General features: G+C 40.3%; 1 protein-coding gene across 3 annotated transcripts; it reads left to right on the forward strand.

Annotated features, from left to right (window-relative positions):
• The first annotated feature begins 15558 nt into the window (after nt 1-15558).
• On the forward strand, nt 15559-31981 carry INSIG2 (insulin induced gene 2). 3 transcript variants are annotated; one of them, XM_012644685.1, is made up of 6 exons: nt 15559-15679; nt 18639-19018; nt 25151-25275; nt 28439-28605; nt 28785-28884; nt 30281-31981. In XM_012644685.1, the coding sequence occupies exons 2-6, from the start codon at nt 18775-18777 to the stop codon at nt 30320-30322; spliced, it is 678 nt and encodes a 225-aa protein (XP_012500139.1). In that variant the 5' UTR covers nt 15559-15679; nt 18639-18774; the 3' UTR covers nt 30323-31981. The 3 variants fall into 3 exon arrangements, with proteins under 3 accessions (XP_012500139.1, XP_012500140.1, XP_012500141.1); XM_012644686.1 differs by lacking the exon at nt 15559-15679 and adding an exon at nt 15784-15806; XM_012644687.1 differs by lacking the exons at nt 15559-15679; nt 18639-19018 and adding an exon at nt 23026-23257.
• The last annotated feature ends 40108 nt before the right edge of the window (nt 31982-72089 follow it).

Raw genomic sequence — 72089 nt, forward strand, 5'->3', positions numbered from 1 at the left:
TTGGTTCCTTAATTGTCTAATGTTTTATGAGAAATTGAAAATTTTTCCCCAGTATGTAGGTTTTTTATTTGCAGCAAATCTATTGTTTTTCTCAACATCCTGGTTGTTGATATATTAGTCAGCTATTTGGATGGGATCATTTTTCTCCTTGCTATTTCTGTAGTTAAAAATTCAAATCCCTGGGAATATTCAGATCATTTTTGTCATCACCTTTGTAATTTAGTTTCATGTTTTGCAACATGAAAAAAAAATTTGGAGACTCTTAAAATTAGGAACAATGCTGAGAATATTAATAGATGTATACAAAAAATCTTCTATGAGTCTCTTACTGGACTCAGAACTCTCTGAAGGCAGAAATTGTGCTTTGGGTTTTTTTTTTTTTTCTTGAGACAGGGTCTCACTCTGTTGCCCAGGCTGGAGTGCAGTGGCATGATCATAGCTCACTGTAGCCTTGAACTCCCAGGCTCAAGCGATCCTCTTACCTCAGCCTCCCAAATAGCTAGGACTACAGGCATGCACTATTACACCCAGCTAGTTTTTAATTTTTTTGCAGGGGTCTCGCTATGTTGCCCAGGCTGGTCTCAAACTCCTGGGCTCAAGCAATCCTCCACCTTGGCCTCCCAGAGTGCTGGTATTACAGGCTTGAGCCACCATGCCTGTCCACTGCAGATTCTTAAATGGGCCCCTGAGCCATCCTAAGGCTATTTTGGTTTGTGGAAAGCTGTCTATAAAGTTGACCTTTGAATGACTTGGGTTTGAACTGTGTGGGTCCACTAATATGCAGATTTTCTTCCACCTCTGCCATCCCTAAAACAGCAAGATCAACCTCTCCTCTTCCTCCTCCTTCTCAGCCTATTCAACGTGAAGATGATGAGGATGAAGACCTTTATGATGATCTACTTCCATTTAATGAATAGTAAATCTATTTTCCTTATGATTTTCTTAATAACATTTTCATTTCACTAGCTTTGCTTACTGTATGAATACAGTATTTAATACATGTAATATACAATATATGTGTTAATTGACTTTATGTTATTGGTAAGGCTTCCAATCAACAGTAGACTATTAGTACTTAAGTCTTGGGGGAGTCAAAATTACATACGGATTTTAGACTGTGCAGGGGGTCGGTGCCCCTAACCCCCAGGTTGTTCAAGGGCCAACTGTACTTGTTTTTTTTGCGGGAGTAGCGGGGAGATGAAGGCTGGTATCTCCTGCTTTGCCATATTGGTGACATCACTAACCTGTAGCTAGCACCGTATCTGGCCCATAGCATTCACTAAATGAGCTTGTTTATATGGCTGCCAAGATTCTCATCAGCTTCATTGGTCCGAAACTCAAAACATTCCTTTCCCATCAGAGATGGGTAGTGACAGGCCTGGCAGAGCCCAGGGAGAAAGAGGGCTGACTTACCTTGCTTTTCAGTATGCAAACTTCCCCCTGGGGTATAAGGTATGCAAGTGTCTTGGACCTCAGCTCTGGCCACACTTGCTTTTAGACTGTGATTTAGGGATGCAAGAAGATGAGCAGCGGGAAAGGGAGTTTCTTCAGTGACTATGAAAAGGCTTAAAGATAAGGATATATTGCCAGCTCTCCATCTATCCCGCCCACCCATCAGCTGCACACAGCACGTGGAGCAACTTCTCTGCCTCTGCACCTCTAACCCTGCCATACGCACTCTCTAAATGAAGACTACAAGCAGACCCATCATACACACACCCAGACAATGTCCATTAATTTCACCAACCTCTGGGCAGAATGTGGAGATTGACCACATGCATGCATTATTTGGTTAGTGCACGGTGACAGGGAGGTTGGGGATAGCCAGGGCCAAATGCACACAGTGTTTCAGGAAGAAAAGCCCAAATACTGGATCCCATTTGTTCCTGCAGAGATGGTGAGGAACCCAGAAGAACGTTGGCTCCCTCAGTGGGGGCAGCTGCTGCCTCAATGCCAGTGGTAATTTCTTCAGCAGAGACAGAATTAATTGAAGAGGAAATGCTCCATCCCTCTCCCAGATGACATAAAAGATGCAGAGTGCCAAAGCCTGTTGGATGTTATCATTGTGTGACTGTTGGCATGACTGACCCTGGTATTGTTTTAGCAACTGTCTCTCAGAGAAAGGAGGTAACACTTGTTAGAAAGGAGTAGAGATCACTGGGTGGCTTCATTGAGAACAGTCTTTAGGATAATATCAGGAGTAGAACACATCTTCCTGCTAGAATACAAAAGAAAAGAAAGCAGCTGATTTAATTGGGATGCTGAGTAACTGAACAACAGTCTGCATAATTATTGGAGCAGGAAAGAAATGCTCATGCTGTTTGCATCATTTCTTGCTTCAAAAGAAGAGAAGCTAAAAAATACCAATAAACACAGATGTAAAATTTCTCTCTCAAGACTCCCAGTTAACACTGACAGATTCTTGTTGAAAAAAAAAAAAAAAGAAGGAAAAGACGTCTCCAAAACGTAAAATAAAATCTTACTGCAAAAATAGCAAAATTGCAAAGGAGGGGAGAAAAGTAGCCTGAGATCTGTGAGAAATATCAATCTGCAAAGTCCATTATCCAAAGACCCTGCACATCAATACTAGATTTGAATTATGGAGCTGGGTTGCACCTTCATTTACATGGTATTTCCCCAAGTAGCCAGATAATATCAATATCTTGCATTTATATGACGATCATCTTCCCAGATGGCTTCATTAAATTGTATGTTTTATGAGACCCACTTTCTGAAATGTGGTCATCTCTGAATGAGAATGATGCTCCTGGGTAACTCGGGGCAAGGGGAAAATCGTGTTTTGCATTTATGCCGTCTTTCTACCAGTGATCATAAAAATCTTCAGTTAGCAAGCATTTCCTGAGCATCTGCGTGGGCAGAGCCCGAGACGAAGCTCTATATGGTAACATACGGAAGATTAAAAGGCGTGGTCCCAACCCTCCAATACCTCAGTCTCCGTTAAGAACAATTTTTCTGTTTCACAAATGTGAAAACTTGTGGCCAGACAAGTTTAGAGAATTGGTGAACGTCATATAGTAAATTTTTTCCAGAGATGGGAGTCTTCATTTCCAGTTTTGGGTATGAGTGGTTTTGAGAATAACATCTAAAAATGTTTAAAATATGTCAAACGTACATATAAGTGTCAAGGGTAAGGCTTTGGTTTTAGTTAAGGAAGAAAAAAACAGTCCCAAAAAAGGAAAATGAAAAAGGGTCTATTACATTGGCAATACAGATTTGTAAATGCTATTAAATATCTAGGATGGTGGTAATTGTCGTGCAGGGACAAAAGAAAGGCAGGTCTCCTACTCTGAAGAGTTTGGCTGATTTCAGAAGTAAAATACTGACTTTATGTGGTGATTTCAAGGAATCAGGAAACCTCTCTAATCCCTTGAATAAAGATTCAATTTGCTGGCTTATTTCTTTCTGACTCATAAAATTGTAAGTACCTCTGAGAGAAGTCACACCTTCGGCCAGCCCAGCACAATGTTTGGCACATAACGAGCACTCCACGAACAATTATGAGGACTTCGCATTGTGTAGACGAGTTTATCACAGCCTTTCCTGAGCACCTAGGTTTCAATGGGTTTGTGGTGGATGGGGTGGGGAGAGGAGAGGGTAGGGTAATGGGTGCCAAAGAAGGCAAGAAGAAAGAGCCACTAGCAAAAAGGAAGCAGAAAGGAGAGCCTGAAGGACGGGGGAAAACTTGTCTTTCAGATCTCGCTTAGGGGCCTCACTGATGTGAGTGTGCTGTGTATCTGGTGATAAGGGGACATAGACTGGTATACCTAAAATACCTGCAAGCTCATGTGTCATGGTGGAATTCTCAATTCTAATTCTGATCTGCTTGGGACTTGGGGTAAGTCACTTCACTTACTTGGGCCATAGATATCCCCTGTCTGTTAGACAAGGGGATGGACTAGATGATCTCTAAGACAAATTTCTAATATTTAATATAATGGATCTGTTATTCTACCTAAATGAGAATATCAGATCATTTGAAACAAGAAGTAGGGGAGTGGTTGTTCTGATGCTTACTTAGCTTGGTGAAGAGAAGGGGCAATATTAAAATTCAATAATGACCCTGTCTTGATATAATTCTAGTGCATTTTCAACACAGTAGTCTACTGATCAAAATATATTGCATTCTATATTGTCAATGTTAAAAGATTTGAGGCAACTTTAGATGCATTTTGAATAATGGATGGTCCATCTCTGTTCTAGATTTTATACTTTTCTTCTTTCACAAATTAGGATTTTCTTTAGAGATGTCTAGTTGGTGGCTCTGTAAGTTGGTAATAAAACTTTAAAATTTTTACTTAAAAAGTAAACCATCTCCAAAACATTCTAAATTTCAAAAAACCTTTTCCACAAAGTAAAAGTGCTAGATTATATATAAAAATTATAAGTGCTGCAAAAATTTTGAGAATAGAAAGATTGTCATGTTCAGGTAGGTAATTGAGAAAAGCTTCAAAGTAAAAATGGGGCTTAAAGTTGGGCCTTGAGGAAATTTAAGACTGGAATTGTTGGAGGAAGAGGCTTTCCAGTTCAAAGACCATCTTCCGAAAGAGCAGGACTTCTCAAGTGCGGGTTGATGGACTATTCCAGCCCAGGAGGAAATTTTCACTGACCCATGACTACCAAGAAGAGTAAAGGGTGATATAGTGAGTATGAGAACGAAACTGAAGCAATTGAAAACGCTGTCCTTTATTATGAGATGGAGTCCTTCCTTGTTTCAGTGTTAAAACATCCTTTTCTGGAATGATGGTGGCCGTGGATAACAGGTGTTTTTATGTTGAAGCAGCGGCATCGAGTTAGCTTCCATGTTATGGTCTCTTTTTCTCTCTCCTTTTGGAATTTCACTGGCCAATGAAATCCAAAGATCTGGGCACCACCAGCTAGGTGAGTGTTTCCAAAATGTGGCCTTTACCTGTGTGGCCAAGAGGTCAAACTTTCTAGCAAGAAAAAGGACCATTGCATTTTAGGATTTTATTTCCCTGTTCCTGTGATACCGTCACGGCAGTAAATGCTGATCAGGCTTAGCTGCGATGTTAATAGAGTTGAGCTTAATGTGCTGGACCTAGGACGTGTCCCAGGTCTTTCAATGACACAGCACTCTAGAAAACAACATTTTCTTTTGTAGACTTTTACTCTGTTTCAGAACCACATGCCACGTTGGCAGTGGAATAGTTGCCAAACCGTTTACCAAAGTCCCTGCTTTGCATCGATTAAATAAAGGAATTATTTCACAATCCTTCCACATTCTGTTGATGTAGAATGACTAGATCTTTGGATTTTTACTTTAGTACCGGCATGCCAGGTTTCTTTCTCAGAAGCCAATCTTGGGTATTGGAAGTGCTGCTTCCCTCGTGGACACAGGGGTGTACCACCCCCCTAAGCCACCATGAAAACATTCATTTTCCTCTGGAGGAAACGATGTGAGGACACAGTGTTTTAGTGTAAAACTTTATAGTTTTCTATTTCAAAAATAGCTCCTGTGTCTCCTGGCTCCTTACTAAGAACTGTAAGAAAACTTTTTATAGTGGCACCAGGCCTGGTGCTCTGGAAAGAGACAATGAGCTTTCTGTATTTTAATTGACAACTTTGATACATGTTTTTATTAGCTCTCGATGATCTTCGAACTGATATGGGAAAAAAATTAAAAACACGAACTCTGATTTTATCTGTTTCAATCTAGAGATGAAGGAGACGAAGGCCCAGATTGGGTAGTGACTAGCTCAAGGTCACCTAGCTAGTTAGCTGAAGTGCAAGGACTTGCAGTTGATCTAGTGTTCTCTCTCGTACCTCCCTCCAATACCCCACTGGAATTGAAATCATCGCAACAGCCACTGCCAAGTACTTAACGATGGATATTTGATGGTGGCCCTTTAAGTCCGTATCAGGGTGGTTTTCAGTGTTTCACTTCATCAGCACAGGAAGGCAAGGACATTGCTCCGACTCTAATATTTCATGCTTAGCTGTGGATTCCCTTGGTTTTATATTTCTGACTCTTCCCTCAGTTTCTTGTAGGGCTTTATGATTTAATTTAATTTCAGCTTATGGCTGGCTTTGGTACCCAGAAGAGTGGTAATTTGTCCTTTAAATTATTCACCCAGGGGAGTCGGTGTTCTTAGAAAACGAGAGGGGGAGAACCTCTAAGCTTCGTCCCGGCAGAAGGATACACGACACACACTGATGCCTCACTCACTTGTTCTTTTTCCACAATACCTTATCTCCCATGTTCAGCCCTGGTTCCTATAATACCTTGTATTTCTGCAGAGCTTTTCACGTTAACAAATAAAGCAATTCACAGAGTGTTTATACACTGACTAGTGACTAATTATACACCTGCAAGCACTGCAATCATTCTGGACAAGCAGCATTCCTCTACATTAGCTTCTCTCCAGGAAGGTGTCCTAGAGTTGTTTGCAGAGAAAAATTTGGGGCAATAATCGGTCTCCACTCTGACATTCAGTTGTCCAACATGGGAGTAGTGTAGACTTTCTAGCTCAGGCCTGAGCTGGGGGCTAGAAAGGGTGCAAAAGAAGAGAAAGAGTGGATGACTATGACTCCAGTGGACCTTGCCAAAATTGTTGATAAACTCAGGTAAAAACATATGCAACAACTCACGAAGAACATGTGGCATTATAAAGTCACCTGCCAGGGTATTTGGTATGTTTTATGCAGAACCAAAGCACAGAATGGAGGGGCTTATTGCAGTTCTCAATTACAAGAATAAGAAATGAATAATACTAAGGGTTACCATGTAATGAGTGGCTACTATGTACTAATTTCTTTACATATATTCTTCCATTTAATTCTGCTGTTATTTAATCCCTCTGGCACACCCATTTATCACATACAATTCACTGAGGTTTAAAGAGGTAAAATTATGTTCTCAAGATTACACAGATAGTAAGGGAGAGCAGGAATTAAAACCCAGGTCTGTCTCTCTCCTTTTTTTCTGAGACAATCTCACTCTGTTGCTCCTGGGAAGAGCGCAATGGCATCATCATAGCTCACAGCAAACTCAGACTCCTGGGCTAAAGTGATCCTCTTGCCTCAGCCTCCGTGTTAGCTGGGACTACAGGCAGGTACCATGACACCCAGCTAATTTTTCTGCTTTTAGTAGAGAGAGGGTCTCGCTCTTGCTCAGGCTGGTCTCAAACTCCTGAGCTCAAGCCATCCTCCCACCTTGGCCTCCCAGCATGCTAGGATTATAGGTGTGAGCCATTGCACCTGGCCTAAAACCCAGATCTGTCTGACTCTTAATGATTCCATACCTTCCTAAGCCCAAGAAAGGGATGACAAGCATTACTAAGATGCAAATATCTAGTGTGTATATATGTGTAAAGTGGGTTATGCACACAGAAGGAAAAGATTTGGTAGCATTCCATTTATAGGGACGCTAAGAAAATGAATTTAATACTTTCAAAGTTTAATTTTTGGCAATACAATGGGGTGGGAGCAATGGAGGAGCTCTTGATAAACTGATATGGCTTCAGAAGATGTTCTCTGGTGAATTCAAATGGGAAATAGACAAGCAATCACATTTAAAGATAAAGCAGCAACATAAGCCTGTGAAAATATTAGACACTAATGTCCAGAATGAAGCGAGGTGTCTGAAAAGTGTTAAGTCAGCAAAAAGAAGTCTACACTTATGTGGACAAGGGAGAACAAGTAACAAATATCTTGACTGTATGGTGCCTGGGCTCCGTTTGCTGGGCTCTGCTGATCCCGGTGTAGTGGTTTTAAACTTGTCTACAAATGTTCTGACCCTTATCTCATTGGGAGGTGGCATCTATGTCTCCTTTCTTTGAATCTGGGCCAACTTTAGTGCTTGGTTGGCCAACAGAGTATGGCAGCAATGACCTGGTGTGAATTAAGAGTTGATACAGCTGCTTCGTGGTTTGATAACACAGCAATGGTTAACTGGAATACCTGGTGAGAATGTCAGACCTGAGAGTGTGTACCCAAAGCAAACACCCCATTTGCTGAGGTGAGGCATTTACTCTTGGGAGACCAAAGAACAAAGTTAAAGTGTGGGAAGTACCAGGTCTAAGGAGGGCAGCAAGGGTGAAAGGTAAAAGTATTAAGGTCAGACTGGAAATAGGTCAGGCTCTAGCGTGCAAGCATTCGTGACTGCACCCCGAACAATACAAGTGTAATTGGTTCGGGACTGACTGATGCGGTGAGGAATGCAAGGCACACTTTCATGTGTAGTACAGAGGTGTTCCCAAGGCTGAAGGAGCCTGATAGTCCCAGACACTAACAGGGAACGGCAGCACTAGCATTGGTTTTTAAAAAGTAAGACAGGTGAGGAAGCTATAAGAAAGCAAAATATACATAAGTCTCATAACCTAGATGAGGTATACGTTTCTTAGACACTAAAAGAACTTTGGGATAAAATAGAAGATCTCCTGTCAATAAGCTTTGAAGAGTCTTGACATTTAGGGAAGACTGAAAACGGGCAAGTGTCTTACTCTCAAAACAGGTGAATCCTCTGAACTCCAGGTAGGTGGGCTTCATATCTGGAATAATCTTCTAGAACAAATCCTTAAAGAGATGATTTGTAAGCCTTGAGCAAAGGAGTCAGCATGAGTCAGAGAAGATGAAGTGATTAGCCTGAATTTTTATATGAATTTCCCAATCTCTAATGACATCATTCTGAATATGGGCTGGGCCCATAGAATAGCTGTGAGCAAAGAGTTCTTTCTGATGAATGGATTTATATCAACCAACAGGCAGGCATCCAGAGTCCACTGCAGGCCTCTATGCTTGGTGTTGCATTATTCGAAACGTTTATTAAGGACTTGGAATAAGGTTCTGATGGCATGCTAATGCAGGCATGTGCTGTAGGTACCACAAAGCTGAGAGGCTCACCATGAGGCTGAATGGTGGCATTCATACCAAAAAGATTTTGTTAGGTAGTAACTATGGACGTGTTTTAACAAGAAGAAATACAACATGGAAATTGTAAACTCTTTTGTTTAGGCATCTGTCCCTCACCCACAATGGAAAAAATCCAAATACCCCAAAATTCTACCCCAACAATAAAAGAACAGGATAGAGTAAATGTGGTTTGTGCATATAGAAAGGATTTACCTAAATTTAACAGCTCGATACAACTTAATAGTTGGACGCAGTTGCCAAAAATGCTACTATGATGGGGCATTGTGTCAAAAGAAGTATCCAGATGAGAGATGTGACGATGAAGCTCTGGTGTTTGCTCTGGAAGTGGCCCTATGGAGTGGATATTGACAGACTGAAGCCTGTCCAGAAGAAAGAAACCATTATGATAAGGGGACAGAGAACCTGTCGGATGAAAACTGGTTAAAGAAACTGGGTATAATTAGCCAGGACAAGAATCTGGGGGAGTGTGGAGCTGGAGGAGGATTTAACAACTTAAAGGCTGTCACATGGAGTGGAGTGGGAATGGGTGGGAGCCATAAAGAAGGTGGGTACAGTTGAATCCTCGGAAAAACTTTCTCAGACCCGAGCTATGCAAAGATGAAAGCAGTTTCCTCAACAGGTGAGGAATTCCCAATTCTTGAGGCACTCGACAGAAAGGTCATTTGTCAAGGATCATATCAAAATGATTAAGAATAATACCTACAAAACTATAACGTTTTATCACCACTTTATCACACTTATTCCTTACAACAGGAAGCACTTCAATGATGAGGAAATGGAGGATCAGAGAAGTCAAGTAACTTGCCCAAGAATGCCCAGTGGACAACAGAGGCTGGAATCCAGATTTGCCTTATTATAAACAGTGCACATACCCCAAACTTCTTCAAATAAAACTCTTATTTGTGAGCTTTTATTTCCAGGACAAGAAACTGTATCAATCTTTAAAATAACAGGAGCAAAGGGATCTACTGAAGCCAGAGCATCTATAAACCCTCTGAGAATACTGAGTATTACGAGGAATCTCCAGGCTACCAATGAGCTATGCATACTGCTTCTCAGTTTGGGATGTCTTTTCTGATGATGGTTCCATCATAGTTCAATACTAAAATTAATTTTATAAATCTAAGATCTTCTTCTGAAAAGATCTTTTAATTTTCTCCAACCATTACTAAAGCATTAATTCCTAGCCTTCAGAAAAGGTAATGCTTCTTGGATTCCAAAGGGATTAAATTTAAAATCATTTCACATAATTAGCAAATCTGAATCCCAGAACAAATCTAAATTAAAGCCCTTGAGTTTCTATAGTGTATTGTGTGTCGATTACATCACCTAGCTTTATACATATTTCTTTTGGGAAAGTTCAACTGTTGGATCATTCGTGTCCTTCCTCTGCTATCAGATGAAATCCTCTGCTTTCGTGAACCAATGTATATACATATACAACTGGCAAATCAGAGGACATTCTCTGCTGCTTCTATTAGTCTTTTACAAAAAACAATGTACACTCAGACAACTATGAGTATAGCTTAAGTTCAGTTAGAGATGAGAATACTTGCATTGCCTTTGGGAGGGATGAAAGCTATAAAAGCCCCTTGAATGTGAATTCTGTTTGAGTGAGGGAGAGTCCCAGAGCCAAAGCAATAGCATGGTGAATTAGAAGGCGAGAAATCTCTTAGAGAACACCTTGTTGTGTTTTTTGACCTCACATTGTATGGGCCCTTGTAATAATAATTAATAGCTAGCGTCGCCTCTATATTCTTGGTCTCTATCATTGCCTCTCTGACAAGTAGTTTATAGTCTATAATCTTTCCAGTTGTATTCTCATTCTGATGTTTTATACTTCAGTGGTTTTGTCTTAGAGTTGTGTTTTGCATTTGCTTGCGCATCCACGCTGACCTCGTTTGGGCTTTGTTTAGTTTATTTGTTTTGCCTGATGATACATACCAAGCCTTGCAGGGACCATTTGACTTTATAAACATTCAGTTTATTGACTTTAGTTGTCATTGCTTCCTAACAGACCTGTTCAAAAATATCACAGAAGGATTACACCACTAAAAGGTGAATGCCCTTCTCATTGCCCTCTTCTTTTGGAGTTTTGCAGGTTCAAACCCCACTCCCCTTGCCCACCTCAACATTGATGATGTTGAGCATCAGTTTTAAATGTCTTTTATGTAACTATAATTTTAAGCTTACCTATTTTATGCTTTTGTTCATAGTTATTTTGCAAGTGTTTTGGTTTTATAGATGTATGTGAGCTTAAGCCTAAGAACTCTCTCTCTAGTTTTATGTTTAGAACACTGTAACTTTTGTAGGTTTAAATAATATTATGATCAACATAATTTAAGTCAATATTAAGGGTACATAAGAATTATTTGTGTGAAAACACTATCAAGGATATTTCTATTGCACTTCTGAATGCACCACACAGCATTCTTCTTAAATATTTAGCCTCTATTTAAAATTGATTTGCATTCCATGGCTATGTATCATCTATTAAATTTGCTATGAGGCCTGGGAAAGTCTGGAAAGTATTAAAAACTCATCATGAATGATCTTCAATTGACTGTGTTTAATATTACTGCAGAAAAAATAGCTTTATTGACATATTCAAGTACAGCAATGTCACATTTTTTCTTCCCCTATCTCTATTGTCTTTTTAAGAAAATTCCATACAAAGCATACACATTACACAAGGCATAGTTCCAACTTCCCTCCTATAAATCAACTTCCAGATCTTCACTTCTAGACCAATTTGCTGATTCAAATTTGAGATATACATTTCTAGCACTCTTACTAGACATTTCTACCTTAATGTTCAACAAGTATTTCAAACTCATTCAACCTGAAATTCAATTTTTATGCCCTTGTTCTAGATCAATGGTGTTACTTCCATTCAATCTCTCAAACTCAAAATTTTGAAGTCATCTTTCACTTCTTTCTTTTCTTCACCCTCATATCAGTAGTCAGCAAGTCATGCCAATTCTCTTTGTGCCCTTTGCCATTGCCTCAGTTCAGGCTTGCACCATGTCTCAGCTGACAATTAGAATAGCTGCCTACCTAGACTCCCTGCTGCAAATTACCTTCCATGCCAATCTATCTTAAAATAGGAAGAACATACATGACCTCATTGAGTTCTCAGTTGACTTGCTTCTGTCTACATGGGCTGGTCCAGCTTATGCCTTATAAGCCTGTAAATTTTTTGAAGGCAAGAGCTCTGTCTCATTCATCCTTGTGTCTCAGTGTTTGACAAAGTTCCCAGCACATAACTACCACCTACTATACGCTGTTGAATGTTGACAGGGCACTAGTGAGTGGCCAAGAGCACAGGCTTTGGAATCAAACACATCTAGGTTCAATTTCTGCTTCCTCTGCCACTTACTTAGTTGCTGAGTGACCTTGGACACATTAATGTTAAGTCAGTGATTCTCAACTTTGGATGCACATTAGGATTGCACATGGAATTTATTAAAAGGGCCCAAACCCCCTCTTCAGCCCAATTAAATCAGAATATACAGAGGATGGTGCTTGGGCACTATAACTTTTAATAGATCTATGGGTGATCCTAACATATAGCTAGGGTTGAGAATCACTGCTGTCAGCCTTAATTTCTCCTCTACTATTTGGTATCTATTTGAAAGGGGTTTTGAGCATGTGAAATGAGAGTGAATTTAGCACAGTGCCTGGCACACAGTAAGTGTTCGATCATGCTGTTAATATGCAACCTCAATTTGTAACTTTCTTCCTTCTCAATTGCTACCCCCAGCTGGTCTGCCTTCCTTTTAATTTCTGGAATGCACAAGATTTTCCAGATTGTGCCTTCGCACTTGCTCTTCATCCTGCTCTGAGCAGATTCCTCTCAATCGTCAAGTCATACAGTCTTCAGGTATTACCCTTTTATTCTCCATCACAGTATGGAGATGTTCCATCTTCATAGCACTTGTCTCAATTTGTAATTTAATTCAACTATTTACTGTGTGCTCCTTCCACTAGGCTGTAAGCTTCACAAGGGAAGAGGCTTTGCCTGCTCTGCTTTCCTCCTAAAGTCCACTGCCAAGTGCCTTGTACCTGCCAGGTGCTCAGGTGATAGTTGGATTAATAAATAATCCATCCTAAAATCTTTGGCAAAATTCCTTGACTTTTTGTGTCCCTCAACCATACACATCCCACATCAAAACACCATAATGAAAACAAAAACCTAAAAAGTAGAATGGTCTCTAGTGTTTTGGGTCTAGCTACTGACTAGAAAGACTGCAATACTTCATTTAAAAAATTATTGGGTAAAGCTTCCAAGTCCAAGGTTCTTAGAAGCTTACTGAATGGTTTAGTCATCCACCTGTAGGCAATAATTAATGCAAGTTTAACAATATCTCACCCCACCAAGGCCAATAAACTTTTGTGGGTGTTTGTGTTAGCTAAGAAAATAATTTTTTTGTTTTTTAACTTACCTTTTGGTCTGTTTGGTTGGGAGATCAAGCAATATATAAAGTTAATGGGAAAAAACCTTTCTCTGGTCACAGAATTATCAAGTCATTGATATTTCTACCTATGAAAAGGACCTCAGAAATCATCTATACCAATCCTTCCTTATATAGATGAAAAAAGTGAATTTCTTGGCCATAAATACACACATGCTGTCACAGCCTCAAAATACAATCTAGGCTTTGAGAATACTTCACCAGTATTCCACTGACAACATTACACCAACTTCAAAGTTTAACTCAAAGTTATGATTTCTCAAAGTTCTTAATCAATATATCAGAATATAATTCAGAATATAATCAGAATAATCAGAATATAAACCAATTTATATTCTGGTATCAATTAATTTAAAATTTCAATGTTTCTATGGTAACAAAAATTTAGTCCAAATTCATGACCTTGACGTTTAGAACTCATGTCCCACCACACATCTTTTTTCATGGCAGACCCTACAATCTGTTTCACATTTTTCCAACTCTGAGCTCCTACCAGAAGGCACAGCCTCACCATAATCTACATATTTATTCTCAATGCCCATTGAAAGACCAAATCTTCCAAGCAAACTGTCCTCAAACCTAATCGCAGAAGACAATAGCCCTTGTATTTCTCCTAAAGATGTATTCTGACCTGTACTGTAGTAGGCATGGCTGCACTGGTGTAAGAACCTTGGGAACTGGTGCTACATGGTTCTTGCTTTTTAGGTCTTGTCCCTCCTTGCAATGAATAAATATTTGAACTAAAATATATGTCTCTGTAGGCTAAAAGTTTTCATGAGGATTTTCCTGAAGGCAATTTCTAAGTGTCTGGAAAAAGCTGGGTTGGGATAAGCATAAGATGGACATATAGAACTCATGTTGTTTTAAAGAGAGCCATGATGTCAGGACTTTCTGAAGTTAATTGTCTTTTTTCTGGGTGCTGTTTCTTTTAAAAATTCCTCATCTGTTCTGTACAAATGGCCCAGATCTTTTTTACTGGTAGTATAAAAACTTACAGGAGTAAAATTTAAGAGCTATAGTAAACATCAGAGAAAACAAGAAAAGTCATATACTTACCTAGAAACATTTTGTTTCAAATTTAGCTTCTCTTTCAATTTTCAGAAATAAATGTTTTGATTAATAGGTCAGAAACTAAAAATCCATATCTTATTGTTTACCAAAGTAAAAGAAAATAAGGCAGTTCACCAACTGACACTCCTTTGCAAAATTATTATGTAATGATTCTAGGTCCAGATTTCATGTAAAACATTCAAGACCATTGTAACCTGACTACATCCATAATATATTTTGAGTTAAGCTACTCCAAAAGGTGATCTATGGAATAGCCCAGTAATGTAATATGCTCAAGAGAGATTTTGGTTTTGTCTTTTATTTTTATTTTTTAAGATTTGCTTTTATTTTATTTTTTCCATTTCGAATAGGGAGACACTTATAATGAATGCCTTTTAGCACTTACATTACGGTTTGCTTATGTACCGATGGCACACTTTCATTCAAAACAAAAGTTCACCTGCACAATCTCCAAAAATGTTTGGGTTGTTTCATGTTCTAAAAGTATGGTTTTAGATTCAGCGAAAAATAATACTTCTGACAAGCCGTTATAAGGTTTTGTATTTTCTCTACTTTGGTGTAAACCTCTAAAGCCCTTCCTATGAAACAACTGCCTTCCAAATCTGGTCGTCCCTGGGGAATGATTTTGACTGCAAAGTGCGTAAAGTGCTGTAGAATGGAGATGAGAGATAAATATCAATTAAACTCTTTTCACAAAATAAGTTTTGACTTAGTAGAGGAGGAAAAAGGGCAAGGATTTAAGCTAGGCAAATGCACAATGATTTTGAGACTCAGCGCCCTTACCGGGAAGGAACCGGTGGCCCGCACTCTGGACCCGGCAGCATTCGGCTACGAGACATGGGACACGCAGAGGGCCGCGCCTCTCTGGTGAGTAGGCGTGTGTCAGTGCGCGAATCGCTAACTCCGCCCCCAGGGTCTGGGCATCCGTCAGAACCCACGACTGCCTGGTCAGCAAACGACAGCTGATCCCGCAGCCTCCCATCACCTGGCTTGTCCACGCCCAATGCCAGCAGCTAATTTCGCGCAAACCGGAAGCCCTTCTGCCCCGGCTCGCTGGTCCACTAGCTAGTGCCAGCAGGAACCGGAAGCCCTTCTGCCCCGATTGCCCGCGCGCGGCCGCGTTGGCCGCACAGGCGCAGTCGAACACGGGCGGAGTTGTGGGAGGGGAGGAGGAAGAGGCGGAGAGGGTAGGGGGCCGGTCCCAGAAGATGGCGGAGGCGGGGGTGAGTTGGGGGTCTCCCGGCGAACCGCGGATGATGTGGTGCTGCGGGAAGCGGCCTGAGAAAGGGGGGGTGGCCCTGAGGAAGAAGAACTACTTGTGTTTTTGTAGCCTGGGAACCCTGGTTGCAGGTGAGGGGAGCCAGGACCACAGATAGGCCTGCAGGGCGAGGGTCTCCGCTTGCCTGGAGAGGGGTTGGCGAGGTCCAGAACGGGACGTCGGGGTCGGGGAGAGGTCATAGGAGAGGTTGAGGTTTCTCGGACAGTGGAAGAGTGTCTGAATGGGAAGAAGGCTGAAGGACGGTGGGAAGGGCAATCCTGGAGGTTTGATGGGGTGGAGGGCGGCGAGCTGTCAAGCATATTGCTGCCGGGATTTGAGGAGCTTGTAGCCAGGGAGACAAGACTCAGGCTTGGGAGGGAGATGGAGCCAAAGAAGGTAGGTCTCATGGGTAAGTTTAGAGTCCACCAAAAAAGGTACGGCATTGAGATGAGGAGTGGGACTTTGACATTTTGGACGGGAATTGGATACCTTTGGAGTAGGTGTGTGGGTAAAGGCGAAGAGAACTCTTGTCAGGACCTCGAAGTTGGTAGATGATAGTTACTGGGATTTTAGGGCCCCTCAGCGGGGATTGGCAATATGGAGAAGAAAAGCAGTGTGGATTATGGGGGTGAGGATGGGGAAAAGTGCTAACACTGAAGGGATAATGACCCATGTCCAGCTAACGTTGGAAAAAGTTGTTAAACTATGGTGTTAACTAGATAGTCTAGACAAATAAACCGTAAAGAGCTTGTCGTTTTGTGGGATTGATGAAGAAATGCTTTAAGAAGGAATGGGTAGGCTTGGCAGCTGGGCCACTGAAACTGGCTGGCATCAGTATTGCAGTGGAGCTGAGGACTGCAGGGGAAGACATGCCTCAGTCTTGGTGCAGAAAAAACATAAGCGGCCAAGCAGTGGCCAGATTGTGTTTTCCAGCTTTCAGGTTTAGCACTGATGGCGAATCACTGAATGAAAATGAATGAAGAGAGTGCTCCCATTAATGGGGGTCCCACAGAAAAAAAATTAGCCATGTACTCTTCTTGTTTACCCCTCTTCATTCTTCACCTGGACTTTGTGTTCGGTACCGTGTTTATCATAGTGTGTTACATCATAGTTCTTAGTTCATATCGTATGGACAGTGAACAAGCTGTGAATCATGTACATTTGGGAAAGAAGTTGATTCTTTTTAAACTGACAACTGTTGCTTTTTCAGGTGGTCACACGGAAAAGGAAAGGATACAGTGCAGTTCAGTAATTTAAAGAGTTTGTTTTCATTGTTATCTGAAAATTATCCCCTAAACAATGGAGTAATTCTTTGAGGCACTGAGATTTGACATTTAAAAGTGATGAAAGGGACGTAAAGGGATGTAAATGCTAGTAGCTTAATTCTTTCTGTGTTTGGGCTTTAATGTTGAGTGGAAAAATTTGCAATGTCTTTAAGGCAAACATTTCTTTTTATCTCAGAAGTTTTTAATGTCCCTGGCCGGTGATTCAAATATGTGTGCTTTTGTTTAAGGAGAGTTAAACTGGTTAAGTATGATGGGTGATATAATAATGAATAAGACCTACATAAAAAGTTTACTGTCCATAAAGCAACTATACATGTAATTATAAGGTAGCCATTATAAGTGCTAATCTAAGGTTTTAAATAAACTGTTTTGGGATTTGAAGGAAATACTACATACTGACTTGCGAAGATGCCCAAGGTATGTTGTTGTTGAGTAAGTAAATTACAAAAATAGCCTGTGTAGTATTTTCCCATTTAAAAAACTGTCAGTATTCATAGAAAACATGTAAATGAGTATGTGACAGTTGGGAAAGCCAACTCATGGTAAATCATGGCTTTGGAGTAGACTGCATGGTTTTGAATCCCAGCTCGGCCTCTTACTATGGGTGTCAACTTGGTCAATGACTTAACCTTTCTTTGCTTTTTTGCCTCACCTGTAAAATGGACATAATAATTGCACATACTGCTTAGGGTTATTGTGAGGATTGAATGAGTTACCACCTGTCAGGTGCTTAGAACAGAGCACACAAGGCCTCAAGTATTGTTTGTCTTAAACATGCACAAAGGAAAGATCACTTTGGCAAGGTGAGTGAACAAATACCTAGACCGATTATAGTAGCAAAGTTGTGAGTTTTAGGAGTCAGGGGCCAAGTGGATAAAGCTCCTTAGAATCAAGCCACTAGGCTGTTCTTCATTTTCTTAACTTCCTTTCTTCTTCTTCCTCCTCCAGCTTTCTCACAGTTGCTCTTGTGATTGTAGCAAGGGCAGACTGGTTTGAGGCAGGGGTGAGACACAGCTGTGGCCCTGGGGAAAGCGAGTCAGATCTGATTTCTGTGGTTGGTGTACGTGTAGGTGTGTGCATGGTGGTCTGGTTTTTGTCGAATGTTTTTGTGGAGAAATTCAAACATATAAGTATTAGACATTAAAAGAGGTCATATGTTCTTCTGTGGAGGTTGTCCTCATGAGCAAGTCACATTTTGTTGTGAAAAAAATACAGCATCTTCAGTCAAAACATGTTGGTTTTCTGTGAAGGATAAAATAATCTACTGATAGGCTTGGGATTTAGGGGGAACTGGGTTTTGATCTTCCAGATTCTAGTGGAAGTGTCTCAGATTACCTGTTTCATTATTCTCTGAGATGGGGCAAACTGTTTTTACTATTATTCTAAACTTTAAATTTTTTAGGTCACTTATTCTGTCCTAGTAAATGTAAGTGTAGCAATTTATTTTTTATTACATCATGCATATAAAAATACTTTTCAAGCCTTTTCTTATTCAATAGATAACAAATTTAAAGAAATTAATATACAAACTTGTCATTACATTATTCATCTTTTAAAATTAATTAGTATTGAAATCAGGAAAATTGTAATAATCATGTATTAGACACACATTGATATCTTTTTTCTTATCTCTTGCAGGATTTCTGGTAGGTTCTACTCTAGGACAAGATGTGATGGTACTGTTGAAACGTCAATCTGCTTTGATTCATAGACAGTTGAGCTTTTCAGCTGGGAAGCCTTTTTTTTTTTAACGGCTTACTGAACTTATGAAACCATGGCGGAAGGAGAGACAGAATCACGTGGGCCCAAAAAGTGTGGCCCATATATCTCCTCCATTACTAGCCAGAGTGTGAACTTGATGATTCGAGGAGTAGTGCTGTTTTTTATTGGCGTATTTCTCGCATTAGTATTAAATTTACTTCAGATTCAGAGAAACGTGACGCTCTTTCCACCTGATGTGATTGCAAGCATCTTTTCTTCTGCATGGTGGGTACCACCATGCTGTGGCACAGCTTCAGGTATGTGTAGGATGTTTCTGTAATACTTAGAAAGAAAACACAGTAAATGAGTGTGGATATTGTCTGAGCAATAAACTTTTTTTAAAAAATCAGCTTTATTGAGGTATAATTTAGATACAATAAAGTGGACCTATTTTAAATGAACAACTTGATGTGTTTAGGCAAATGCATATGGTCATGTGGCCACTGCCACAATTCAGCTATGGAACATTCCCTTTACCCCTCAAATTCTCTTATGCCTTCTTGCAGTCCATTCCCCACCCGCAGCCTCAGCTGCCACTGATCTACTTTCTGCTGCCATAGATTATTTCTGCCTGTTCTAGAAGGTAATATAAATGGAGTCATAGAATATGTACTCTTTTGTGTAGATTCTATCTGACTTACGAACTTCAAAAATTTAACCCCAAAAGCAATTCGTAGGGATGAGGCATGTGACTTCTTAATTTTTTCCTTTCTTTAACCCATCTCATCTAAGTTTTATTTTAAGTTATTTTGATGATGATCATGACTGTTTGGGTTTAAGGTTTGGTTTGATGTGTGTGCTATGGTCTTGTTTTTGAAGTAGGTAACTTGAGTAATGGAATAGTTTTATTGAAGTTTAAGCTTCATGTTGTATTTTTTATATTTTTGTATTTGCTTTTTCTCTTAATATCTTGCTTTTAAATGTACCTTAAGAATAATAAATATTTAAAGGGATCAATAAGGTAGACTCTGCTTAAAATTGTTGTTATCCTATTAGTTACTTTAATCTTTTTTTGGCGGGGGATAAACAATGTGTAATAGATAAAGTAGAGCATTTTAGAATGCTTTATGGATGCCACATTTCCATAAAGGATAGCTCTTTAGCCTTTTCTAATGACTGAGCACAGTAGATTAATGGTGTTTTGTATAATAAAGTGATGGAAGGAAGCCATAATCATGTGGTGGAAGATAATTCTGATTGAGGGAGAAAGTTGCTTTTTTGATGTCTCATTTTTGGTGTCTCATACTTAACATATGTGAATACCTTGGAACATAATATAGGTACTTCTCAGCTTACATCTAAGAGCTGGAGGTCAAACGGCTAGTTTGAAGGGTGAGGTTGAAGTTGTGAGATGTTTTAGAATGACCTCATGAAATCTGCTAGACAATTACATAATCCTGTTGCATGGATAGACGGGCATTGTTGTAGTAAGGTTTCGGTGTAGTTTATATATTGATGTCTCACTAGTACAATACATTAAAAGAGAAGTCATAAAGGCAATGACTCCTAGGTTCCCCAGAGTTATCATCCTCCAAGAAAATAGGCAAAATAGTCCAAACAAAGAGAAGAAAGCATAAATTATATTTTATCACGCTCTGCTGTATGCGCTGGTCCTCATGCATTTTCCTTTCTTTCATTTAAATTCAGAAAAGAAAAATAAAGTTTTCTCAACAAATTTTTCTAGTTCTTTGTTTATTTTCTCCTATGGTATAGTCTCTCTCTAACTGCCAATAGAAGCTTTTTGGGACTTGGAAGAACATATCTTTTCATACAAAAAAGGTCAGAGAAGGGAAACCATCGCTTATTAAATGTCTTCTAACATGCCAGGAACATCCCTTAATCCCAGGACTCTGTAGGGCAACTTTAGGAGAGAGATGTTTGGCACCATGTCTGTTTTGGGGAGATGAGGACACTGAGATGAAGAAATCAATGGGCTTAGGGTGCCAGAGCCAGTGAGCGGTAGGACTGGGCTCAAATGTCACATTCTGGGGAAGGGGAAGGAGGGAGCTACTTACACTTCTCCCTACTCAGGATGCCTCTGTTCAAGCCTCCAAACATGTGCCAGACCTGGGTGGAATTCCTTGGTGTGTTTTGTGTGTTCTGGGCCAGGGCAGGAGAACCTAACTGAGGTTTTGTCGTACCTCCGTTATGGAGAGGAACAGGGCTGTGTCTGCTGCCTGATCCTTCTGCCCCTATAATATGGGTACTTTTGCCACAAACTCACATCTTAGGAAGGAAAATTTCAAATGCTAATACTACAGTTCAGCCACTTTGTTCCTACTTTTCTTCTCATTCCCAGCCACCAGGTTTGTCACACTTAAAAACTTCGTACCTTTTCATTTGGGGATTTGCATTTACATTTCTTGCTTAAGTATTTCTTCTGAAAGCAGTGTGTACCATAAGGTACCTGGGCAAAAGAAAGTAGAGAGACATTAGAAAATCTAGGTGCCAGTTAACTCTGCTACCAATTTGGTGGGGGCGAGTCATGGTGTTTAGTAGATGAGAGTGAAGATGGCAGATTTGTGAAAGTTGCCAAAGTTAGAAAGTGGATTCTTCGTAATCTTTACTCCTCCATGCCCCTCATCGTCTTAGGGAAAATATCAAGGAAAAAGAAGTAAATGATGTAAGAAACAGCATGTATGAATTTGTATGTGTATGTATTATGTATGTTTTGTGTCTATGTGTTGGTATGCATTTTCAAAACCTCTCTAGGTTCTTACCATCTTAAGTCAGAAAAACTGGTAATTGTCCTTTGATTTTCCCATCTGGCCAACGTTCATAGACCAAGCAGCTGCCTTTTGGAGGAGCTCCAGAATCACCACTTTCTATGTGTAGGCCAAAAGGCCCCTGGTTACTTGCCACCTTTGCCTATAGCACAGTCCTGGAAAATTTGCTAGTGTTGCTTCTGGAGGGACAGCTGGTAGAGAACTCTGGTAAACTTCTTTTGATCTCATTTTCCGTTTCTTAATTTCCTATTTTTAGTTTGATAATGCTGATGTTATAAGATAATTTACTTCTTTATGCAATGCCCTAGATTTGGAATTAGAAACCTCTTGAGCATTATTGGGGGCCACAAAGGAATTTAAAGAATAAATAGAAAAAAGAACTTGTGTGGGTAAAATAAGTAGAGAATTTGCCTCAAAAATATCGAGTGGCCAGGTTGTATCCAAATCTATGAAAGTATACCTAATTTAAAAAGAAAAGAGAAATCTTTCCTGTTGTGTAGTCTATTACTCCATTCCTGGAGAGTCTTGTAAGATTCCTCCCTTTCTCTCACCTTCTACATCCAGTTTCCAAGTTTTACATGTTTCCTTTGTCTCTTTCTTGGTCCAGGCCCTTAACCACGGTGCTTGGAGTCTTTAGTCTTGTCTCTTTCTGCCTCTAATTTTGTACACACACCACCCCACCCCCTTGTGTTGTACATTCAGTGCTTCTCTCTCTGGTACAAATGTGATGGCATTATTTTCCTGATTGCCCAGTGTCTGCAGGGTAAGTCTCTTTATGATTATGGCCCTCGCCTACTTTTCTCTTCATCAGGATGTTTCTGGACCCTGATTCTCCCTTTGTGCCTAAAGTTTACAACTTCCTACTAATACCTGCTATTTTTAGTTGCCCATGCTTGTCCTCAAACACCTCCCTTTGCTGAGAAAGCTGCTTCCATACCATCCACTGCTGAATGTTTCTGCCTCAAGGGTCACCTCTTCCATGAAACTTTGCTGACAGCCCAGGATCCTGCCTCCTCCCAGCACATGCAAGAAGACTGAGACCCCCCTGTGTCCTGTCAGCGCTCCCCTAATGTAGGACTATATTTAATTGTTTCTGTGGTCACTTTGAAAATGGAATCATGTCTACTCTTTTGTCTTTTTAAGTCCCTGGCAAATCTCAGGAACCAGACACATTGTTGGGGCTTAAGTATTTGTTTAAGGAAAACATTACCTTATCCTGTCACAGTTTTCCATGAAAGTATATTTCATTGAGTGGTTTTGTTTTTTCAGCCCATTTCCTTGCAAAATACCTGATTTAACTGTGCTCTGTGTAGTGCCTCACTGCATTAAGCACACTCGCACGAAAAAGTGATGGCTTACTATGGATGTTTTTACAAACTTCTGTCTTTAGTTTTGGTAGACTGTAACTAGTTACTCGTAAGTAACTTAAAGATGTCACAAGAAATGTGATTTTGCATCAGAGAACCATCTGATTAAGCAGGACTGTGTTTGCATATGATTTTACACATGCATAATTTTAACAGTCTTTCTTGTTAAAAAAAAAAAGTCCAGGAAGAGGAAAAGAAGCCCAGACGTATTCTGCTGAGCTCTCAAACCCTAGAACCTCATAGTGCTGTATATATTGCTACCAGACTCTACTATGCCTTTATTTAAAGAAAAGAAAGAAGACATTTAATGGGAAGTGACAAGCTTCCTCGAATTCTCCTTCTCAGTGAGCAACCGAGAACCATGCATACACAATGGATTTGATTTTTATTGGCAAATCTCAAGGTTGGCAGTACGGCAGTTTAAATTCTTTTTTGTGTTTTTGCTCTCTCTCCTCAGTTGTCTCTCACTTGCAAGTCTGATATCACATGCATAAAAATATAGTCAATTTTACTTATTTATATCTTTGCACACACATGTCAGTATTCCCTATCTGATAATTCTTTACCTATGGCATCAGCTGCTGTGGAAAATTGACTTGGAATGCCCGCTCTTAGTTGATTTTACTCAGCAACAGGCAAAGGGAGGAGATACATAGAGAGGGAGAGAGGAGAATGACAGATGAGCCTTTAGTTTTGTGACCCCTTGAGAAGGAAAAAAGGTGATATTAGATACATTTCAGCTGTTAGGTGTGCTTGTTGCCATTTTAACTGTGTAGAAATTTAGAAATGCTGTCAGTTAATCTCACAGGATTTTGTAGTAATCTTTTAAATAGGAATATAATGTGAAACTTTTAAATTTACTAATAGTTGTTTGAGCTCTGCGTTGCTGAGATATGTTACTAATCTCTTGATGGTCCATACTTAGCAAACACCTAACTCAAAAGAGTTGTGGACTAGAAAATGCACACAGAATTGCAGCATCTCATCTCCAGATGGAAGGGTGGTCACATAGTCTCTTTCAAATGCTGCACCATTGGTCTGCTGGCCTGTGATTTTTGATATTAATTGGTTTCTGTTTTTCTTCAAATATTGAATGCATGGTTTATGAGATACAGCCAGCCAGTACCAGGTGGGGGGAGGGGCTCCTGACCCTCAGGCACTTAGATTTTGGTACAATAATTCCGTGATACATCATAGGTGGTATTGGGTATTTTAAACACGCTTTTTAACTGATGTGACAGACTGGCAACATAATCATTTTGTTTTTAGGGAGATTAGCAAATCAAAGCTGCCTAGCTATTTCCTGTTAAATTTAATCTGTGGGAGTACATTTTCCTTATAATTTGTTGAAGAATGTTTTGGTTCATTAAATAGTCTTTTTAATGACTAACTTAGCATTTAAAATCCTCTCCCACTACGTGAATAAAATGTTGAGGTTTGACAAATATTTAAGAATTGGATGAGAATATTTTGGGACTCAATCATAGACATTTTGCATATAGCTATTTATAATTAATCGTACAATTAGCATTCAGATTGTTCTTTCCAAAATTAGGAAATGTACTAAGGTGATTTCTTCTTCTAACAGTAAGTTTAAATTTTAACTAAAAATTTATGATTCCTGTAGACCTTATTTCCTCTGTTTTTTCTATGTGCAGAATGAGTCTTATGTGTAGATTTCAGTTTCGAGTTTTCCTGCTTTGACAGTGTGACCTATGGTCTCATTAGAGGGCCAGGGTGGATAGGGGTGGCAGGAAGAGGTCCTAGACACAGAAGCCTGAGACAAGAGGCTGGTAGGGGCAAGACTGATCTACATAAGAGGCTAGCCAGACTCATCAGAACATTGTGTGTATGATGGACTTGTTGTACACATTTATGCTTCTAGATTCTCTTTAGATTTATAGTGTATTTTATGGTTATATAGCTTGGAAAACATTGCTTAACTGCTAACTGGTTTGATGCTTTTCAAGTCTCGTAGATAACAGTAGTAGAAAAGCAGCATGAATCACCTAGTCCAATCTGCTAAATTGTGAATCATACACTTAATAGTGTTTTGCCTAGTGTAATTTAGAATATTGTTGTAATGATTTACAATGCTTTCTGCAGTGGTGTATCTTCATTTTTTTTTTTTTCTTTTTGGAAGGTAAGGTTAAAAATATCAGTGATTGATGTTAAGTAACTTTTTTTAAAAAAGAAACTGTAAAATGCTTATTGTGGTTGTAGTGTTGCTTTTACCTTAAGTGCTGCCAGTATAGTGTTGGAGATGACTTAATTTTTTTTCTCTTTTTTTCCACAGCTGTGATTGGGTTATTATACCCCTGCATTGACAGGCATCTAGGAGAACCACATAAATTTAAAAGAGAGTGGTCCAGTGTAATGCGGTGTGTAGCCGTCTTTGTTGGTATAAATCATGCCAGTGCTGTATCCTTTAGCTGTAATGAAATGCGTAATAACAAAGCAGCTTTCAACAAACCAAAGGTTAAATAGCCCCTTGCAACTTCACCATTGTCAAATTGTGATTTGCCTGCTTAGTCATAAAAAGAATTCAAACCATATTGTTGAAACATCAGGTAGCAGCTATGCAATTATAGAGTGGGTTATAGCCTTTCATTTAAATCCTTATTTTTTAATATCACTTAGAAACTTTACACATTAAAAAAATTTACATGTTTGTCTTAAATTGGGTTACTTAATTACTTCCAGATAGTTTGGATAATCCTAAGATTGAAACAAGTACATTATCAAGGGATTTTTTTTCTTCTCTTTCTTTCTTCATTTAAAATTTGTCAATAAGGACATGTGGTGGCTTCAGGTGCTCTTTTCTGTTTTTTGTGTCTCTTAATTTAAAGAAACTCCATCATTTATTGGTTTTAATCCACACCAAGCAACCACATAAGTATTCTTAAAAGTATCATAAGTATTAATAGAAATACCCAACTTAGACCTTTGCCAAAAATAACTTTTTTTCCCTAAGGTACATATTTTTAAAGTTTTATCATTTGAGGAGTCTGACACTTTATTTAGTGATTAATGAATATAGTGTCCTAGTTAGTAGGGTGACGTAGCCTCTATTTTCCTCCTCCCTCCCCTCTGCCTTCTCCCCCTCTCCAAAAATATGTCCATTCCTAGAACAAATTTTTTCCCTCCTAAGGTTTTCATCCTGTTATCCTCCCTGTTTCCTCTCCTCTACCTCTTTCCCAGCCTCTCCAACTTTCCTTTATAGAAGAGGACCTGGGAAGTGCTAGTCCTGTCTTCTTTTGTTGGAAGATATGGTTTAGTGAAGGGGGCAGGGGCCTTGGGTACTGGGAAGAGCATGAAGTGTGACTCAGGCTGCCAAATGTTTGCTCTTACCACTCTGCTCTGGGCTCAGGGCTGGCAGAGTTGGCTGGAGGGAGAGGGTGGGTCACATGGCAAGCAGATTCCTGTGTCTTTCACAAAAAGTACTGAGGTGTTTTGGAGAGGCTTGGAACAGAAACCACTGAAAGAGGCCAGGTCATAGATTCTGAAAACACACTGCCTTCCTGTGCCCGGTTGTGCTGGCCCTTGCAGGTCTGTGAATGTGGAAGTCCTACAGTGACTGTTATTATTTTAGTTTTCCATTTCCTTTTGTACTATATTAAAGGATTTTCCAACATCTTTATTTTGGTAACTTTTTGAGATTTAGATTTTGTAAAAAACAAGTCTAGTGTGGTCAAGAGGGCTTAAAAAGATAAAATCATAGACTATTATATATACAAGAAAACTTAGATCATCTAGTTCCACTTTTCTTTGTAAAGATAAAAAGACAAGTGGAAGCTAAATAGGTTAGGTAATTTACTAACTCATTTATACTGTCAGATTGCAGGAGAGCTGAGATCGGACTTCCAGAGATCCTGACTCAAGTCTAGAAACATCTCATTCTCTACCTAGGAGCCCCATAAGTGTGTAAATGCCTCTCTATCTGGTGGATTAAACCTTTCTATCCCAACCATTTCAGCTGTGATTTCTGTTTTTAAGTAGAGAAATTAAAATAGGCTTTTCTGAAATTGTAAAAACTTTACATATCTAGGTTAAATGTTTTGTTTGCTCTTCTTTCTCTGTTAATGAAATACTTAAATATAGCAGTCTTAGCTGTCCTGTGTATCCTTTAAGCAAAATCCAAAACATTTATAAAATGTATAGCATAGACCTTTAATATTAGGTTACTTAGACTTGAGAAAATAACATGGTACTACTTTTAAGATTGATGTATTTTACCTGTTTACCCTGGAGACCTCCTTAATTTTGCTTTGACACGTCATGAAGTTTAGTTAGCAAAGAGGGAACCCAGTTCATATCAAATCCCACCCTTTACATGAGTGTTTATTACGTGGAGAAATTAGAGGTTGAAATCTTTTCTTTGTAGTTTAAGTATAATGACAATTAAAGAATAAGAAATGCTTTTCCAGAAAGCATATCCCTATGAACTGTAGGTTTCTTGATAAATCAAGCCTAAACAAGGAATGACTCGAGGGAGTGGCCCACAGCAGCGCTCAAGTGCTACCAAGTGAGCAAGCTGGGTGCTCAGGATACTGGTTTGGTAGGGGTCGGGGGATGGTGGTGAACAACGGGGTGTGAGAGGAAGCGGGAAATGGCTTTATGTGTATATTTTTTGGACTTCTCTGTAGTTGTAGTGCAGCCAGTTAGTTTGGTGAGATATGTAGTGTCTCCCCCACCCCCAGTAGCTGGCTACAGAGCCAAGATGTGTCCTTTGGGACATAGATAATGCCCTTTTAATGACACTTGAAATTAATTCCTTTAGTGTAATCCTCTAGCAAAGAAATGAGAAAATTGAATTTGTAAAGCTTCCTTTTGCCCAGAGATTTTGGAGTAGAAAAGGGCCATACATTTGTGAATAGATGCTTAAGTAGGTGACAGAAATAAAATATCATTTGAGCAAACTGTCCTGTACCAGAAAGTCTCAGGCACCAAAATAGCTTGGCAGGTTGCAAGATAATGTTCACTTCAAGGCTTTATCCTCAACAAATTAAAACTGGAACAGTTGACATAATAGAAAGGGATACTGTGTCCTTGGTACTCTTGTTTCTGAACTGCATTATTGTAAAATGTGTCTGTCAGTAAATCATAGAGAGAATGTGGTACCCTGTTAAATAGCTGTCAGCTCTTCTATTTTCAAGTTTCTGTATGTTTCTCAAGTAATTCTAAACCTGTTTGAGAAGTAATATTGGTTTCCTTTTTCTCAAAAGTGTGTTCCTTTTGCGATACTTGTGTTATGAGGCTTCCAGTTACATTTTTAGCAAAGAAAGCATTTTTAAAATTATGGGCCTGGCCTTATAATTGGGAATGTACATAGACTGTTTTTGTTTTGGAGGGGTTATAGGTTGGTAACATCTATCAATTAATACCCTTGGGTATTTGGTATTCGGTAAATACCAGAGACAGTTTAATCCCACTTAGTCTCATGTATTGTATTAAAAGACTGAATGTACTCGAGTGTAAGCAATTAATTTTCTTCTCAAGAGTGGCAGCTTTTACTTTAGGAAAATGAACAGGTGATATTATTTGGTTTACCAGTTTTAAGATGACTCTTTAACACTGATCTCAGAAAGTGGATTTTGATAACAACATACAGTTGTCTCTCACGCTGGCTGCACTATCCATTGGACTGTGGTGGACTTTTGATAGATCTAGAAGTGGTTTTGGCCTTGGAGTAGGAATTGCTTTCTTGGCAACTGTGGTCACTCAGCTGCTAGTCTATAATGGTGTTTATCAGTAAGTATTAATCTTTTCAGTGCTTGTTTGCTAGATAAATAATGATAACTGGATTCAGAATTGAGATTTTGATGTTAGGTCGTCAGTTTAATCTACTCAGTAATTTATGTTCATTGTGATTATCTTAAGTGTCATTGTTCTTCCTCTGTGGGTTGCTAAAAATATTTCTATTATTCTAGATATACATCTCCAGATTTTCTCTATGTTCGTTCTTGGTTACCATGTATATTTTTTGCTGGAGGCATAACAATGGGAAACATTGGTCGACAACTGGCAATGGTAAGCTGATGCTTATTTAATCACTTTTCTGTATGAGATGTATGATAAGTTTTCTCTAAATGGCAGTTCTGTAGGGGAAAGCAATTTGTGAAGTCAACATTGTTTGATTTCTCTTTTGCACTTCCATTGAAATAAATCATTTGGAAGAATTTAATCACAAGTGTATTAAAAGTTGAGGAGCCATTAGAGAGAAAAGCCAAATGTGTTATGGATAGGGTGATACGATTTATTCAACCATGGGGGATATTAGATTTTTTTCTTACTAATCTACAGGTTTCCATTACATGAAAAAGGGACAGTTTTAAAAGTGAAAAGGGGCACTACTAATAACCATGTTGCTACACTAGGTATAAATTAGGACTATCTCCAGAAAATCAAGACATTTGATCCTTTTAGTTATGAAGGAAAAGGACCTCGTTAGTAACTTGTTAGTGAGTTACATTCAGAGGCCACAGAAGCTAGGAGAATTGAGTGATTTACTTAGTTCTTTTTTTTTCCCCCGCTTGTTTTTTCTTTTCTTTTCTTTCTTTCTATTTCTTTTTCTTTTTTTTTTTTTTAGAGACAGGGTCTCACTCTATTGCCTGAGCTAGAGTGCAGTGGTGTCATCATAGCTCGCTGCAACCTCAAACCTCTGGGCTCAAGTGATCTGCCTGTCTCAGCCTCCCGAGTAGCTGGGACTAGAGGCATGCAGCACAATGCCTGGTTAATTTTTTCTATTTTTTGTAGAGGCTCTATCTTGCTATGTTGCTGAGGCTGGTGTCAAGCTTCTGGCTTTAAGCAATTCTCCCATCTCAGCCTCCCAAAGTGCTGGGATTGTAGGTATGAGCCACCATGCTTGACCTTGCTGCTTTTCTGATAAACTAGCCAATCAATTGTCCTAACCCCGTCGGTTTCCCTTATTTTGAATTGTGGGTATACATTTTTATAGCTGTACTTTAAAAATACTGTTTTGACTGGAAGCTTTTGCTAATGTAATAGATTGTTTTCCTTTAAATCATAAAGTGATTTGAATAAACAATGATTTGAATTTACTACATCAACCCTGTGCTCAAGTTCATGACCTATCCTTTGCTGATTAGCCTTATTGAGCACTCAGAGAAACCTGCTTTGCTTGCTTTCATAATGTGGGATTGATCTAAATCATATACTACTTTTATTTGCTTGTGATGCAGAAACCTCATCTTTTTCCTGCTTTGGGCTATGACTTTCAGTTCTAGAATATGAATTATCTTTTTCCCAATCACATTTGTCATTTAATGCTAGTAATTGTATAACTCTCAGATTCTTTGAGGAATAAAGTGGGTATATATTCGTGTTTGTTTTTAGAGCTTTTTAATTTATTTGGAAATTGCTATTCTAAAGAAATCTTAATCTGTTAACCTTTTAATTTTTGCAGTATGAATGTAAAGTTATCGCAGAAAAATCTCATCAGGAATGAAGAAGGCAAAAAAATACCTTTTGTACAGAAAAACAAGATGAAAAGGACATCTAAATGAGAGATATACCAACAAAACTTGGGACTGTAAAATTGCCAGGATGCAGTTTTTCCCTTGATTGGCGTGTGTATATATGTATACACACACACACATATTACTGCAATCTGTGATTGCTTCATCTGTAAATCAATTATAAACCTTTATGTATTTGACTGAACTGTAAGATATATATGCACTACATTAAAAAAGTTGATTAATAGATGAAATTTTTAAATTAATTTTTTAAACATACCATACGTTATATCACAATGTTGATGTGCCAAAATGTTCTGTTACTGTCATGCAGAGTATAAGAATGCTTTGAACAATTTATAAACTTAGTGAAATAAAATAAGAGGAAAGCCAAAAAAACAAACAAAAAGCAAATGGGAAGGTGGTATTTTCTCTTTCACTTACTGTTGTGCCTTTTTATTTTTCTAATCACAGCAGTATGAGTTATGAGTGCCCTAATGTGTTGTTAGTTTCTATTTTAATGTTGTTTCATGGAGTTTCATGTATTTAATATATGGTGAAAATGAACTTCTATACAACGATTTCAAACCTGCATTACTGGAGAGAGCCCACAGAGTATTTTTTTCTTTTGGCAGATTTTACTGGAAGTATATGTGATGAGCAGGAGACATTATCAGCATTAAATTGTTTTGAATCTAAATTTGGAAGAGTATATATAATTAAAAGTAAGGACCATTAGGGACTTTAAGTAGAATAAATATATGTTTTGCAAATACAAAGTGACCTCCTGCAATGCCACAAAGTGTAAAGTGATATTAGTCGTCATTTGCAATGCAGAATCTCACTGCTTTTGCACATGGAATGTATAAGAAACTCTAAACAGATCAAAATGAAATTTCTAATTCTACTGGGCTCAGTCATATGATTGATTGTCAATGGAAGGCCTGGATTTTCAACCTTATATGCAGTCTGGGGAATGGATGGGTATATAATTTCTTATGTGTTCATATGTGTATTAGTGAATAGTTCAAGTCTGTTTAAGAATGAATTGAGATGGCATTGTGTGCACGTTAAAGATCTTGCTAACAGTTTTGGGCATATCTTTCCAACAACTAGCACCATTTAAATATTCTTAGATAACTTTTTCCCCCTCAATTTTTGTTTTTGAAATTGACGACAACTGTCTGATATATAAGGGCAAAATCTTCTGAGTACTTTAGGGTGTGAGTGCGTACTCGCATGTGTGGGGGTGAGTGAGTGAGAGGATGTGTATGTGCATGTGCCCATGCTTTCCTAGAATATTGAGTAGGTATTTAAAAATTTTTGGTTTAAAATGATTGCTGTCAGACTGAGTCTTATATGCCAAACTTTAATCTGCTTTTATGTTTTCAGGCTGAGAGTATGAAAATCTTAAGAGGATTTCATATTGAATATATGTACACAACCTTAACTATCGTGGTGGAAGACATACTGCTATAATTTATTATTCTATCTTCCAGATACTGTTATTCATTTAGAACAAATAAGGTATATTTTTAGAATCAACTTTGTAAGCACTATAAAATCTTTAATAAGTTATAAGGTCTATGATGTGTTTACTTTAAAAATTGCTGTTAAAAGCAAGATGTATTAAATACGTAATTATCATCCTGGTTAAGAGTCTTTTTTTCTTTCTTGTGGTAGATCTTAGAATATAGTACTATAGATTAATCTAATAAAATTAACATACATGGTTGAATTTACCCAGATATGATGAAAGGACGCTAGAGTTGACCCTTGAACAACACAGGCTGGGGTGCTGACCCCCCCAACACAGTTAAAAATCCATCTATAACTTTTGGCTCTCCCAAAATTTAACTACTAATAGCCTACTGTTGATGTAAGCCTTATTGATAATATAAACAGTCAATTAACATGTATTTTGTATGTTATATGTGTTATATACTGTATTCTTATAATAAAAGAAGCTAGAGAAAAAATATTAAGAAAATCATAAGAAAAAATATATTTGTTCAGTAAGTGGAAGTGGATCATCTTAAAGGTCTTCATCCTTGTCATCTTCATGTTGAGTAGGTGGCGCAGGAGGGATTGGTCTGGCTGCCTCACAGGTGGCATAGGGAGAAGAGTTCACACAGTTCAAACTGTGTATTCGTGGATCCACACAGTTCAAAACCATATTGTTCAAGGGTCAGCTGTATTTAGTGTTAGTGAGATTGAATGACTGTCATAGGAGTTTTTATATTATTTTCAGATCATCTAGAAAATAAGATAATTATGGCAAAAATATAATTGTTTTGATATTTTGATAAATCTATAAATATAACATCTATTTTTTGTAATGAAAGAAAGTGGTAAACATTTTTTAACACCGCTATATTAGCAGTGCTTTCTTTTATTATTTAATGTTATGGAAATTTGGACAATTAAAAACTGGACTAAATTCTACAAAAGCACAAAAAACAATTCAAATTGACTAGCCAGAGCCCTGCTAATGCTTTTGTTACAAAATTTATTTTCACTGAGCTGTTTTACTTTCATTAAGGGTATTGGAACCTGAATCATGCATGTATTTCACACATCTTATGTTTTCTAGGTGCAATCCAGGCTTGGTCAATATCATTAAATACTTCTGTATTTCTTTTTGTTCACTTCATAATGAAATATATTCTATGTAAGGTAATTCTTCCAGTGATGGTCTCAATAGCAGAGTCTTAGCTTTGTGTTTCTAAAAAAGTTTATTTTGTTCTTAAATAATAATTTAGCAGGCTATAGAATTCTAGGTTCACGTTTTTTTTCCCCCCTCCTTCAACACTTTGAAGATTTTTAATTCATTGGCTTCTGTCACCTAATGTTGTAGATCAGCAGTTCCCAGCCTTTTTGGCACCAGGGACTGGTTTCATGGAAGACAATTTTTCCACAGATTGGAGGGGAGCTCAGATGGTGATGTGAGCGATGGGGATCAGCTGTAAATACAGATGAAGCTTTGCTCACTCCCCTGCATCTCACCTCCTGCTGTGCAGCCCAGTTTCTAAGTTTCATGGAAGACAGTTTTTCCATGGATTGGGAGACAGGGCTCAGACAGTGCTGTGTAGCCTGGTTCCTAACAGGCCACAGACTGGTACCGGTCCATAGCCCAAGGCTTGAACACCACAGTTGTAGATGACAAGTCTGCTATTAGTGTAATTTTCTTTCCTTTGTTGACAATGTCTTTTCACTGCAGAAGATTTTACATGATTTTCTTTTTATCCTCAAGAGTTTTCAGTTTCACTATGATTTGATTAGCTGTAGCTTTGTTTTTATTTTTCTTGCTTGGTATTTGGTATGTACTTTCAACCTGTGAGTTCGTTTCTTCCATTCTGAAAAATCTTAAATATGGCTGCGTATTGGAATCACATGGTGACCTGTAAAAAAATGCTGGTGCCTGGATTCTACCCCCAGACACACTGATATAATTGGTCTGGAATATGCCCTTAGAATTAGGATTTTTAAAAGTTCCCCAGGTGGTTTTAATGTACAGCCCAGGTTGCCACTGCTTGGTGTAGTTATGTGTAACATAAAGGGGGAGGATCCAGGTGAGAGAGATGAGATGGGTAGTGACATTGGAAATGGAGAATAAGGGACACATTTTGGAATAAAATCATCTGAACTTGGTGACTTGGGTGTGAAGATTAAGGAAGAGGAAGAGTCAAAGGTGACTTATAATAATTTTTCTATCTTGGAAAACTAGCTGGATGATGTTTCCATAAACCAGAAGAGGATTGCAGAGAAGCAGGTGAATGGGTAAAGTTAACAAATTTGGTTTGGTATGTTGAGATTGAGTTTTGTAGGGTCATCTGGTAAAGATGTTGCAAACAAGCTTTTGGGTATTTGAGTCTGAGTTACTGGATGTAAATGAGGGAGTCATCAGCATGTGGCAGTAAGAAACGAAGGTGTAGGAGTGGATGAGACCACCTGGGGAGCATGGTATGGTGAAAAAAGAAGGATAAAGGAGCTCAAGGGGGTGTGGTCAGGAGTAGGAGAAAACCAGAAGAGAAGAGTGACGTGGGTGAATCCAAGGCAAAAGGAAGCTTCAGGCAGAGGGTAACTATGAAGTGCAATTGGAAGGATGAATTAATCTTAGAGATAATTGAGATGATATTTGATTGTTTTATGTTGAAAATGCTTTTTCTGTTATATCTTAATATTTCAAATATTTCATTGTATTCTAATAAAATAGCTCACAAAATATTTTTAAGAAAAGCCTGATCATATACTGGGTCTTTATTAGGAGTGAGAGGAGTTGGGGGCAGCTAGAGAACTTTGAAAGAATGATGGAGATTTGGATAACACCTATGAAGAATGGACATAGGAGCAGACTAGAGATGAAGAAAGAATTGCCAGATAGTTTTAAGGCCATAGAGGACCCACGTGAGACTAGAGGTCAGATATTTGCAGTAGAGCCAATAAACATGGTTGTGCTGTATCTGAGCAGGCTCAGCAGCGTAGGAGTTTAGACCAATCATAATGGAATAGGTTGATCCTAGCTGGGAATTCACCGATAGGCATGGCACAAGGCTATGTGAAAAATTAACGGAGGCCCCCTCTGAAATATTGAAATATGTTATTGAGGGATCCAGGCAAATTGGGGAAGAAAGTTGAATCAGCAGTGCTGACCTGACGACGTGAGGGAATAGGGTGAAATCAAAGGACTGCAAGTCTTAAGGAGATTAAAAACCCTGTTTAATAAAGGGTGGTAGGTTTGGGGTTAATAGGCAGAGAGGAATGTAGTGGAACATTTTCAGATCTTGGTGAGGTCCAAGGAGTGTTAAACAACTGTGTTTACGTAGTTCACTGAAGTGGGTGGAGATGAACAGCAGAGGAGTAGAGGTCCAAGGCATGGGTGACCAGATGGTAATTTTTATATTGATGTTACCTGGAATAATCTCAAAGGTCAGGTGGAAAGAAAGATTGTCACCTGCACTTTTTTTGACCATTTGAGTAAAATGCTTCTATTGGAATTTTAATAAGAATCCTTTCCCCCCTCTTTTGTTCATTTTTTTTAGGTATTTATTGTTATCCTGGGTATTTTGAAATTTTGTCACAGTATTTTTAGGAGTGGGTCTTTTTCTGTTAATCATGTTCCATCAGACACATCATCTTTTGAATTCTGGGAAATTTTCTACTGTCTTTGCTCTTAGTATTCCTCAGTTCACCTTCTCTATTCTAAAGTCCTCTATTCAAGAGATCTTTGACTTTTGGTTTCTGTTTTCTGTATATCCCTTGGCTTTTCTCTGTTGTGCTACATTCTATAAGAATTATTTACCTGATTGTTCCAGCTCAGTGAGTTGGTCTTCAGCTGTATCCATTCAGTGTTCAGCCCATCAGTTGAGTTTTTGATTTCATTGATTGCAATTTTCATTTCTAAGATCTCTACTTTTTTATGGAAGTATATTGTCATTCTTGTATTTTCTCAAGGTGTTAATTACTCTTCTTCTAAAGTTCTAAATGCTTCTGAACAGCCATTGCAGAGAAGGGAAGGATGAGCCTGCCACCAGCTAGTGACGTGTGTGCTCCCTGGTTTGCCTGGGGTGTACTGCTGTGCTTCTTGGGACTTAGTGCCCACGTGTACCACTCACATCAGTGGGTAGAACTGTGTTGTCTCTGCCCAGTCCAAGGTTGGTGAGCAGGAGAAGTGTGGCAGGAGTGGTCAGCCTGGCTGTTTTCACAGAAGTCTGGTTGAACCTGTACAGTCAGTTGCCCTCAGCGTTTCCAGCTCCAGACCTCAGCTACCTGTGAGCTTATGACGTCCCGGGTTTCATTTTTAGCAAGTCCTCTCCTTGAACATTTCGAGCTGTGGGTTCCCTCCATCCAGCTGCTCTCAATTGTTTCTTGCTTTCAGAGATTCCCTGGAGATTCTGGTTCGTGGAGTATAGTTCTTATTTTACAGCATAGTTGTGGATTCCTTTTCTTTTTAAAAATCTTTTTTTCCCCTTTTTGTTATTTCTGTGGATTTGGAGTAGGAAGAAGAAGCTACAACTTGCCTAGTCTTCTGACCAGATTCAACTTTCCCCATCACTTTTTTTATACCACTAAATTGTGTGATCTCCCTGATCATTTGTCTTTACGTTTCAAAAACTCAGGAGAAGCTGAGATAAATAGATTAAGTTGGATATTTCTAACAGAGTCTCAATAAAAGTTGGGATATAGAGGGTTTTTTTTTCCCCTTGAAATACATATAATTCATTCATTTCATTGTACCAGCAAATATACTAGTATCTGCTCCTTTATGCCTCCCTTCTTTTTATCACCGATGAGATCTGTGAAACCTGTCATCTTTCTTTGTGATTTACAAGATAGACTTTTCCAGGCTGTGTCAACTGTTCTGAAGACAATATTGTTAAGTATCAGATTTGGCAGATCAGATAGATAATGATGTGCCTTGGAAAGACTGGGCTATTGATGAGCCTCGTGTCAAAACTGATTGCCATATGTGGGCGATTTTTCCCTTTCACTGTTTCCCTGGTTTCAGTTTCCATGTGGATTTTCACGAACAAGGGGCAGTTTTGATTCCAAACCAAAATTGTGCTCTAGTAACTGTGTCCTCTTCTGCTTTCACATGGCAGCATTTGTAACTGCTAATTGTTCTGTGTTCTCCCTGAAGGTGGGCTTTAAAAATAATGAGCACTTGGGAAACATATTGCCATTTAAAAATAATCCGTCTTGATTACTGTTCTGAAAAAATAAATTCACTCAGTACTACTGTGCTTCCATGACATTGTTTCATTTGCAAGATTCCTTTCTCTTTTAGAAACACTTTTTGGGGAAACTTGTACAGAATGTGATCCTGGACCAATTCATTGTAATAAGCAATTGAGTAGACAAAGGGAAGAAAGAACCCAAGTGCGAAAACTGTTTGTTTTAGAAGAAAAGTTTCTAAAATGCATTCCCTGGGAGTTTCTGCCATTGAATGAAACTCATTTCTATTCCCTTTATAGTCATCACATGTCACTCCTAGATCTTCTGGGAATGTCTGCTCCACCAAAGTATGACAGTGGCAGTTCTGTTTTGAAATAATTCTTTCTGCTTGTAAAAAAAGCTTGAGATTTTCCAGCAAGATGTTACAGGAAGACAAAGTGCTGCCCCGTCACCTCAGGATCAGCTGGATGTACCTGGTGTGCATGGTCTGTACGCACTGGGCTTGGGACGCCTGCAGACTGACACTTTTAAGACGAAGCTTAAAGATGTTTATGAAGACAAATCTTTGTGGAATTTTCAGTGCTTCAGACCCTAGTACTTGTCAAGATCATGCCTGTCTAAGAGAAGGCAGGTCAGTGCATGTTGAAGCAAATCTTTCCAGAATGTATGTAAAATTCATGCTAAAGTTAAGTCAGATTCAGCTTTTTTCTCCAGAAAAAAATAAATTAGTGATCCTTAAATCTTGTTTGATATTTCGATCTGACTTTAAAATGACAGCTTGTTTTCATTAATGTGTAACTTGGTTGGTTTGTTAGGATAGGGTATGCTATAAGAGGAATTAACCCTTGAAATCTCAGTGGCTTTACATAACCAGGTTTATTTCTTATTTCTGTGGCATGTGCAGCCTGGCTCGTGGGAGGCTCCATGCCTGTGATGGCCCCACTGCAAACATGCAGCCTCACTCATGGCCAAGGCAGGGGCCGAAGAGGCTTGAGCTCTCAGACCCACTCTTCCCTGCTTGCGCCTAGAAGGAACGTGCTGCCCTTCTGCTCAGCACATTGGCACAAACTAATTCTGTGGCCCTGACTAACTGCAGGGGGTCTGGGGCGTGCAGTCTCTCCTCTGGAGGGAGAGGAGAACCAAATACTGGTGATCACTAATGATGTCTGCCACAGTTGGTGTACAATGTTTTGTAGCACACTGTTCCCACTAGAACATTTTTCTCCCTCAGTGATTCATGGCGAACACAACTATAAGAAAATATTTAATTTTTTGGTGGTAAAATTTAAAATGATAAAATTATAGTCTTTAAAATACTTGAAATTTAAACTTTGCATCCATGTCCGGGAGTGGTGAGAAAGAAGCAAAGGCTTCACTCGTGTCCTTTCCTATCATCTAAAAGGAGAAATGAGGGGAGGGAATGAACCAGCTGTTTCCTTTGTGCTCCTGTCAACATCCCTACACACCCCTGTGGATATTGACCCCATAGTACAGCAGCAAAGGTCCACATTTTTCTGAATGGCGGAACAGAGTTTCAAACCCTGCTTTGACCAAGGACCCTCCTTGTCACCACACGGTCTACTGTCCCTGAAAGTCCCTTAGCTGCTCATGACTCATGTCACATATACATTTCTAACAGATTTCTAATACCATCCCTTAGAATAAGTGACTTGGCATTATAGGCATTGCTGATATGAATGCAAACTTCGATTTTCAGTAGAAAAGTGAGGGACTTTGTGGGTGTGTTCATGTTGAACATGTTCCTCCACTGGCGAATCAGGGTTTCTTTAGAAAGTTAATATAAACATTCCTAGAAAGCCCAATGACTTCGCCCTTCCACGAATGCCCTGCACATGGACCTCAAGCCTCTTCCCATAGCAGATGTTCTACGGTAGCCTCCACAGACCCAGTCCCATATGGAAATCTGACAGGATGGAGAAGAGATCGTTTCATCAGGTTTGACTTCTGACCTTTTAAGAAGGTTTAGTCTGAAAGAAGTCTATGTGAATTATTGTGCTGGGTGGTATAGATTTTGATGTGACCTGTACTGCACAAGTACTAGCCCTGTGGGAGCTGTGCAAGCGGGTGGCGTAGATGGTACATTCTGTAAGAGAAAGAACAGTGTTAAACTGGTCAGGAAAGGCCTCTAAAAGGCGTGGGCACAGATACCAACAGGAAGGGGTAGACTCAGCTGGGGGAGGCGAGGACCTTTCTCCTTGGATTGGATTGGATGGACGGGTAAAAAGTAAAGCATGTGAAGAGACAGGTGAATGTCCTCTGAAGAACTGAACGTCTGGTCTGGTAGTAGTGAAGGTTGCAGGTAGAAGTGGTGGAGGGTGGGACTTAAAACGAGGATTGGCTTTTCTTTGGGGATTTAAATGGCTCTCATAAAATCTACATGGAGGCCATGCTCTTGCTCAGGCAGGGATGCAGCTGCTCATGGGATTACTTTTAGGAGGCCTGCAAGGTGGGACCGCCCTGTCCACCACAGTTCATGGCAACCTGTTAGTGAGCAGCATCACCGCCAGACTCTTACTGAACATTTGGAGTCTGATCAAGGTGTCACCCCTGGCAAAGAGAGCCAGGGAAGAGTCAGCCCTGGAAGTCAGATGGCTTCCACTCTGGCTGAGTTATACTTGCAGATTGGAACCCCGGCAAGTTCCTTGTGCTTTCGAAACTTCAGGTTTCTCACCTATAAAATGGAGACACAAGGCCACCTTTCTTTGAGAACTGTTAACATTAAATGTGATATTTGAAAGGCTTAGCTCATAAAGGCTGTCCAATTAAATGTTAGTTCCTTTCCTTTCCCTCTCTCCTTATTCACTTCAAAGCATGTGTATTGCGCCAGCGCATGAGCATTTCCTTTGGATTAGGATGCTTTCTTAATGTTTCTGTCAAATGAAAGGCAGCCTAGTGCCCAAATCCACTGTGCCTGCTGCCACGGCTTCGCTCGTTGGGTTAGTTAACGGGGAACAGGTTCCTAGGGAAGCAGGGCAAACAGCTGGCTAGCTGTTATATTGATGAACTGACTGTTTGACAGCAGGGCTGGAGGTTTGGCCAGGTCAGGCCGGGGCTGCTGTCCATGGAGGGCACTCAGGGAGGGTGCCACAGGATGGCACAAGGCCACCACAGGGAGGGAAGGAGGAGGGAGTAGGAGATAGGTTTTGTCAGCATCTTATTTTTGCCTAGGGATGATGGCTCCGTCCTCATACTTTATAGTGTCACCACTGTGAAAGTGCAGTTTCCTGAAGGAGGAGTTACATTTTAATTAGCCATGAGGTACCTGATTTCTGATGTATCATTCCTTTTCTCCAGGCCTCATTGTTTCAGATTATTTTTGCCCGTGTCCGCCACTTGCCTACTCCTTTCATGTGTATCAGAAGGAAACCACCAAGCAGCCTGGAAATCCTATTACCGACCTTAGGATATTAATTGTCGAGTTCTCCTCCACGGTTACACAAGTGCTGAAAAAGTGGTTCTCTTTCAATAGTGTCTTGTCAAAATGCCAGGCACAGTTTGTTTTTGACATTTGCTGCTACTATTAAATAATAGTCTTGCTTCTGTCATAGCTAATGTTGACTTGAAGGCATTTGGAGGGCATTTCTCAACTCCAGCCTTAACAGCAAGACCTAGGTCTTGACAGATATTTTTCTTGCTTGCCCAAGGCAAGTGAGTGTAAGGGTTGCAACCTTTGCTTTTCTAAGCTCCAAGAAAATTTCCAATGGGCACGTACCACCCAAAACCTTAGATCCGATTGGGCACACGCGCGCGCACACAGACATCAATACGGACACACACAAGTTGGAGTTCTTGAAGTTTTGCCATCCTAGGAATGGCATTTAAATAAATTACACAGTATCCCATTTTTAGACCCCTCAAATCCACTGTTCTGCCTTGGTAAATCTCTATCAGTTAGAATGTCATACTTAATTACAGGTCTCTTTAAAAGCAATAAGCATTTTTATTGTTTCGGTATTTGCAATGGAGCAAGCCCCTGAACACTGCCCACATGCCATCTGTTAGAGAGGATCTGGGCTCTTCTCGCGCTGCGCTTGTTTGTGTTGCTGTGTCCATTAGAAATTTAATTTCTGCTCTTTTCCCCACTTTTATCCGAAGGCCTCTTTTAAATTCTTCCCCTCATGCCTTGTAGACAAACATGTAGAGACTTTCTTCTAATGGGATCATTATTTCTGAAATGTGCACCATTTATGAGGTAATAGAGGGGAGGGCAAGAAAAAACTGGGCAAAGCGAGTGAGCCCTGTACGAGAATTCTGTGGAACTGCCTAGGAGTTGGCATTGTTTACATGTGAAGAGGCCAAGAAATGCACAGTTGGTTTCAAAATAAATACCAAAGGAATGGTTAATTACACAAGTCTGTTCTGAAGTTCCAGGAAAATAGAAGTTTGTCAGTTATTAAGATTTCTGGTATCTGGGTTTGAAGCTTTATATATGGAGCTGCAGATTATAAACCTAATGGATACGTGTTCTTCTCCACATTTTTCTTTGTCCCGATGTCTCAAAATTCAATTTCACCTTCTAATTTTGAGAAGTAATTTTTAGAGATTTCCAAACTTACAAAATCTGAGAATGAATTGTGTACTACCATCACCTCTCGCTTTTTTTCCTTTTACCCTGGGGTAAAATTATTTGGGAGCCTAATATTAGATGGCAGCAGTTTGTCTTCTTCTGAGAGGAGTATAGATTCCTTTAAAATAAAAGTGGAAGCATCCCATGATGATTCCTATATATCACACAGCCACTTAACTGGCACAGGAGACTCAGAGAGGAATGGTGGAGCTGGAAGAGACCCTAAAATTCATCTGGGACAGCCCAGTGTCAGCATTTTACAAATGAAGAAGCAAAAACACACATTGATTATATGCTTGTCCCAAGTCACACAACCTGTCAGTGATAGAGTCAGACATTTCAGTAGCTTTAACAGGACATTAAACATTTCAATTTATGAAAGATGGAGATTTTATAACTATTCAGGATTTATGGCAATGTAGCATATATGTTGACAACTGGTAAGCCATGGGCATTTATGAATTATGAGTGTTTCTATTATGAAGGGAAATTATTTGTTATTTTTAGTAACAGCTGGTAAATGACACTATTTTATACCTTACATATACCACCTCATTTGATTATCCCAATAAAGGTGTAGGGTAAATGTTAATATCTGTAAGGTATAAGGTCAGTACTTTATATGTGAAGAAATAGATTATATGTAACCTGCTAAGGTCACACAACTAGTATATGTACAGCTGGGGAGGAGTCCAAGCCCTCATTCTTCCCAGGATGCATCTGCACTGCCTGTAGGTATCAACACAGGAATTTGGTGAAATCTGGTTTATTCCTATAAAATGTTAGATGTGGAACTTAAACATGTATGTGGAAGTCCTGCCCTTGGCTGTTCTAAGCAAATTTAAATTTTGTTTGGAATAATAAACAACCTCACTAGTATGATTCTTGGTGAAGAAATGAGTTCTGAGCCTGAGATTTACTATTTTGTGATGCAGTAAATCAGATGTCTTGAAAGAAGAGGTGTGGGGAGAGATTATTTGCATCAATACTTACTAAAGTGGGCCGGGCACAGTGGCTCACGCCTGTAATCCTAGCACTCTGGGAGGCCGAGGCGGGTGGATCATTTGAGCTCAGCAGTTCGAGACCAGCCTGAGCAAGAGTGAGACCCCGTCTCCACTAAAAAAACAGAAAGAAATTAGCTGGACAACTAAAAATATATAGAAAAAAATTAGCTGGGCACGGTGGCGCATGCTTGTAGTCCCAGCTACTTGGGAGGCTGAGTCAGGAGGATCCCTTGAGCCCAAGAGTTTGAGGTTGCTGTGAGCTAGGCTGACACCATGACACTCTAGCCTGGGCAACAGAGTGAGACGCTGTGACCCCCCGCCCCCCAAAAAAAGACTTACTAAAGTGAAGATATTTCTAAATCAAAGAATTGGGTTAAATAGTCTCATAATGAAAAAGTAGGTTATAAAACACACCTTACCAGATACATTTTCATTTATCAGTTAAATTTGAACCTCAAAGCCATCCTGTTATTTTCAATTTTAAGATTAAAGTTGGCATACTGAAAAAAATCTAAAATGTATGTCTACAAGAGAATAAACTATGAAATGACCCATCATTTTCTAAATTTTCATTATATCTGTATATGAAAAATCGCAAGCGTTATGTTTATGAAGTTTAAAGTGATTTCTACATATTTTGATACTTTATATTTTGATATTCATGACCTTAATGAAGATGGGACAGTAAGAATATGATTAGGCTAATTGTCAGTTCAAGGACTCCGATTAATGCATATAAATGGAAGAGGAGGTTAATTATTTCCTCTTTCTCTGCCCCATCTTTACTCTGGAAGGATAGTCCTATAAACCCCATAAAACTCCAGTGTTTTCTGAGCACATCCTTCCTGATGAGGCCAGCCAGGAAGCTGGAGCTGCAAGTCACGTGGAGGGATAGGATCGTCTCGATGGTAATCCAAGGCTGACAGCTGTATAAGTGGGGACTTTTGGAGTTACATACAGCAGAATTCCTGATTTAAAATAAGCAAGAAATACAGTTATTGGGTCATGAAACTAAAAGCAGGACTGGTTTCACGTATAGCTGGGATTCAGATTTTTAAAACTTCCCATAGGGCTTAGCTGCTTCCCATCCTTCTCCCTTTCTGCCATGTAGGTGTGAGTCTTGGGCTTCACGGAGGCAGAATGGCTTAGGCAGCTCCAGCCTCATGTCCTCTCCCAGTAACCTCCCACCTCTCAGAAGCGTCTTTTGTACAAAAGTCTCGTATCTTATTGGCTCTGGTGAGGTCAGGCGTCCATTGCCGAAAACCAATTCCCATGGCTGGTTCTCCAGGAGAAAATAGGATAAGATGACAAAAATAAGGGTAAATGTAAAATAAAAAACCTCAGATGTCTTATATCAGAGCCAAAAACCCTAATGAGCTGGAAGCTGCAAAAGCAAAAGTTTTAATTACAGAGAGAAATAGGCTGGTAGACAATGAGGAAAGGTGTGTGTGGGGGAAAGAAACCATCTGATGTCTTTCTATTTCCCATGAAAACTGGGCTTTGCTTCCACAAATGCTTTAAAAAATGATTTAAATTGAGTGGTTTTCTGTTCTTTGTAACCAAATGACCGTGACTAAGATGGTTTGCTAATGTTCCCTTTACCAATTAAAGCTGGATTCCAGGTGATATGGAAGGTATAGATATACTACGGATAACTGGTGTTCCTCCATGGAAAGAGAAGCTTGCTTGCCAAACTGATCATGCAAAGATTATTTGGAGCAATTAGATGTATGGTTTGAACTAAAAGATCTTGGAGACCCATGAAACTTGAGGTTCTGAGGTTCTCTGATTTTCGGACAATACCTGCACTCAGTTTCATGCAAAACTCACTGTATTTCAACTTTTTTTTCCATCCAGCCCAACTTTCTCCCTTGTTGTAGTGGAACAGGCTCCTGATTACCTATGTGGTTAACCAAGAATTGGCCACACTTCCTTTTAAATAAGATCTTCTTTTGCAAATCAGAACTTTTAGGCCAATGGATTTGGAAGCATCACTGAAGGAATTGCCTTGAATCGGAGCTAGATCACAACTGAACTTCTTCAAACTCTTGTTAGATACAAAGACTAGGAAAACTAGGAAAGGAGATTCTAGAACCTCTCCAAGAAATCCATCCCACATTCATAGCTGCTTTTATCTTCATTCGGCACTTACCAAACACCAGGTTAGGGGGCTTGGGAGATCAGTTTGGTCATTAAGATTATAGGAACACATTTTATTCAGTTTCTCCTGCAGGGCCCAAAGTAGGCAGGCTGTGGGACTACATTATGGTGTTACAATCTGACAGAAAAACTCGTTTCTGTTTCCATATGTCACAGAGATTCTGTATAACTAGAGGGCCTGGTTTTCAGCGCCTTGCTGGTTCGTCATGAATGAATCCAAGTGGAGCCACTGGCCCCACCATCGGAATGTCCTTTTGAAAGCCTCTCGTGTGGAGTCGTCCAGGAGTAGCACCTTTAGTCATCTGGCATAGGTCCCTGCCCTGCTAGCTAAACAACTTGCATTTTTGGCAAGTCAAGTAATTCCATCGGGATAGGAGGATGTCTTTAGAATTTCAGAATGAAATTCTCTTATCTTGCCAAAAGCATTATATCCTTTCATAGTAAAGCTGATACTCTGGGTCAGTCTCCCCCCAGATGTCATAAACTCCTTTCTCTCTTCGTAATTACTAAAATGAGTGGGAAATGGAGCCAAAAAAAAAAAAAAAAAAATCTCACCATCTGAAGCCAAACTATGCAGGGAGATGTTACATCACTTTTGGCAACAGAAAGGCTCTGAGAGCTGGACTTGGAGGTAAATACACGAAGCTCATCCCTTTATGTACTGTTTTATAATGACCATTTTCTCCCCTGAGGATTGGCTAGTATTCTTTTCTACTGGCTAACATTAATTCTTACTTGTCCTGGGAAAGTGCCTGTTTCCAAGGTTGACACAATCCATAAACAAAGAATGAAGGTCATGTGCATGAGAATGGGAGAACAGTAGGTACCTATAAAAAATACAAGTCTTCCAGCCTTGAAGAATTTATCCCTTGTAGAATTTTAGTTTGTTACTTACAATCCTCCCATCCTAATTTTATATATTCTAATAATATTAAAAGTGAATTTATTCCATAGCTGAGTGGTTTATTCAGGACTCAAAAAGTACACATTATTAAGGTAGCATTTGGTTAAATTGTCTTTGTATCTACTACGGTGTTGGCCCTGCAGCCCTGTGAGGTGAGGTAGGCAGTGGTTTGCTATTAAATGATTAGCTCATATCATCCAGCGAATTATTAATACAACCTCCTTCTACCAGAAAAACCTGCTTCTGTGCACAGTGAGGGGCAGTGCTGTGTAGTAGGAAGGCTCTAGAGGAAGGTGCAAATATTAGCAGTCTGGTTTTAGCTGTGCTAGTAGCTTGCTAGCGGACTCAACCACTTTGAGTCTCTGTTTCTTCATCCCTAAAATGATGCCACTGGATGAGCTCATCTCCAAAAGAGGCAACAGAGCATAGTTACTAAGATTGAGGTCCTGGCTCTGCCGCTCACTTAAGCAAGTTATTTTTCTTCCATTTGCCTTGCCTTTTTTTTAAATCTGTAAGATGGAGTACATTATCAGTTGATATGAGGATTAAATAATATAAAACATACAAAATATCTAGAAGAAAGCTTGGCTCATATAAGTGCTTAAATGTTATTAGTAACATCACCATCTACAATCCCTCCAAGCCATGAATAGGACCTTGTCCTACACACCACGAAGATGTAAAAGGAGGACTGAATTATCCAACTTGATTTGGGAAACAAAATCTATGTATGAGAAAATTAGAAAACAATACAAAATTATCTGATTAAATAAAAGGTCAATTCTTCCTCCTTTCCGATAATACCAGTAAAAATAAGAAAATATAGACTTTGGTGACTTGGGGAGTAGGGGGCTTTCTTTATGGCCAGAGTGATTTTTGGTTGGAGGCGATCTACAAACATCACCAACAGACCTCATGGTGTCTCCTCACCCTACTTCCCCAGCCTTTCTGCATCTCAGGAAAGAACAACACATCCTCTTAAATCTACTGGACTGAAAACGAATAAAGGTATAAAAAGACCTAAGCAACATAAAGCAGATATGATGGATAGATACCAAACTATGTGCCCTGAAGGCAGGGAATACATTTTCTTTTAACCACCTTTGACCACCATAGAGAAAAATCACAATTTCAAAAGTAGTAATCATGTAGACATCATTTTCTGCTCACAATGCAGCAAAATAAAAAATTAGCGTAAAACTGGAAAATTTTATGAAAGTTGTCACTTAACTTTTGAATCAAAGGAAAAGTACAAATCCAAGTTTCAGATATGTAAAAACAATGATAATGAAAATGCTATGTATTTGGTTCTGAATCCAGAGGCTAGAACTAAAGCAGCACTCATAGAACATGTCGTAGCCTAGAATAATTTTATAAAGGGAATGAAATCAAAGGAGTTAAGAATCAACCTCCAAAATTAGATAAAAAAAGAATAAGAAAATAAACAAAAGAAAAACAGAAGGAATAATATAAAAATAAAAGGAACTAATGAGTTAAATAATGGGGGAAAAGCAAAGTAAATAATAAAGGAATACTGAGTCATTGAGGGAACATGAACAGTAAAATAGATAAGCCTTATCAGAAACAAAGAAAGAAAGAACAAATGTAAAAATAATAACAAGAAAATAATGTAGAAACCAAGGAAAAATTTAAAACTATTTTGCACAATTTTATGTGTATATAAAGTTATGAATCTGAAAGATATGGGTACTTCTCTAGGAAGTTATAATTTCCTAAAACCAACTCCAGAACATCTAAATAGATCAAATTTTCTAGAAAAAAATTAGAGAAAACTGTTAAGGAGCTAATATTCAAAAGCACCAGGGCTAGAAGATTCTCAGGCAAATTTATGTTGATTCCAACATTATTTAAGCTGTTCCAGAGCATAGACAAAGGAGAAAAACTTCCAAATTATTTTTATCCAGCAAAGATAACATTGATAACAGAGGCTATAAAAAAGAGAAATGATAAGTGAATCGCACACATGAATATTGACGCATAAAACTTAAATAAAACACTAGCAATGAGAATGCAGCAGCACACCTTAAAGCATGATACTTCACGACCAAGTCAGCTTGATCTAAGAATGCAAGGACAGTTCATCAAAGTAGACCTAAAAAGAAAAATCATGTGATCATTTCTATAGATACTGAAGATGCATTTGACGAAATCCCATGCATGCTTGTGTTTGCATAAAACACTCTGGAAGGACAGATAATGATATGGGTGACTCAAGGGGGCAGAGAGCAAGGGCACAGAATGGGGCAGGTCCAAGCATGAGTGGGGACAGGGTGTTCAATGTACATCTTTTTAGATCATTTTCATTTTCGTGCCGTGTGATTATCTTACCTGTTCAAAAATTAAAGTTCCCGTTAAATGTCAAATACTATTTTAGCTACCATTTTATCCCATGCCAGGCATTCTGAGCTGTGTTCTTACTGAAACATTAAACTTCAAATGAATCACAGACAAGAGGAACATTATGTCACTGAATTTTAGGTGACAGTTAACTAAGATAAAGATCAAGTGTGCTTGTTACACCCCCTTCTAGAAGATGTCTGTTTGCTCCGTGTTGACTGCAGGATGTAGGCTGAACTGGACGTGCTCTAGCACAAGCAGTCCTAAGCATGGGTCTTGGTAAGCCGCATATTGTCCCAGGCTCACAATGCTCGTCTACCTCTGTCATTGGATAAGGGAGGAAAACAAAACCTTAAATGATTTGCTCAAGTCATTCGGGCAGAGCCTGGGTCTCCAATCTTTCCAGTACACGCAAATACTTTCTTCCAAAAGGAACTGCAAAGTGGTTAAGTGGGCATTGTTGCCCGAGACCACCTAAGGGTCCTGATGCATCCTTAGACATCACCTCCGGCATGCTGCAATAATTCCACTGTGTTTACTGAGGACTTACTCTATGCCAGCACTGGGGACACAGAACTAAAAGACACCTCCCTTACTCCAGAGAGCTCAGACTAGAAGGGCAGACAGGCCGGGACACCTGTGAATACCTGCTACTATAGAAGAAGCACGTAGGGAACCTCCAAAACCAGCCGGTTGGGTCAGGCAAGCCTCCCCGAGTTTTACGGGGTAGCTGAAGTTTGCAGGACAAAGAAGCAGGAAGGAGCGGTGCACACCCGGTGTGAGGGCAGAGGCCTTTGCTCAAGCTGCCTCTCTGTCTGAACGGCCTCCACCTCCCATGCCAACCACTCTCACCCTCCAGGTGTCCCCCCCTCAGAGACAACCCAAGAGGGCACCCTTTCTTCTCTCTCACCCACTCGTTTGTTCATTTTTTTTTTTTTTTGTCATTGTATCCCTAGGACCCAGCTCAATGCTCGGAATTCAGTAGGTGCTTTGTAAATATTTGTTAAATGAAGGAATGATTTGTAAGTTGTGTTCTTGAAGGAAAGCTGGCCAGGGATTTTTGCATCAGTGTGTTCAGTTTCTTTATGGCAAGCGTGAAAACCCATTCAGAGGCTTATTCTCTTCTGAAGGAGCCTGTGCAGGGCTGAGCATATGGGGTCACAGCTAATGACAGGGCACTAGCTGTCCTGACATAGGCTTGGAAACAGCCACTCCCTAACCCGCGTCCTCTTTCCTCCCTCTCCATGTCCCACACATAACTTCTCTGCTCACAAATCATAGTAAGGATAGCGAGGAAGTCTTTAGGTGAAAACTTCAAAGAGCTGCCTGAAAGTTCTACCCTCGGCTGCCATAAGGCTGTACACATATATCCCACTGCTATTTATTATTTGCTGTGTGATCTGCAGCTGTTCACTTAATTTCTCCAAGCCTTAGTTTCTTCCTCTGTAAAGGAGAAATGTGATACCTGCCTTGTTTACTGGCCATGTTTTTACAACTCATAACAGAACACCTGGTACGTAATAGATGCTCAATAAACACGAGCTGAGCCAGTGGCTATTGTTATTGGTAATGGCGATGGTGTGTTTCGCAGCTCATTCATCAGTCCTAGCACCATGCAAATACCAATCAGCAGAACCTCCTCCTCTATCCCATTATGTCCAAGTGTGCAGAGAGCAGTAATGAGTAGACGAAGATATTGAGAAATTAATTAAACAGTACTAAATGAGTGAGGCAGTGAAATGTGAAGTCTTGGAAGATGAAGACAGACAAATGAAGAAAATGAAGACTGAAAACAAGGACTTCTGGTATCACAAGGCAACGCATTCTCCTTTAGGTATCTAGGCCTGGGGTTAGGGACTCAAGACTCTTGTTAGAAGTCAATTCTTGGCGTCTAACCAAATCCCTCACCCCTCAGCTTCCCTTGAATTCTTGGAAAGACACTCATTTTCCTCCTTCCCTTCTGCTCCCTCGGGTCAGGTTTCTTCGGGCTCTGCTTCCTCCTCCCTCCCTTAAATGTCAGTGCTTCCCAGGTCTTCATCCTCAGACCCTGCTGCCAGCCGCGCTGACCCACCCAGCCACCCCGGAGGGCCCCAGCAGCCACCCTTCCTTCCTCTTTCTCCTTCTCTTTCCTTGACTGCGATGCCTTGGCAGTTCTCGCGCTCTCCATCGTCGCTGCTGCGCTTCACCTGCAGACACCAGTCGCAGCGGCGGGGTTTCTGTGCCCGGCCCGGACTGTCTCTCTGCCTCAGGGTAGCCCATGCCCCCCTCTCCCAGTTTGTGCCCCAGTGCAGAGTGAGCCTCCCACACACCGTCTCTGCTGCTCTTGGGAGTCAGTCGGGCTCCTCAGCACGGTGCCCCAGCCCTTCAGCACGGGCTCCTGCCCACTTCTTCGGCCATATCCTGCCCCCTCACTCTCTCTGTCCCTCCCACACTGAGGACAGCAGCTCTGTGCTCACCCCTGGGGGCTTTGCTCATACTGCTCTTCTCAGCAGGCACAACTCTCCCCACCTCCTAGCCAGAGCTCAGCTCAAGGACCATCTCCTCTAGGGAGACTTTGCTGACAACTCCCCCAGCCCCTCGCCCAACTCACACCCCTTTGTTCGACACCAGGCACGAGAACAGCATCATAACACACCATGGCCCTTATGACGTCGTGTTGCGGTTGCCCTCAGCTGACCGTCTCCCTGTGTGGGGCTGTGCTGGAGGGCGGGCACTCTGCAGCCACCCACCTGGTTCTCACTGGGCACTGCCGCCCATCAGCTGAGGGGCCTTCCACAAGTTTCCCCACCCGTCTGTGCTTCCGTTTCCCCCAGCTGCACAATGAAGCTGATCGTGGCACCTGCTTCTCGGGTGGGTGTGAGGATGGGCTGAGCTAACAGCTGTAAAGTGCTGGGAACAGGGCATGGCACCTCGTAAGCTCTGCAGGAATGTGACTTATTATTAGACTGTCATCACCTTGAGGGTAGCGTGATCTGTTTCGTTCAGTTCTGAATCCAACCCTCAGTTTCCAACTGAGCCCCAGCGCTGAATCAATGACTGATAATAACAGCGCTAACATGAACATCTGTATAGGTGACACTTCATAGCCTATGAAACGTTTTCACATACTGGGTCTCATTCATACTCAGTACATACTATCGGGGACCTATGATTAGTCCCATTTCACAGATGAAGAAACGAAGGTTCAGGGAGCACTGGATTAGTCCAGTTTGCTGGAGGGGTGAACAGAGAGAGGATTCGAGTCCGCTGTCCAACTACGGTGCTCATGCTCTTGGGATTTGGCCATTTTAATTGCCAAGACTAGCTCAGCATTTCCCCTTTGTCTGGAAGTCTCTTTTTCAGATTCTGCGTGGCAAATTCCCACTGTACTTGAGCTCCTGGCTTCAAAGTCATCATTCCAGGGAGGCCTTGCTGACCTCACACGGGTAGAATACGATGTGGCTCGTAGGCAGGGGGCGCTGTGTGCGGAGGGGTGCCCTGGACGCCTCCCTCCTGCCGGGTCCCACCGTGAGGTTCCTGGGCATGGATCTCACAAGAGCACCTCTGCTGAAGAGCTGCGCACAGCCCTCCCTGCCCCCTCCCATGCCATCCTGATCCCCACCTCTGAAGGAGACCCTCAAGTCTGGGGGCCAAGAGCGGCTGTCAATTCAGCCACGTCACCCCAAATTTCCAAAAGAGAGAGAGAGAGAAAAAAAGGAAAACTTGTTTTGCCCTTTCTAAATGCTGCCAACCCCTTTTTGAGCCTCCGTGGAAGATGTATATCCCAAAACTATGATTATTTATGGGTAGAACGCAAGAGCAGTGCCTCGTACTCAAGATATTGGTTTCTCCTTTTTAAAGTCTGGCTCTCCAACGAATATGAGTCTCGGCGACCTCAGCCCGGAGCTGCTCACTCCCTACAATCACAAGGATAATGCCTGACCAGGATTTGGACCATCAACAAGGCACTGTTTTTCTCCTGAAATGGTTAGGGAAATTTAGCAACCGATACTGGTTCAGTTTCAAGGGCTGAACGATGTGAAAAGATAGATGATTTTAAGCAGTTTTGGAAATTTACTCATTAACCTTTTTGAGCCTTAATATCCTCTTCCATAAATCGGAGACCACGGTATTGTTTTGCAGAGTGACTGTAAAGATAAAACGAGATAAATGGATATGGACATTGCCCGCAGGGAATCTCTTCGTAGACCAAGCAGTGAGCCTGGCTTTTGGCAGATCAGGGGCCGTGGGAGGCTGCAGCAATGGTCCCATTCTTTGCCCTCACTTTATCCCTGCCCATGACCAGGCATCTGTGCAGTGCTCTCCCACTCTGGGCTCTGACTTATTTTGGCCAATGGAAAAAGGCAGAAGAGATGGTGTACCAGTCCTGAGACTAGGTCCCACGAGCCCCTGCATGTTTCACTTTTGCTTTTTGTACTGCTTCCGTCATTGTGAGAATGGCGTGTCCGAGCTAGCCCACTGATTCCAGGGGAGGATGAGAGACACACGAAGCAGAGCGGAGTCACTTCAGCCACACCAGCCTAGACCAGCCAGCTCCTAGCCCACCCCAGAAGCCTCAGTGCTCCCAGCTGAGATCAGCGTAGCTGTCCAAGCAAGCCCAGTGTAGGTCGGGGCTGGGCCCTGCAGGTGTGAGAGAAACAAATGTTTATTGTTTTAGCTTTTGAGGTTTTGTATTAATAGTTATTTGTTATGCAACAGAAGAGGCCTGAAACCACCTGCCTTATCACTTGGGAGGAGAATGGGAGTGGGAGCCCGTGGGCTGGTCAAGGCATAAGTGGTTCAAAAATCCACAGGGTTAAATTCACATAACTGTGTGGTTCTAGATTTGGCTTCTCTTGGTTTGAAATCTTGCCTGCATATAGTCAGATTTTCCGATAAGCTTTGCGATTGCACGGGCTTTTCTAGGCTATAGGTGGAAGTGGAAAGGAAGTGCATGCAAAAGAGTCCCTCTTTTTAATATCAACAAATTGCCTCCTGTCTCTGCACAGCTCATCAGGACTTTTCTTATCTCTGTCCTCCCCTCCCCGAACCACCCCTCCCCTTGCTATCTGTACTGGGAAGACTATCACATAATCAGTGTTAAAGGTCAGTGTTAAATAAGAAGATAAGGTATCAAATACTCTCTTGTCCAACAGTACACATCCTGCATCTCACTTTTCCTTCAGGAGAAATTATTGTGAATTCTTCCTCTATTAGTTTCTAGCAAGTGAAACTTCAGATTCAATTAGCTACTGTCTTCCTTTGAAGTTTGTGGAAGTCTTGTTGTGAGTGGAATCCTGCCATGGCCCAGTCTCTGCACAGTTCTCCCTTTGTTCCCACATGCTTCTTGGATGATCTTCCCAGCCCATAAAAGTTTATAAACTGTGTTTGCATCAAGGCTCTCATTCTGTTTCACCACTGGTCTCCATTCTGGCTGCCTGACCCAATGAGCTTGGCCATCAATTGGCCTGGGTATGTGCCTGGTCTGGCTAGTTGCTGAATGACCTTAATCAAGTTCCTTGAACTGTCTGAACCTCTGCTGCCTTATTTCTACTGGGAGTAAAAGGTGCCTAGCCCATAGAGTTGTTGTGAGTATTACCTATGAGGACAGATGTAAAGGACCCAGCACAGTGCCTGGCACATAGTCACAGTGAAGAAATATTGGCTCCCTCCTTCCTTCCCAGCTCCATCCTCTCCAGCAAATCTAGAACCCTGCCTTTACGTCATTAGTTCAAACTCATCTCTCCCTCCTTAAGAAGGCATAGCACACATTGTCTTTCACATTTAATCTCCACTTACTCATACACAGCCAGTCCTCTGTATACACCTGGCCTCTGTACCCTTGGGTTCTGCGTCTGGGGGTTCATCCAACTGTAGGTCAAAAGTATTCAGAAAAAAAAAACAATAAAAAAATGACAATACAACAATTTAAAAAATCAATACAGTATAACAGCTTTCTATATAGCATTTACATTGTATTAGATATTATAAGTGATCTAGAGATGATTTACAGTATATGAGAGATGTAATAAAAACACCATTTTATACAAGGGACTTGGGCATCCACGGATTTTGGTGTCTGCAGGGGAGGGATGTCCTGGAATCAATCCTCCATAGATAGGAGGGACAACTGTATCACCACGTGGCAGTTCTGCTCTTGAGTCTTCTGTCGTTCATTCCATCTTTATTTACATTTATTCTTTTGACATTTTTATTAAGTAAATAAACCCAGCCTCTGCTCTGAGCTTCCCAAGTAGATTGCTTACTCCCAGAGAGCAGATTCACTCTAACTGATGTTTCTTTAGCCTGAATTAGGACGTTTTTTGAGTTTAAATATTTTATTTTTACTCTAACCAGAGTTTATTAGAATTTTCTTTCCTGGATTTAATAGAAACAAGTGCATCAGTCATATTTTCAAAGAACAGTTCAAAGTACAGAAAAGAGCAGATTTTCAGTCTGGTTTCACTATGGCTTTGTATAACACCGATGCAATGATGTCCTCTTTTTTTAAATTTCAGAATATTACAGGAGTACAAACGTTCTGGCTACATGAATCGCCCTTGTACAGTTTGAGTCAAAGTTTTAAGTGTTCCTTTCACACAGACAATGTGCATTGTACCTGTTAAGTGTGAATCCATGCCCTCTTCCCCCCTCCCACCTACTTGGTTTCTGTTGAGTTTTACTTCTATATGTGCACATGAGTGTTGATCGATTAGTTCCAACATAACAGTGAGTACACGTGGTGTTTCTTTTTCCATTCTTGCTATATTTCACTTAGCAGAATGGTTTCCAGTTCCATCAAGGTTGTTACAAAAGATATTAGTTCACCATTTTTTACGGTTGAATAGTACTCCATGGTATACATATATCACATTTTATTAATCCACTCATGTATTGATGGGCACTTGGATTGATTCCACATCTTCGCATGGATGCAGAGAGAAAGGAACACTTATACACTGTTGGTGGGACTGCAAACTAGAAAAACTTCTATGGAAAGTAGTATGGAGATACCTCAAAGAACTAAAAGTAGAACTACTATTTGATCCAGCAATCCCAGTACTGAGTATTTACCCAAAGGAAAAAAAGTTATTTTATCAAAAAGACACCTGCACTCAAATGTTTATTGCAGCACAATTCACAGTCAGGACTTTTTATGTTATAAGTTATAGAAAACCTAACTCAGGCTTTACCAACAAAGGACACTTAGTGGCACTCAGATAGAAGACACCTAGATATAGAACTATGAATATGCAGGTTGATTATGGTGGTATTGCTCCCATTTCAGTTATCTGTCTGCCTGTTTCAAAATTTTTGCCATAGTTTAATACTACTTATGCTATTATTAATATTTTCTTAAAGTAATTCACTATTTTCCTTAAAATTGGTTTAAAAGGAAACTTTAAATCACTACAAAAAGGAAAACCAATGTCCCCCATCATAAGGAGGTATCACCAAAAATGAGTACAATAAAGTGATCAAGTTCTGACTAATTTTGTGGACCCAAGCCTCTAAGTATGGGGCCAACTTTACTGAACTTTACTTCTTTACTGAAAAGGGAAATTAGAAATTGTTGGAGTAGTGTTCTAACCACCTAATGCCAAACTAAGACTTTCTCTTTAATATAATTGAATTGAAAAAATAATTATTTTCTCACTATAGGATTCAATGATGTTTAATATGATGTCCAAGCTCTACCTAAATTTTACTGCAAGAGCATCTCATCTAACCCATAAAAGAAGCACATACCTTGATATCAGAGTGTGAACAGACTGCTAGGATTCATGCTAAGGGCCAGTGGGATGTGAGTTGCCAACAGTGAGGTGAGGGTAATTGGCAAAAGCTGATGAAGTATTGGACCACTGGGCAGATTTCAGGCAGGCAGCAGGGTGGGTTTGGTGGCAAGAGGAGAGGGGAGGTAATCCGGGATGATGTATCTAGAGCTTGGAGCCTGGAAAGTCGTGCACTGCAGAATTAGGTTCTGAGGGGCAGGGGGTACTTAGAGGCATCTCAGAGAGAATCTCTAACATAGCAAAAGAGCTAAAGCTCGGACCAATGAAGAGCAATAGACAATGGGAGCAATTAAGTCACTGAGGACATAATGGTCTCTAAATCGTGATGGAATAGTGGGGCAAGGGTAGGATCGCAGGTCTCTGGGCTGGGATCCAGGAAAGCTCTGAGCAACCTGGCATGACTTCTCACTGCCTAGGCAAGTCTATGCATTAAGTTAGAGATTCCATACCTGCACGTGTCTGGTAATAAGGAAAGGTAGGGGTTGGGGTAGAACACACACCACACTTAAAGGCTCTCAAATTCAGTTAAAACAAACCAAAACAAAACCCTGGGACTGCCAAACAAAATGCAGCCAACAATCCTCCATGCTTTTGGACACCAAGTTGAATGACTTCTATGTGTTCCCACCTTTTTGAAACACTACTCAAAATCCAGATCTTGAGTTGTGTTGGTTCAGGTCCTTTGAAAAGTAGACCCCAAGATGTGATTAGACATGCAAGAGAGTCACTGGGGGAAATGCCTCCGAAGGAAAAAGGAGAGGGAGCCAGGATGGGAAGGGAGAGGCTTTAGACAGAGACACAGGTCTGACATCCGGGGAATGAGAGTGGGTATCCGGCTGCAGGGCAGTCCTGAGGAAGTCTCAGCCAGGCCAGTGAGGAGTCCTCAAGCCAAAACCGTCTTTGGAGGGGTTCCATGTCTGCAGGAGTGGGCCTGCCACGCTCAGTCTTTGCCTGGGAGCAGCCAGGGGAAGGGTGGTGTGAACTTGAGGGTGAACCAGGAGGGCAGCAGCTGGAGCTGTCAGTCAGGCTTCCCAGAGCAGGGGATCTGAGTGGTACCTTTCATGGCCACAGCATGGGTGGGGGCATCTGATGGGCTCCCCTAGGTCACTTGGCAGCAGGCCTCTCAGCTACTATTTAGCTTCTGTGCTAGGTAGAAGTGTCCAAAGTCCTTGCCTCTTTTGGGAACCCTTACCCACCATATGGAGAATGATTGGATTTTGAAAGTTCAAAATGATAAACGTCCACTATCAGAAGAACTTTGTGAGTTGGTATTGTAACCCTTCCCATTGAAAAAAAAAAGTTTCTTAACAAAAAAATTTGGAAAATATCAGTTTGTAAACAAAGTTGAACAGATTTCTGGGATTTCTCGGAGCTGTTACTAGGCTGATGTATATCTTGAGTCTCCAAGGGAACGAAACAGTGTGTAGAGTTTGTTACGTTTATTTGACCATCGACACAGCCCCCGAGCCCCAATTTTTTATTATATTTTTTACAGGGCATCTTAGGAGACACACATTCAGAGGTGCTGAACATGTACCTTCTGCTCGTCTCTCCAGACTCACTCACCATCCCTCTCCACCTGCTCTGTGCCAGAGAGAATGACCTTCACAGACAAGGTCATGGCCCTCCCTCACCCTTTTTTAGCCTTTTGGTAAATATGGAAATGTTCTGTATCTACGCTGTCCAGTATGGGAACCACTAGCCACATGTGGTTATTGAGCACTGAGGAACTGAATTTTTAATCTTATTTAATCTTAACCAACTTAAACAACCACATGTGGCTAGTGGCGCCCTTACTGCCTGGCACAGTTCTAGCTTCTCATTGGGTCTGGCTAGTAAGAGGCACCAACAGAAGACTGGGGAGTAGGAGAGTGGAGAGGGTTATGTGTTCCCTGGACCCCCTCCCTGTGTGGTCATCATGTGCCATCACGTCATCTCCCAAAGGCCTCAGCTCTTGTCAGGCAGCCCTTGCCACACAGCCGTCCCCCCACCAAGGTCAGCAGAGACGTCCTTCTCCTGCCCTTTGAGGCTGAGGGTGGCGAAGGCGGCCTGCCGCACGGCCCTTGCAGGCTTCCCTCCCCTGCCTGTCCACACGGCTGCAAATGGTCTGTTCAAGCTCTGCTCGGTTATTCATGCTGAGTGTGCCGTCTGTCCCCTGCTACGACCCTGTCTCAAGCACTGAAACAAAACTTGGTATTTTTAATTTTGAAAAATATTTTTCATGTAGTAATAGTGAAAAACTCAGAAAGAACTTATGAGGAGACTCAGCAGTCCTTTCCTTGAACCTCACCCCAGCACCCAGAGGTAAGAACTTGTACATCCCTTCTGGTTTTACTTTTAGTGTTACCTCCATACTTCAAAATAATAGGCTAAGGCCAGTATTCGTGCTTTGTCATCTGGAGACATTATCTATGCCTCCTGCTGGGCTAGATGAGGATTTTCCTCACTTACATCATCCGTACCTCTCCTCCCAATTTTTAATAGCTATATTACTATTTCTAACTTTCTCTACTGTTTACTACAGAACTTTAAAGAATAGATATAAAATACTATTTCTTGTTCCGTTGTTTTCAATTGCATCTATTGACCTCTTATTTTGCAAAATGAAGATATTACCTTCCCAACCCTTTTCCCTTCTTACCTCCCTGTTTCTGTCAAGCTAAATCTTTATTTTTTTACATTGTAAGTGTGGAGAACATGTACATTTTGTTTTTAAACACTGCTTTGTCTAGGAAAAAGTTGACGGCCAGTAAGATGCATCTACATTATGTAGGTATTGATTTTTACAATTTTTAAAATAGATTTAAGGAGTGTAAGTGTAGTTTCGTTACATGGATATATTGCATAGTGGTGATGTCTGGGCTTCTTGTGTTACCATCACCCAAATAGTGTACATTGTACCCATTAGGTAATTTCTCATCCGTCATCCCTCTCCCACCCTCCCACCTTTCCAAGTCCCCAGTGTCTATTATTCTACTCTATGTCCATGTGTACACATTATTTACCTCCCTCTTATAAGTGAGAACATGTGGTATTTGACTTTCTGTTTCTGAGTTGTTTTACTTAGTTAGGATAATGGAACCTCCAGTTCCAGCCATGTCGCTGCAAAAACACGATTTTATTCCTTTTTATGGCTGAGTAATATTCCATGGTGTGTGTGTGTGTGTGTGTGTGTGTGTGTGTGTCACATTTTCTTTATCCTTTCATATGTTAATGGACACCTAGGTTTATTCCGTATCTTTTCTATTGTGAATAGTGTGAATAGATAAACATACAAGTGCAGGTATCTTTTTGATATAATGATTTTTTTTCCTTTGGGTGGATACCCATTAGTGGGATTGCTGGATTGAATGGTAGTTCTATTTTTAGTTCTTTGAGAGATCTCCATAACTGTTTTCTAGAGGTTGTACTAATTTACATGGCCACCAATAGTGTATAAGCAATCCCTTTTCTCTGCATCCCCACCAACATCTGTTATTTTTTGTTTTTTAATAATAGCCATTCTGACTAGTGTAAGATAGTGTCTCACTGTGGGTTTTTTTTTTTTTTTTCAAGACAGAGTCTCACTCTGTTGCCCAGGCTAGAGTGCCGAGGTGTCAGCCTAGCTTATAGCAACCTCAAACTCCTGGGCTCAAGCAATCCTTCTGCCTCAGCCTCCCATGTAGCTGGGCCTACAGGAATGTGCTACCATCCCGGGATAATTTTTTCTATATACATTTTTAGTTGTCCAGCTAATTTCTTTCTATTTTTTTTAGTAGAGATAGGAGTCTCGCTCTTGCTCAGGCTGGTCTCGAACTTCTGAGCTCAAATGATCTGCCTGCCTTGGCCTCCCAGAGTGCTAGCATTACGGGCATGAGCCACCGCACCTGGCCTCTCACTGTGGTTTTAATTTGCATTTCTCTGATGGTTAGTGATGTTGAGCATTTTTTCCTATGTTTGTTGGCCATTAGTATGTCTTCTTTTGAAAAATGTCTGTTCGTGTTCTTTTCTCACTTTTTAATGTTTTTTGTTTTTTTTTTTTCCTGTTGAGCTGTTTGAGTTCCTTATAGATTCTGGATATTAGTCCTTTGTTGGATGCACAGTTTGTGAATATTTTCTCCTATTCTGTAAGTTATCTGTTTACTTTGTTGATTATTTCTTTTGTTGCACAGAAGCTTTTTAGTTTAATTAAGTCCCATTTGTCTATTTTTGTTTTTATTACATTTGCTTTTGAGGTTTTAGTCATAAATTCTTGACGAGGCCGATGTCTAGAAAAGTTTCTCTTAGGTTTTCTTCTAGAATTTTTATAGTTTAAGGTCTTACATTTAAGTCTTTAATCCATCTTGAGTTAATTTTTGTATATAGTGAGAGATATGGGTCTAGATTCATTCTTCTGCATATGGCTATTTAAGTTTCCCAGCACTATTTAATGAGTAGGGTGTCTATTCCCAGTGTATGTTTTTGTCTACTTTGTCAAAGATCAGTTAGTTGTAGGTATGTGGCTTTATTTCTGGGTTCTCTATTCTGTGACATTGATCTATATGTCTATTTCTATACCAGTATCATGCTGTTTTGGTTATTATAGCCTTGTAATACAATTTGAAGTCACTTAATGTGATGCCTCCAGTTTTTTTTGTTGTTGTTATTAGAATTGCTTTGGCTATTTGAGCTCTTTTTTGGTTCCATATGAATTTTAGGATTGTTTCTTCTAATTCTGTGAAAAATGACATTTATATTTTGATAGGAATTGCACTGAATCTATAGATTGCTTTGTGCAGTATGGTCATTTTAAGAATATTGATTCTTCCGATCCATGAGCATGGGAGGTTTTTCCATTTGTTTGTGTCATCTACAGTTTCTTACATCAGTGTTTTATAGTTTTCCTTGTAGAGATCTTTCACCTCCTTGCTTAAATGTGTTCCTAGGTATTTTATTTTTTTTTATAGCTATTGTAAGTGGGATTGAGTTCTTGATTGGATTTTCAGCTTGGTCGTTATTGGTGTGTAGAAATGTGTGCCAATTTTTGTACATTGATTTTGTATCCTGAAACTTTACTAAATTCATTTATTACATTTAGGAGTCTTTTGGAGGAATCCTTAGGGTTTTCTAGGTATAAGATCATATCAATAGCAAACTGAGATAACTTGACTTCCTCTTTTCCAACTTGGATGTCCTTTATTTCTTTCTCTTGCCTGATTGCCCTGACTAGGACTTCCAGTACCATGTTGTATAGGAGTTGTGAAAGTGGGCATCTTGTTTTGTTCCAGTTCTTAGGGGAATGCTTTCAACTTTTCTCCATTCGTATCATGTTGGCTGTGAGTTTGTCATATGCAGCTTTTATTATTTTGATATGTTTCTTCTATGCCTACTTCGTTGAGGGTTTTTCTCATGCAGGGATGCGGAATTTTATCTAATGCTATTTCTGTATCTTGAGATGATATGGTTTTTGTTTATGTGGTGAAGCACATTTATTGATTTGTGTATGTTAGACCATCCTTACATCCCTGGGATTAAACCCACTCAATTGTGGAGTATTATCTTTTTGATGTACTTTTGGATTTGGTTTAGCTAGTATTTTGTTTAGGATTTTTGCATTTATGTTTTTCAGTGATATTGGTCTATAGTTTTCTTTTTTTGTTACATCTTTTCCTGGCTTTGGTGCCGGGGTGATACTGGCTTCATATAATGAGTTAAGGAAGATTTCCCTCCCTCCATTTTTTGGAACAGCAGTTTCTGTAGGATTGGTAACAGTTCTTCTTTGTATATCTGGCAGAATTCAGCAGTGAATCTGTAAAGTCCTGGGCTTTTCTTTTTTGGGAGATTTTTTTTTTTTTTATTATTACTGATTCAATCTCACTACTCCTTATTGGTTTGTTTAGGCTTTCTATTTCTTCTTGGTTCAATCTCGGGAGGTTGTATGCTTCCAGGAATTTATTCATTTCCTTAAGGTTTTCTAGTTTGTGAGCATAGGGATGTTCATAGTAGTCTCTGATGAACTTTTGTATTTCTATGGTATCAGTTGAAATGTCTCCTTTTTTGTTTCTGATTGTGCTTGTGTGAATTTTCTCTATTCTTTTCGTGGTTAATCTAGCTAGTGGTCTATTGATTTTGTTTGTCTTTTCAAAGGACCAACTTTTCATTATACTGATCCTATGTATTTTTCCATATATTCGTATAGTTTTGAGAGTTCCCCTTAGAATTGATTTCTAGTTTTATTCTGCTGTGGTCTGAGAATACAATTGATATGATTTCAATTTTTAAAAATGTATTGATGTTTGTTTAGTGGCCTAACATGTGGTCTATCTTTGCAGGCACCTCTGCTTTGATTAACCTGTTGACATACAACATTCTGCTGTATACGCTTTGTATTCCTGAAATCTCTCAAATGTTCTTTTTCGAAGATGCCATCTCTCCTATTCTCTTCACTATTATTGATTCTACAATTTAAAAAATTCCTTTCCTCATTTTGAAAGGATCTTGGGAGAAAGGGAAGGAAAATTTGTGGCTTTAGTTGACCATCTTGAAGTGGAAGCCTCTGAAATGTCCAGTCACCCAAAGTTTGTACTTTAAGAGGGTCACCTTAATTAAGGATTTGATCATAATGCCTCTTTAACTTCCCTCAGAGCCATTTTAGTGAAACAACCTCAGATAATTTGAAGAAATCTTCCTCACTGAAAGTTTTATATTTGCAGACAAAAACTAACCCATTGTTTATCTGAGCCTTTATTTTGCAGTATTGTGTTGTCAGTGACATACTAGGGCCTCAATAAACATCTTTTGAACAAATAAATGAGTGAATGAATAAGCAAATGAGTGACTAAACCATTAATTCAAGAAAAAAAAGCATAAAGAAGTGGATAATATTTATAATGTTCAGTCAAAAAATAAGTGGGATGGTTTGTACATTTGCACATTGTGTTTTTTTGATGCATTTCTCCTGAAGGAGTAAATATTAATGCAAATAGATTGATTTTTAAAATGAATGTAAATAAATATATGCATTTCAATAAAGTTGACTTTTAAGATAGCTGTCTTGAAAGTTACACATTTATTCTGAGGTTACTACCAATGATAAACATTTTGGAGGATTCTGTTTTGGACCCTATGCACATTTTTTTTAGTTTCCTTGGTGGGGGCAAATCTTTAGCTTTGAAGGCATATTGCGTTTTTAAAAATAGTGGAATACAAGTCCAAATACATTCTTCAGATTCAGAATGAGTGATAAGTTTTTGTGCAAAACTATGTGATAAGACAGATCTCAAACAGGGTTGTAAACTGACTATTGACAAAAACTGCAAAAGAGGAAGTTTTTTTTTTTGTAAGCAACAGCAACATCATTTGAAGTGCATGCTCTTCCAAGGTGTCTACTATCAAAGGAATGACACTCTTGTCGACACACAAAATGAGCCTCACTGCTTTATAATCACCCAGGATGCATTATCATCTTCTCTGTTTGTGATAATCACCACTGTGAGGTAGGTAGTAATGACAGCTTTCATTAATAAGTACCTTCTATACTATGTAAAGCCAGAACTTTACACATATGATTTACTGTGTTCGCTTATGACCTCCATTTTTACAGATGAAGAAACTACAGCTCAGAAATTGAATAAAAGTTATGAGATACTACGCTAGGAAATGGCAGAGCTAAAGTACAATATCAGGTCTATCACACTTCAGTGCTGAGCTCTTTCCACCTTACACTCCTTGCTGGACAAGTATGACTTCTCTTTTATAGATGAGGAAACTGAGCCCCACCAAGTTAGCGAAGCCATTGGCCAGGTGATGGACTAGGTGATTCGGTTCCTGGAGCCCAGCCTGGTCATCTCTCCATAATTTTCTCTCTCTTCCCTTTGACAAAATCTTTCTAGCCAAGAGTGGTCTGCACAGCCAACGTCTGCCTCTGTGTGTGTGTGTGTGTGTGTGTGTGTGTGTGTGTGTGTGTGTGTGTTAGGATGCAGCTCTCATGTGTGCTCTCCGATAAGGATGTAGAGTGGTCTGTGTGCCCAGGCCCTGCTCATGCAGCCTCTGGCAGGAAGGTGAGAAGTAGGGAGCAGGAGGGCCATGTTTGTTCAGGGAGCCCTTGGTCTCCTAGCATCCTGGCCTTTACCTCGGGTGTATGTTTCTTGGTCCTATTCTAACTTGAACTATCTGTTAAAGCCTCTGACTCTAGCTTTTGTCTCTTTGGTTGCTGAGTTAGACCTTCTTTCTTTCTACTGAGGCCCAGCTGGGACAAAGTCTCTTGGGCTTTTCCTCTTTGTGGAGGTTTGGGCATCCTTTTGGAGCTACCAAAACTTTAGGCCAGTTGGATGTGGAGGCAGAGCCTTCTCCCACAAGCTATGCATTGACAGTCAAAGGCTGTGGTTCCACCAGTCTAGTTTCTGAGAGGTGGGGCATAGGAGGACACCTAAGGGATATATTTGATAAGGCATGAGAGCAGAAAAATGATTCCAGGGTCATCTGAATGCATTTTGTGTGTGTGTGTGTGTGTGTGTGTGTGTGTGTATGTGTGTGTGTGTGTGCATCAAGAATGCTGGTGGCTGTAATAATTAGAGAGCCTGAGAAAAGACTGGAAAATAAATGCTAACCAAAGACTTCAGTTGTGTAAAAGTCATGCCTATATCCAGGGGTAACAAGTGCCTTGGATAACAGGCCTTAAAGACCAGAGAAAACAGGAGCAGGAGGGCCTGTCTACCCCTTGACATTACTACAGATGGGGTTTGGCACCTCAGCCCTTGGGCACAGGACAAGAATGTATTTCAAAACCCTGCTGGTTTGTGAATTGGAGGCTCTTCGTAGATTGACCCATTTGCTTCCTGTTGGTTCCAGAAGAGAGTGGAGGCGACCTGCAGATGGCTGACACTTATTCTGCACACCAGGGATAGTGATGGCACAGAAAGTTCTGGAGCCAGTTAGCACTGTCAAAGAAAGTCCCAGGCAGTGCCTAGTTAGGTGTCATAAAAGTTTGTTGCACACATAAACTCTTTCTGTGGTGGGACAATGTAAATCTATAAAAATATTGAAATCTATCTACACTTTCTGTGTGATCAGACAGTACCTAAAGGGACTTGGGATCAGCTGTAGATTGATGGTTTTCCCTAATGGACTGTGGATCCATTCTCTTTTCCAGGGACTTGCACCCCTGCTCCCTAATTCAGCAAAAGGTCTCAGGTTTCATTCTTCTATAAAAGGTTTGCTTAGCTGAGTTGGGGGTATTGTTCAAATGCTGACATTATCGCACCGTGTTATGATCTGTTTATCACGTTGAGGCATGTGGTTTGACAACCTTAACTGTGGAGGGTGTGAATTTTTAAATGAAGCATTAAAAGTTTCTCCATAAGCAATGTGGGACCACGAAGTGTTTTTGAGTGAGGAAACAGCATGATGAAAGCCATCCTGGAGCCCTGCTTCCTATATTTTTTATCCTTGCTGGGCACTCCGATCCCTGAGGCTGACTCTTGTGCTCTGTCTTGGACCTGGACATTTGGTCTTAGCCTTTGCTTACCATGTTAGTTTCCTAGGGTTGAGATAACAAAAGACCACAAACTGGATGGCCTAAAACAACAGGAATTGATTCTTTCACAGTTCTGGAGGCCTTAAGTATAATACGGGTTCAAGGTGTCAGCGGGCCACGTTCCCTCTAAAATCTCTAGGAAAGAATCCTTCTTCGCCTCTTCCTCATTTTTGACTAGTTGCCAACAATCCTTAGCATTCCTTGGCATGTAGCTGCATCACTTCAATTTCTTCCTCTGTCTTCACTTGTCTGTCTTCACATGTGTGTTTGTGTGTTCACGTGGTCTTCTTATAGGGACAACAGTCACTGGATACAGGGCCCACCCTACTCCAGTATGACTTCATCTTAACTGATTACATCTGCAAAGACCCTATTTCCAAATAAGGTCACATGCTGAGGTTCTTGGTGTACATGAATTTTTGGGAGATGCTATTCAACTCAGTACACTTACAGATCTCCGGACTATGGATCCATTCCTTTTTGCAGGGACTCTTATCTCTGCTCCCTAACTCAGGCTTTTGCAAGAATAAAGTAGGAGTTCAGAATTTGAGTAACAGGGTCTGTCCCTGGTATTGCTATAATTAGGTTACCTTTATTCCTTTATGAATCATTAACTTTGAAAACTGCTGGTTCTATCTGTGACAACCAGTGATACATCATCTTTAACCAGTCTGTACCACTATAAAAAAAAAAAAAAACGCTGCTCAAGTCCTAATTTATTGCTCCATGACACAAATGGTGCATCTCAAACTCAGGCAGTTTTAAGGATGATTTCTGGGCTGTTTAAAAAGGTTTCTTGTGCCAGCTTTTGGAAAATGTTGCTTTAGCGATTATTATTTTCTGTTTCAGGACAAATCTATGAATTTGGCCTATGAATGCTAGCGATAGTGAGGCGATGCATCTCTCGTCCATAAAACTTGAATCCACGAGTGTCATAAGTGATTTTTCTGAAGTTAACTTTTCCCATACTTTGAGTTATCAGTTTCTGTCGTGCTGGTGTGCATTTCAGTTGAGGTTTTATTACATTGTGTTGGCAGCACATTATGTTTTTTACACATGGATTTGATTGAGAAATGAAACTGGAATAAGAATGAGGTAGCAGCAGCATCTGCTGCAAGACTCAACTATTGCTGTTGTCAATCAGCCTGATTGATTAAATATGGTGATACACATTTTTATTAAAATGAAATACTTCTCTTGAAAAAGGACCATTATGCCAATAAATTATATGGCTCTCCTGAAGAATGCGCCTGAGGAAGAAGTCTGTTGGCGGAGTACAATAACTGTAGATTCCTGCCACAAACAGGAGAGTTCAGATTAGATCTGGCTGGTTTTGCAAATTGAAATTTTTTTAGCATATGGAAGAAGTGAACCAGCATTTTAGGGGACTGAGTCCTGCTGAAGGGCTTGAGTTTGACTGAATCCCCAAACACTGTCCCTTATTTGTTGATGTCCCGTGGTCCACCTGCTTTTAAGGCATCTGGAATGACCTAGACCTTCCTTGAAATAAGAGCAAACATCCCTATCAACCGAAGCTCCATTTCTCTCATTCTTTTCATTTAAACCCATTTAAACTCGCTGCCAGTTTACAAATCTGAAAAACTGAAATCCAAACAGAGATGACAACAGAGATTCTTGAGAGTAAGAGTGGGTGGATTATTCCACTGACTTGGATGAGCCCTCAGAAAACATTATCCCTGTCTGTAAAACCCTGAGATGTTTAGGAACTTCAAAGGGGAAATGGTGAGGGGTGGGTATTAGACCACTAAGAGACCAGGGAAGTGAAGCAGGAAATTAGGACTGGTCCCTGGGGGGAAAACCAATGATCTGATTGGTCCTGTTCAATTGCAATTTGGGTGATTTTTCTCTCTTGTGGTCACTCAGGTCTCCTTGGCGGGGGCTGGGTCTTGTCAGACTGTTGATGCTTTTCTCTGGCTCCGGTCAGCCCAAATTCCAGGGAACCTGTTTAATCATGACCCCCAAGAAAAATATCTCCTGTTGGAATTCATTAGGATGATAACCCAAAATGGCTGTACATTACTGTAAAACACAGGCTTTTCAAAACAGGGCTTTTCAGAAAAATAAGTGGGCAATAAGAAAGAAAAAACCTTTCCAGTAATTCCTTTAACACAGAGAATGTTTCTGCTGTGGGATCGTGTCAAGACTAATCTTACAGGATTGAGACATTTTCAGCTGTATCTAATTTAAGTTTCGGCTTTTCCTTACAGAGGGATTGCTCCTGAAACAATCTTTCTCACTGCCCTCCCCATCTCCATCTTCTAAAGCCTGTTTATAGATTTGGGGATTGCTAACAGATTTTAAGAAGAGCCAGAAATCTCTGAAATACCATGCAGCTGAAAGCCAAAAACAGGAACACTTGAGAGCTTGATTTTTTTTAAAAAAAATATTTTGTCAAGGGGTGGTCTCCAGCTCTCAGCCACCTCTCTCTCCTGGACTTGGCCATAAAGGATGAAAACCCCACAGAGATTTGTAGGTTTAAAGTTGGAGCTTCCTGTAGGATCCAAAAGACTTTCTTTCAGGGTATGACCTTTTCTTTTTATCCTGTTTCTTTCTTCGCATTTCATCAATGCCAGATCCATGAACAGGGGCTGCCAGATGGATGCCAGCGTCAGGACCCTCAGCACCCAGTCACCCTGGCGATCCAGCCAGGAGTTTGAAGTTGAGCCCGCATTGGAGGTCAAGAACAGGCAGGTCAGCAGTAGTAGATGTGTGGTGTGGTTGTTGAGGGTCAGGCAGACATGTGGGCAAAAAGCAAACCAAAGTTCAGGAGTCCTGGAAGGCATGCAAGTGGGGTCAAATATCAATCCAAACGCTGTCGGGACCTGATTCAGAGACAAAGCATCTAGTGGTCAAGAGCGTGGGTGTCAGTCCTACCTCTAATCCAGGTTCTAGTCCAATATCTATACCTTTGGGAAAATGGCTTAATCTCTCCATATATTACTTTCCTTATTGTTAAAGGGGAGATTACACATCTTACAGAGTTATTGGAAAATACGATAAAATAATGTTAAATAAATCACTCAGCACAGTGTCTGACATACAGTAAATGCTTAATAGGTTGTAGCAATTCTGCTTTCCAATTTCTAATGTGCTCCCCCAAAGGCAGGGTCTGAGAAGGCCTGAGCCCACAGGGCAGGGACAAATGCGACCAGACTGGTAGTGGAGTTTGATAAGAAAGAGATTGTCCATTTGGACATATGTCTCATTGAGCCAACGCTCTTAGAGCAAAAGAGTGAGTGGACTTGCATTAGCTACTTTTTTTTTTTTTTTTTTTTTTTTTGAGACAGAGTCTCACTCTGTTGCCTGGGCTAGAGTGCCGTGGCATCAGCCTAGCTCACAGCAACCTCAAACTCCTGGGCTCAAGTGATCCTTCTGCCTCAGCCTCCCGAGTAGCTGGGACTACAGGCATGCGCCACGGCTAATTTTTCTATTTTTGGTTGTTTTGGCTAATTTCTTTCTATTTATAGTTGAGACAGGGTCTCGCTCTTGATCAGGCTGGTCTCAAACTCCTGAATTCAAGCAATCCTCCTGCCTCGGCCTCCCAGAGTGCTAGGATTACAGGCGTGAGCCACCGTGCCCGGCCTGCATTGGCTATTTTTTCCCCTCCTCGACTGCTTGCAGTTTGAGGGAGTTTTAAATGTTCTGGTTTGTTGCTGTTATTATTAGGTGTGCTTTAACTTTTTGTTAACATACAACATACTCATAGAAAGGTGTATTATCATAACAGAGAGCTAAATAAATGTGCACAACTTGAACGCATTCATGTAACCAGTACCCAAATCAAGAGCAGAACAATTCTATCAACCCCAGAGCCCCTACTTGCTCTCTTCTCGTCAAGATTCCTACCCTGTGAGTAGCTACTGTTCTAAGACCAGAGATCAGATTTGTTTGATAGGGACTGTATGTACGTATAACCATCTACTACATGCTCTTTCGTGTTTTGCTTCTTTAGCTCAGCATTTGTTTGTGAGAGTCATCATATCATGTCCTATGCATGGAATTCATTCATTCTCACTTCATACAGAATCCCATTGTGTGCAGATATCACCACAGTCATCATTGGTGAGTATTTGGATTGTTTAGGGATATTGTGAATAGTGCTTCTCTTAACATTCTACCACGTGTCTTTTGGTGGACCTCTGCGCTCATTTCTTGCATATATCTCAAAGAATGGCATTACTGGGCCAGCTATACTAGACACTGTCAAATAGTTTTCCAAAGGCAATTGTACCAATTTACTCTCCTCGGTAATGGATGTGCATTCTGGTTGCTCCAATCTTCCCCATCACTTGGTATTGTCTCTGTCATTTTAACCTTTCTGGTAGTTCTAGTGTGCTGCACTGTGGAATTAAATTTGTACTTCCCTGGTGACAAATAGAGTTAGGCACCTTTTTTGATTGTAAATCTGTGGCTCAGAGAAGCTGAAGTTCTCTCCAAAGGTATATGACGAGGAGGTAGTTATAAATGACAGGTCTTATGACACCCTATGTTAACACTGCCTTTTCAAACCGAGGTGTGGATTTAGGCCATAATAGTCAGCACGGGGGAGACAAGAGCTCCTCACACTCTGCATCACTTCTTTTCATCTTCAATAATACATTCCATTCTGGGACATAAGAGGGATGGGGTGAATGAGGGTATGTTCACAGGGAAACGACCAGGACAGCAGTCAGACCACTAAGGGGAACAGTAAGAAGAACCTATAGGGAGAAGACAAAGGGGAAACAAAAAAATTGTCTAATTTGTGGAGGGCCATCTTCTGAAAGACGGGGTAGACTTCTTCTGTGGGGTCCATGACAAAAAATAAAAACTGCAGGAATGAAGATTACAGGATGCCAAAGTTCAGCCCTTTGCTGTCATGCTCTTTGGTCTGGCTTGGCCTGTTGTTGGCCACACAAAATATAGAATTTGAATTGCTCCCCCACCCCCAAAAAATGTTCTACAACTGGATTGTGTTGATGATTTTGTAACTCTATAAAGTTACTAAATATTATTGAAATGTACACTTTACAGTGTGTGAATTGTATGATTGCAAATTATACCTCGATGAAGCTGTTCTTTTTTAAATAAAGAAATAAATAAATAAAGCCAGAGCAGTTTCCCTCCCAGGCCACAAAATGCTGTCATCTAATTTGCATAGATTAGAGGTAGAGTCTATAAATAGGGGTCACCGGAGAGTATAAATGTCACCTACTTCATCATGTCATCCTTCCCAATAAATACGCACAGATCCTTCTCAAGCTGCAGGGCCCAGACCTGAGTTGTTCACGAAGGACAGACATAGTTACAGTCGGAGATCCCCACATATTCACTGATGAATTCTTCCAAAATTAGCCTTTGTAAAACAGAACTAACTGTGGCCGGAGCAGGCAAACAAACAAGGAGGGTACTTTAAGGAGACCTCTTATTATGCTCAATTGACTCAAGGTGCGTGAGAGATTCAGGAGTGAGGCCAAGGTTGCACAAGGCCAAGGAAGTCTGAGAGGCCTCCCAGAAAGACACAAGGAACGATTTCATTTCAAAAGAAGGGATGGCTAAGCAAAGGCTATCAGAAAGAAGGAGGAAAGGCAGGCCAGGCAAAGAAGAGAGAAGGGACATGATATTTTTTAGAGACAGGAGAGATCAAGTGCAAGCACAAGGGAGATTAAGTCCTTGAGGAAGAGTGCCATAGGATGAAGGAAGCATGCCCAGAGGGATGAAGGGAGAGGGTAAGGGAAAAAGGATAAGAAGTGCTTAAATGGATCTGCAAACTCATATACACACCAAATATTCTCTGTACGCTTAATATGTGTCACACACAGACATTTCTACTAATTTTTAAATATGTGCAGATGCTACTCTGATTTATATATCTTAAAAATGTGATACTGGATTCATAGTTGATTTTGTCATATGTTTTCTCAATCAGTGAATTTTAAAAGTCCAATTTATGTATGTATAAGAGGATTTTTTTGTCATTAAAAAGGTGCCTTATACTTGCAACCATCGGTAACCATTAGTCTGGAATGTGATGCTAATCTACAGAAAACTGGAAATATACAGAATTAAGTAGGGGAAAGATAGGTGAAGTCCAAAAGGGAATTTGGGTGACTCATTTATCCCTCCCAGGGTTGAAAAGTATTCAGAGACCTCATGTGATACATTCTTCTACTTCTGGCCAGGGTCAAACCTCATCCATCCTGGACAGATGAAAATCCATCTGGTTCTTTATCATTATTTGGATTTGTTCCCCAAATTTTTTTCAGTAGAAATCACTGTAGTGGGTACTATGGAAATATAAAGACAAATAAAATATGTTCCCAGCTCTCTGAAAAGAGAAATACAACTCTTACTTGGATCCTTCCTTTTGAAATCATATGTCCCTCTCCAGGATTTCTTTACTGAATCTAATTTTGACCTTTGAGGGGCTGTCATGGGGTAGTCTCAGGATTTACATTTTCTTCTCTAGGGGAATCACAAAAAGACACATGATGCTTAAAAGACAAGAAGAGCAAGAGGCTAGATGCTCTCCACAATCCATTTTATTATTGTCCGTAGCATTATTCCAGCACAAGTGGGGAAGACACAGTAAGGACACGGAAGGCTCCTGGCTGGAGTCACAACCATAAGAAGACATTCTCCCTCCCCATTCTCCCCATGCTCCACCTGTGTGCACACGCACGCGTGCGCACACACACACGTACACACATACATCTTGCAAACTACGTGCTTAGAAAACAAGCTAATCAGGGCTTGAACAGGCAAGCAATCAAACAACAACAACAACAAAAAAAGACATTTAA

This window comes from Propithecus coquereli, unplaced genomic scaffold, assembly GCF_000956105.1.
Source record: "Propithecus coquereli isolate 6110/MARCELLA unplaced genomic scaffold, Pcoq_1.0 Scaffold217, whole genome shotgun sequence".
Classification (NCBI taxonomy): domain Eukaryota; kingdom Metazoa; phylum Chordata; class Mammalia; order Primates; family Indriidae; genus Propithecus; species Propithecus coquereli.

Coding starts and splice junctions, on each gene's coding strand:
- INSIG2 (XM_012644685.1), top strand. CDS start 18,775: ATGGCGGAAGGAGAGACAGAATCACGTGGGCCCAAAAAGTGTGGCCCA. Junction 19,019..25,150: donor ATGCTGTGGCACAGCTTCAG/GTATGTGTAGGA, acceptor TTTTTTCCACAG/CTGTGATTGGGTTATTATAC. Junction 25,276..28,438: donor GTATAAATCATGCCAGTGCT/GTATCCTTTAGC, acceptor CACTGATCTCAG/AAAGTGGATTTTGATAACAA.